At 40.9% G+C, this 70,970-nt stretch overlaps 5 protein-coding genes across 7 annotated transcripts; 3 read left to right on the forward strand and 2 right to left on the reverse strand.

Annotated features, from left to right (window-relative positions):
• The first annotated feature begins 1,974 nt into the window (after nucleotides 1–1,974).
• Nucleotides 1,975–7,954, forward strand: LOC120551935 (TNFAIP3-interacting protein 3-like). Its single transcript, XM_039789534.1, has 10 exons — nucleotides 1,975–2,103; nucleotides 3,313–3,416; nucleotides 4,715–4,805; nucleotides 5,038–5,106; nucleotides 5,203–5,268; nucleotides 5,375–5,485; nucleotides 5,598–5,711; nucleotides 6,415–6,486; nucleotides 6,701–6,826; nucleotides 6,934–7,954. Exons 1-10 carry the CDS (start codon nucleotides 2,074–2,076, stop codon nucleotides 7,039–7,041), a joined length of 891 nt encoding a protein of 296 aa, XP_039645468.1. The 5' UTR covers nucleotides 1,975–2,073; the 3' UTR covers nucleotides 7,042–7,954.
• A 2,282-nt stretch (nucleotides 7,955–10,236) lies between these two features.
• LOC120552536 (F-box/LRR-repeat protein 7-like) lies at nucleotides 10,237–37,747 on the reverse strand. The gene is given in 4 exon segments (XM_039790670.1): nucleotides 10,237–11,583; nucleotides 13,360–13,977; nucleotides 33,182–33,271; nucleotides 37,300–37,747. Coding segments are annotated over 4 exon segments (1,398 nt in total). The 5' UTR covers nucleotides 37,337–37,747; the 3' UTR covers nucleotides 10,237–10,930.
• Nucleotides 37,748–39,901: 2,154 nt separating this feature from the next.
• Nucleotides 39,902–48,011, reverse strand: zgc:111976 (uncharacterized protein LOC553663 homolog). 3 transcript variants are annotated; one of them, XM_039790186.1, is made up of 17 exons: nucleotides 47,741–48,011; nucleotides 46,761–46,846; nucleotides 45,637–45,712; nucleotides 45,490–45,544; nucleotides 45,217–45,343; nucleotides 45,117–45,145; nucleotides 44,923–44,994; nucleotides 44,755–44,829; nucleotides 43,931–44,007; nucleotides 43,792–43,854; nucleotides 43,583–43,703; nucleotides 42,964–43,088; nucleotides 42,722–42,840; nucleotides 41,059–41,257; nucleotides 40,835–40,930; nucleotides 40,575–40,677; nucleotides 39,902–40,346 (listed from the first exon to the last, which is right to left on the reverse strand). In XM_039790186.1, the coding sequence occupies exons 2-17, from the start codon at nucleotides 46,842–46,844 to the stop codon at nucleotides 39,995–39,997; spliced, it is 1,773 nt and encodes a 590-aa protein (XP_039646120.1). In that variant the 5' UTR covers nucleotides 46,845–46,846; nucleotides 47,741–48,011; the 3' UTR covers nucleotides 39,902–39,994. The 3 variants fall into 3 exon arrangements, with proteins under 3 accessions (XP_039646120.1, XP_039646119.1, XP_039646121.1); XM_039790185.1 differs by lacking the exon at nucleotides 47,741–48,011 and adding an exon at nucleotides 47,038–47,311; XM_039790187.1 differs by lacking the exons at nucleotides 44,755–44,829; nucleotides 47,741–48,011 and adding an exon at nucleotides 47,038–47,311.
• ralaa (v-ral simian leukemia viral oncogene homolog Aa (ras related)) lies at nucleotides 47,348–53,731 on the forward strand. Its single transcript, XM_039790188.1, has 5 exons — nucleotides 47,348–47,500; nucleotides 49,320–49,553; nucleotides 49,884–50,092; nucleotides 50,304–50,478; nucleotides 50,560–53,731. Exons 2-5 carry the CDS (start codon nucleotides 49,440–49,442, stop codon nucleotides 50,680–50,682), a joined length of 621 nt encoding a protein of 206 aa, XP_039646122.1. The 5' UTR covers nucleotides 47,348–47,500; nucleotides 49,320–49,439; the 3' UTR covers nucleotides 50,683–53,731.
• A 1,769-nt stretch (nucleotides 53,732–55,500) lies between these two features.
• cdk13 (cyclin-dependent kinase 13) lies at nucleotides 55,501–65,886 on the forward strand. Its single transcript, XM_039790318.1, has 14 exons — nucleotides 55,501–57,615; nucleotides 58,070–58,636; nucleotides 58,746–58,904; nucleotides 59,001–59,140; nucleotides 59,369–59,539; nucleotides 59,654–59,843; nucleotides 59,935–59,991; nucleotides 60,429–60,530; nucleotides 60,652–60,729; nucleotides 61,360–61,476; nucleotides 61,567–61,698; nucleotides 61,781–61,977; nucleotides 62,662–63,162; nucleotides 64,358–65,886. The coding sequence occupies exons 1-14, from the start codon at nucleotides 56,468–56,470 to the stop codon at nucleotides 65,056–65,058; spliced, it is 4,260 nt and encodes a 1,419-aa protein (XP_039646252.1). The 5' UTR covers nucleotides 55,501–56,467; the 3' UTR covers nucleotides 65,059–65,886.
• Nucleotides 65,887–70,970: the final 5,084 nt, after the last annotated feature.

A 70,970-nucleotide genomic window follows, 5' to 3' on the forward strand; every position in this document is an offset into this window, starting at 1 on the left:
TTTCAGGGCTTGGAAACCCTGTGTGTCAAAAAGTATGTAGATATCCTACTTATTCTTTCTGGCCAAGAGTTAGATGAGAAGACTCATACTACTCTTATGTTTGTATGCAAAATATAAAGCAATATCCAACAGGCAGTTATACTTATCTTAGCATAAAGACTGGAAACAGGGGGGAAACAGCTAGCCTGGCTCAGGCCAAATGTAAAAATAATCTGCCTACCAGCACCTCTAAAGATAACGAATTACCATGTTAGTTTGTGTTTGTTTAGTTTGTATAAAAACTGAAGTGTAAAAACGACAAGTTGTAATTTTTCGTAGGGGATCAATGACTTCTTGGATTCTTGGTCGCCCGACAAGCGCCAAACTAACTGTTTCCCCCTTCTTTCAGTCTTTCAGCCATAAACTCTTCTGGTTATAGCATAGCATACAGATCTTCTCATCTAACTTTCAGGAAGAAAGCGAATAAGAATATTTCCCAAAATGTTGGACTTTTTCTTTAAGATTTTTCTGAATTACCTGCAATTAAACTACAAAATATAGCCTACAAATAAAATAGGCCTAAAACTAAAACTGCCTCTGACCAAAAGTAGCCTACACAAACCTAGACAGGATTGTAGCCTACTTTAAGAGTAGGCCATCTTCTCAGTGAAACCACATTTTCTTGAAAGACACACATCAGATTAAATGCAGAAAAATGATGTAAACTATCCAGTTAAATCATGCAGGGATTTGCAAATAAAGACATCTGCGTTGGTCTCGGCACGGAAATATCTTGTACATATGGCATATAAAAAACATCCTTATTGGGGAGGGACTATCTCTTTTATTTTTTACTTTAAAAGAAGCAAATTGCCCACTTGGTGAAGTGGGATATCCCACAATACCCTGTTGAAACCTTACCAATGGAAGCTCCCACTTCAAAAAGGAAAAAAAAAAAAATATCCAAAACCCCCAAAAAAGTAAGTGTGAAGGGGAATTCTGTATTTTAATTTGGGCATCAGGTTGTTTTAATGTTTTTATTTATTTATTTAAATATATATATTTTAACAGTATCTAAAGTAAAAAAAAAAAAAAGAGTCTTACATATTTAAATGTGAAGAAATAAGCAACTCATGTTTCTAGAAAGAATAAAAGAGCACCCATGGGCCGACTCCCCTGCACTGGGTGCCGGTTACTGGAGGAGGAGCGGCGGCGTGTATTCCCCCTCTCTCTCTTTCCTGAAACAAGTCCCCTCTGACTCAGCAGATTGAGTAACATGATAAACCTGCGAGACGTGTGATTTTCCCACAATTCGCAGCACTTTAGTTTTATTGTGTGTGTGTGTGTGTGTGTCTTTTGGGGACAGTTTCATCTCGACATTAATGTCTTTTAAAAAACGTTTTCCGGTTTCTGAGTGTGAGCAGTTCACCCATCCAGGAAGAAAACACGCTGAGTGCTCTCACAGGCTGTGCACTGTAAAAATTGACGATCTTTCCAGACAAACAAAAGTAGAGTAGCCTAAAATCTCTCACTCTGGTATTTTATTTAAATCTTACTATCTTCCAGTAGCCCATTGGGTTATTGGTAGGTGAAAGGCGAGTTTTCCTATAAAAGTAGCCTAAAAAATTAAATAGCCCTAAAGAAAAGAATTTTTTTTTTATATAGCCTAGTTTTATAGTTTTTATATTTATATATATATATATATATATATGGCTATTTTTTAGGGCTATTTTATTTTGTGTATATATATATATATACACACACACAATAGAAACTAAGGAGCCCACGTCGTGTCATTTCTTGCAGTGTAGAGTCAGGTATTTCTCTTAGTCATCGATCCGTAACATAACCTCCATCGATAATTACCGCTCGAGCTGCTGATCAAGTACTTGTACTTTCCTTTCCTTCAACAAAGTCCGTCAACGGCTCTGCCCTGTGATTACACCACGGCCACGCGAGGGAATCCCGGCAGCTGATTGGACAATGCTGGTTTTATCACGTCACACGGAATGTTCAGCAGTGCCAGTAGTGCCAGCTTATATAACGCGCGGAGAGAATCGCTGCTTCTAATCACAGCTGTTGCGGGATCTGCGCATGTCGAGGACCCAAACACATAATAATATGGTGAGATATTTTTTAAATTTATTTTATTGTTTAATGTGTGTCTGTGCATAATTTAGAAAGTTGAAGATACTTAAAAGTGTGTATTATTACTAGGTTTAGAGAACTCTTCTTAACATAACAACAACATGTAGGCATGCTTGATCCCTAAAGGACATAGGCTACATTTGGTTTTCATTGTAAAATGAAGTGACATGATGAATATATCTGAGAGCTTTACTGCAGCCTGAGTTTAGGTGATCGCGTATAACTGTGTGGAGATAATTCAATTCACACATCCTCTGTGTGGGTTTTGAGTCAGCTGTCTCCGTGTGCCATTTGTCTCGTGCGCCTTGCATTGTAGCACAGCATCTCCAAAATGTAGGCTACTGTGTAGACAGTGGCAGGGCTTGCAACAAACTGTTATCCTTTTGAATGAATCCATTTATTGTTATTGTGTGCCCATCACAAGTGCTGAGAGCTGAAGGTGACATCTTCAAAATACTAAAGCCTATTGTGTAGTAGGCTATAAAAAACAAGTTGAACTAGAAAATGTCTGCCATAGACCACCAGGCCACCCCAGTAGTACTAATTGTAATCTACAGAGAGAATTAGCTTATAATGTTAAAAATAAGAATTACAAAAATGGGTTTTAACTACAATGTACGTTTTAAAAGTCCCTACATTATTATATTATTATTATTTTCACATGTTTAATTTCATTTATTTATAGATTATAGCTTTCCACTGGTTTACGATTGTATTAATTATTATTTATTTGTAATTATTTTCGGCAGTTGTTGTTTTACATATTTGTTTATGAATTTAAATGAATATTTAGGAATCTATTCAGCGGCGTAGCACAAAATTCTGGGCCCTGTAGAAAGACACTAATGGGCCCCTCCCCTCATCCACAGCTATTCATTCTAGCATATTTTTGGGCCCTCCTCACATGAAGGCCCTGGGTACCCTCCCCCAGTCCGACGCCCTTGATGTATTGGTAATGGCAGCTCAAAGTTTCCCTAACAAAAAAAGAAAAAAGGTGTTATAAGGAGACAACTATATTAAACATAACATAAACATGTTTGGATAAAAACTCCCCAAAAATCAATTGAAGTTGTGATCCCCGCAGGCAGATGTTTCTCTCATCGATTCGTACCATATGAATGTTAGAAGTAAGGATTTTAAAATGGCTGTTATGTATAATTCATGTCCTTGTGTGTGTTTTGACAGTCACTACATGAGAACACAATGGACAGACTGCCTTGGGAGAGATCAGAAAGCACAGACAACAGACAGAGCCACAGACTGTATCCATCACTGCCGAACATAGACAGGTATCAGATATTATTACTTCATGCAGAGTTCTTCCTACGGTGTACTGGCTAAAGTAAAAGTCCTGAATCAAAATGGTAATCAAACAGTACACAAGTGTTATCATCACTTCAAGTATCAAAAGTAAAGGTACTCATGATGCAGATAGCTTTTTAAAAAAGCTTTAAAAGTGTTATATTATGTGGCTGGGTTAGCTCAGTTGGTAGGGGCACACATACAGTACAGGCCAAAAGTTTGGACACACCTTCTCATTCAATGCTTCTCCTTTTTATTTTCATGACTATTTACATTGTAGATTCTCACTGAAGGCATCAAAACTATGAATGAACACATATGGAATTATGTACTTAATAAAAAAGTGTGAAATAACTGAAAACATGTCTTATATTTTAGATTCTTCAAAGTAGCCACCCTTTGCTTTTTTATTAATAAGGGAAAAAAATTCCACTAATTAACCCTGACAAGGCACACCTGTGAAGTGAAAACCATTTCAGGTGACTACCTCATGAAGCTCATTGAGAGAACACCAAGGGTTTGTAGCGCTATCAAAAAAAGCAAAGGGTGGCTACTTTGAAGAATCTAAAATATAAGACATGTTTTCATTTATTTAACACTTTTTTTTAAGTACATAATTCCATATGTGTTCATTCATAGTTTTGATGCCTTTAGTGAGAATCTACAATGTAAATGGTCATGAAAATAAAGGAAACACATTGAATGAGAAGGTGTGTCCAAACTTTTGGCCTGTACTGTATGTAAAGGTTTACTCCTTGACGCAGCAGTTGAGGGTTCGACACCGACCTGCAGCCCTTTGTTGCATGTCATTCCCCCCCTCTCTCTCCCCTTTCATGACTTCATCTGTCCTGCGAAAATAAAAGAAAATAAAAAAAATGCCCCAAAAATTATCTTAAAAAAAAAAATAGAATAAAAATAAATTTAAAAAAAGTGCTATATTATTATAGAATATTATAATCTTTTTTTATCACTTGCAGTTTGTCCATGTGGAGCCAAGTTTAGATACTTTGTAATACTCTTCGGTAAATTAGTATTATAGTACAGCATCATATGATTTACTAGTATATGTTTTCTAATTTATAAAGTAACTACTAACTAGGTGTCAAATAAATGTACTGGAGTAAAAAGTACAATATTTGCATCTGAGATTAGAAGAGTAGAAGCATAAAGTAGCACAAAATGTACATATGAGTTACATCCCACCACTGCTGGCTTGGTGCTATTTATAAAAGGCTAAATAATACCAAATGTTAATTTTTATGTTCATGTCATCAAATGTTTTCAGGTACGAGGTTTGTGTGGCGGACCCCCCCACTGGAGAAAAGCGTCCCACAGCTGCAGTTTATCATTCCGACAGTCTGCTGGAAGTCACACAGGTAATATTAACAGTTGCAACATTGGAAGATACGTCCGATTCCCTGACCGCAAAGAAATGACCGTGTTGTTCTTTGTGTTACTGGAAACACTACAAAGCAAAAACTTCCAAAAATGTGTAAGAGGAAGTTAGTGGATACAGTCATATTGCATAATTGCCCGTGCAGTCATAGAAGGACATACCGTGTGCCAGATTTGAATAGTTCCTCTTTTTGTCTCTTCTGTGTGCTACAGTCGGAAGCTGCCAGCGGTGATGTCCGAATGAAAGCACAGATACTTATCTTGGAGGAGCAAAGGCAGGAGGTGAGTACATTTCAGAAGTGAGATTTGTATTCATCCCAGAACACACATGTACCGTTTCAGTACTTAAAATATTAATGTTCTTTCTTTTTTACTCAGCTTCTTTGCATTAATGAGAGATGGGCAAAAGAGTACCGCACCATGTTACAGTTCTACAAAGAAAAGGTAAAGCCACAGCGCTGGTTTTTATTCAGCACTTGTCAGCTTGTTTGCTCACATGTCATTTCAGTGCTTTCATGCCATGTGTCATGTCTCCTTTTCTCTCCCTCAGGTCCAAGGTTTAAAAGCATTACTGCGACATGATCACTCTGAAGAGGAGATGTGTGAAGGAGGGAAAAAGACACCTTGTACAAGAAAGTCAAAAGATAAAGAGAGCACACAGGTAAATCCATCCGGTATTTTTTTTTATTCAAGCTACAATTCAAGGCATTTTAAAGGATTACATCTGGGAAAATACGTTTATTAATTTGATTCTCGTGGGAAAATTCTCACAGACTGTTGACGGGTTACAAAAAGCAGAAAAGGAGGCAATTGAGCTGCGAGCACAAAATGACACTTTGACCCGAAGAGGGCAGCATCAGCATGAGGAGATCATACGGCTAAACAAGGTGAGTCCTGAAATATTACATATCAGCTAGGGCGTTATTTCCACTGGGGACAGGGGGCACAAGTCCCCCCCACTTTTCAAAATCCAGTTTGTGCCATTTTATTTTTTTTGGCAGAGGAACCCCAGACCCCTTGTTTTGTGTCCCGTCCAACCCCACCACACACACATTAGAGCTGTAATCGGGCCTTAAAAGTTAGGCCTGACAATGCCAGAGCCCGACAGAATTCGGCCCAAGCCCGACAAGTACATTTTGATTGACAGCTTTTTAAAAGCCCAAACTCATTTACAGCCCGACATTATTCAAATGTCGGGCACAGCTCTTTTGCCTTTTGACAAGAATGAGTCATTCATACATTTTTTAACATCATTTATTCATGACTAACGTAGGCTATAGGCCACTTGGAAGTTGGAACAAAGAAATAAAATAAGTCCTCCAGAGACCAGCCTCCGTTTCACCTCCTCAGCATCCATTTTTGCGCTAATCGAAACACATCACCTGACCGCTCATTTACCGCGCAACCTGGAGCGCAAGCCCGAGCCCGGCCAGAGCCCGTGTAAAATGATAGAAATTAAGATTAAGATCTTCAGCTCTACCCCACTTCTCAAACCAATGTTACACGCTTGCATATCAGAATCCTTTTTCTTTCTGTGTTTGTTCCCTGCAACAACAGTGGTATTATAGCTGCTTTGATATGTTTGTACAGGCTCTAGATGAGGCACTTCAGACTCAAACTCTTGATGTGAGCAGTGAGACACTACAGGTCTGGAAACAGCAGGTGAGCTTTATATATAGTATATCATATTTGTGCATTTCATATAAACACTTATTCGCTTTTATTCAAGCTGGGTGAGAAGATTGATACCACTCTCGGTATCACTGTTCTCTTCTTACTCTCTGCAAGAAAGTGAATATGGGTATTTCCCAAACTACTGTCGGATTATTCCCCTATTCTAATCCTCATTTAATGTTTCCCTGTTGTCCATTTTTAGGCCGAAGTCTACAAGGAAGACTTTTTGAAGGAGCGGAAAGACAGGGTGAAGCTTAAGGAGAAGTATCTGGAACAAGAGAAGAAGTTTCAGAAAGTTCACAGTGAGCTACATGTCCTCAAATCTCAGGTACAACGCAACATCTGGAGTTTATGTGATTATATTCTGCCATGTTCACTACAGTGAATACAGAATTAAGGCCTGATGACTTTAATATTGTGTCTCTGCTTTTACAGTTGACTCAGACACCGCGGCCTGCACTCCAATGCACCTGCACAAATCGAGCGACAAACTGGGAGGTCCGCCAGATTAACCAGCACCTCATCCAGCTACAAAGACGTTAACAAAGAGTAAAACACGACGACACCCTTGCTCTTTGTGTGACAACGCGTGTCGCCTGTCTCAGATCACGGTTCACCATTAGCGGGGCGAGACTTTGCTAGTTTGTCACGCAGGACAACATCAAGGAAGTTAGCTCTGTTCTGTTTCAGTCCATGGCCGACTGTCTGCTGCAGGTTCAGCTTCATGTAACGAAGCCAATCCACCACGTAAAAAGACACTTAAACGAAAAAAAGAAATGCGACCCTCTCGTATAAACACGTCCCGAGAGGAGCAAAGCAGCAAAGAGTGAAATAAATAACTCTACCTATCGTGTGCAAAGTTTGCAGTGTAAGCCATTGCGAGCTTGCTCAGTTCCTCCCATTCTTGTGTCCGTAGAGAGAGACAGAGATATTATTGCACTGCCCATAACACTATTTACTTTATCAAAGGCGCGACATGAATGAGGGATCTTCTTCCTGTTTCAAGTACCTGTAACCACAGTGTGCCCGTTACCGAAGGGAGATAGATCCAAGAAAATAAAACAAAGCATCATCATAGCGGTCTGCTTTGACAAAAGCGGCTCTTGTCCCGCTGTGCATCACAGCCGAATGCTGAAACTCATAGTCATACGCACGGGCACACCGGCATCTGTCAGGAGGGATTCAAATGCGAGTCACGCCAAGGGCTGTAATTGATTCTGACTCACTATGAAGCACCTCTGTGGTTATGCGGACAGGAAGAACGAGCACCATGTCGCCAAGTATCTCTGTGACAGTGTCCCCTCCGTTCTTTGGAGAATCATCCTGTTGTAGGTATTCATTCAGTATTAGTTCAATTGCGCCTGAGGCCTGTCAGAGGGGAAAAAAAGAGGTTGTGAGAAGAAGAAAAACTGTATAGGAGCATTTTTTTTTTTACTGTATATGTATGAATGTTTGAAGGAAGTTATTTGTTTTTCTGTTTCTTGTTTATTTATCATGAAAATAAAGCATCACTATGATATCAAGTCTTCCCTCTTCATCCCTTGACCCCAGCCAGGAGGTCCTAGGAGCTAATCACAAGTACATGCAATATGTCAACTAAAAAGAAAATAATGAGACATTTCAGGCACAAGAATACTATACTATAACATTAAAAAATACTTTATTATCAAAGGTGTCACTTATATACTCTGCCATGCATTGTAAGATCTGACAATACACGTATTAACTGGTCAAATGCATGCATTGTAACTCAGTATACTGTAGGTTAGTACCAGACCATAAAAACATTGAGTCCTGAGAGTTAACCTGTGGGAAAAGCCATCCAAACTCATGATTGGTCACTGTTATCCAACTTCTGGGTTCTGTTTTACAAGTAGAAAAACTTCATTCTAAATCCTATTCACATTTGTAATCACAGTATGTCAGTAGATACGGACTGTAATTCTTTGGAAAAGCTATCTAATATTGTTTATTCCATGTTTCAATTTTGGGCGAACACAATTTCCCATAAGCCACAAAGAGGCGAGTCCACTGAAGAGTCGAGGGGTGGGGTCTAGTCAGTCTACAGCTGAAAAATTGGGATCATTACTTCAGAAGAGAGTGCTGATGAAATTTATGGTTATGAATGTAACCAAGTTACAATGACCTAAATACTGCGCTGGTAAAATTTCATTGGAGCTGTTTAACTTTCGAGAAAATCGGAAATGTTTCAACTTCTTATAGCAACTGCTGGAGTGGATGACAATTAAGTCTTAGAACATGGAAAGTAAACTTCAGGAACACGCTTCATTTTTTAAAAAGAAATGTTGAATGACAGATTGCTTTGAGTGACAGAAGGGGAACAGAGGCTAGCCTGCATGCAAAATTACTACTCAAAATGTTGATCTCATGAGGAAATATTAAGGGCTCACCAAAGTCATTATAATTCATCCTGAGGTGCACTTGGAATTACGGATTTCCTGAAATACTATTGCTTTGGATTCTTGAAAAACTCATACATCCTCCTGTCATATACTTGCCTGCTTGAGCCAAGGAATGCTGCAGGACCACAGCCATCAAGAACATGTGGAGGAGAAGGTTTCCCATAGCTGACAGATGCCTGATACAGAAACTGTAGCAATAATGACTTACAGACAATGGCACAACTCTGTCCCAAATTGCAAGGTATATACAGTCGTGCTCATAAGTTTACATACCCATGCTAAACTTGACTAAAAAGAGGAATAAAAAAATATCTTTTGGAAATTGATCTTAAAGCCTTAATTAAAAAAAAAAAAAGGAAAAATACGACCTTTTAAGGAAACCAATTTTCTTTGTGAATGAATAATGTATTGTAAATAAATAAATGTTCTTCCTTAAAATACAGGAGGCATAAGTATACATACCCATATGTTAAATTCCCATAGAGGCAGGCAGATTTTTATTTTTAATCTCATACCTAGAGATTGGCATGGTTTTATTTCAGTTAGCCTAATAGCTAGTTTTATTTGCATTGAGAGATGATCTGGAAAGTAGCCCATGCCAGTCTCTAGGTATGGTGAAGGGTATGTGATGATGTGGGGCTATTTTAATTCCAAAGGCCAAGGGAACTTTATCAGGATGCATAGTATCCTGGATCTATGAAATAACTGGCCTTTGAAAATAAAAATCTGCCTGCCTCTATGGGAATTTAACATAGGGGTATGTATACTTATGCCTCCTGTATTTTAAGGAAGAACATTTATTTATTTACGATACATTATTCATTCACAAATTGGTGTCCTTAAAAGGTCGTATTTTTCCTCTTTTTTTAATTAAGGTATTAAGATCAATTTCCAAAAGATGTTTTTTTATTCCTCCTTTTAGTCAAGTTTAGCATGGGTATGTAAACTTATGAGCACGACTGTATATATATATATATATATATATATATATATATATATATATATATATATATATATATATATATATATATACACACACACACACACACACACACACACACACACACACACACACACACACACACACACACACACACAGGTGCAACACTACTGTGTTATGATACAAGCAGGTTTTATTCAGCCACTGGCCTGGAAGCAGAAAGCAATGCCCTTTGAGCCCACACGCTCCAGTCCTTAAAACATCCATATATGGTATTCCTGGATATTTCTCAGTTACCTTAATGACTCACAAACATGTGCAAGCCTAAATCCTTTAAAGCTGTAATGAAGTTAAGTAAAACACTCACAGTGGAGGTGGATTTGGAAGAATTTATTGGCACAGTTATAGCAGCAATGTGTTCTTTGTTAATTCTCAACAACAGTTTCTATTTGGCTGTAAAAAAAACAAAAACAACAACCTTGCTCAATAGTTTAATTTACAGAAAATGAAAAATGATGACGCTTTGAGCTCAGTTGAAGTGATTGTCAGCACAATTGCATAAAGTGCATATGCAACATAAAGAAAGGGAAACTGAGAACATTTTGAATCAGATCTGCTGTAGTTGCTGCTGTTTTATAGCTACATTCTTAGTGGTTTAGTCTGAAGATACTTGCTGTTTCTTTTTAAATAGATGCAGTAACGTATGATAATAATTATGTTTCAGGGCCATAAAGGTGTTGAAATAAAAATATATTACAATGCTTTTAAATGGCAACACAACTGTACCCAGTGCCTATTGTTGTAGCAAGTAAAGTGGGATGATGAAAGATGTTATAAGCTGAAATACTATACTTCTCTGCCTTTTTTACAGATAAATATGTTAAATACAGTCTACGAAGTATATTCAGCATTAACAGCCACTAAGCGGATTTAAAGAGACAAATTCTGGCCAGTATTGCAAACCAGTTTTCAACCAGTTCTGACACGTAGGCCGCTGAACTCTACCAACTCCCTAGCAGGAATATTAGAACATCCATTTGTCAGAAGACCAGTCCAAGAACTCCCCGTCTCAGTAGAAAGCAGGGTTTGTGTGCTCGATCACACAGCGGCGACAGTGGCGTCTAACAAACCGCAGAGCCTCTGGCGACACCTCGCAGTCCTGCACGTTGAGAAGCTGCAGCTCGCAGCAGTTGGCTGCCAGAGCTTTGAGTCCTCGGCCTGTCACGCTCTCGCATGCTCTGAGACTCACTCGCCTCAGGCCTTGGCAGTACATAGCCAACTGCTCCAGCCCGCTGTCCGACACAAGCGGGCACTTACCCACGTCCAGGGACTTGAGTTTTGGGCAGCTCCTGGCCAAGTGGCTCAGGCCGTGGTCTGTCAGCCCCTCGCAACCTCTCGCGTTTAAGTAGCGCAGTCTCGGGCAGTAAAAGCAGTCACCGCCCCCCCCCCCCCCGCGCAGTCACTGCGCGAGACTAAGCTCCTTTATTGAAGGGCAGTGGAGAGCCAGGTGGCGCAAGGCTTCATCTGTCAGTCTGGTGCAGCGGCGCAAGTACAGATGTGTCAGGCGGGGGCAGTGGGAGGCGATAGTCCGCAAGCCCTCATCCTCGAGGGAAAAACAATCGGTCATGTCCAGGTAGTGGATGGAAATCTGCTGGCCGTGCAGAGGGGACAGCTGGAGGGAGGCCTCTTGGGTGAGGCTGATGCATGTCACCTTGGAGCAGCCTGGAGGAAGAGGAAGCAGAGGTTCAGAAACAAATGGTTGTTTTTGTTTAAAGGGTTTGATATAGGAAGATTACGATTCTTAAAGTCAGTCTTAAAACAACATGTGTGTTTCCATATGAAGAATGAAATGATTTTAGTTCATTTCTAACTAAAAAATACAACCTAACCCACTTATTTGTAACATTTGTATTTTGTCCATCCATATTACATTAAAAGCACATTAGTGAGCTCTTATTGCCAGTGTGAACAGGATAAATGATTACATCAAGCAAAACAAACTTCAAACTGTTAATGTACATATGGGCATGTCAGTATTTCTTTTAAAGAAAAAAAAAAAAAGACCCTTTATGAATAGCCACTTGAGGGTGCCAGAGTAAAACCTGCTGTATTTGGCTACACGCCTGCAACTAGAAGCATTAAAAATGTTTGAGTGAAAACAACTCCAAGAAAACCAAAATTGTGGTCACTTTTCTGGGGGAAAAAAATAATCAAAGGCTGATGTCCTTACCAGTGAAAAAGAATATATTTTTTTTTTTTTTTTTTTTTTTTTTTTTTTTTTTTTTATTTTTTTAACAAAACAACCCTCCCTTGTCCTAATTAAAAAAAAAAAAAAAACCCCCCCTGGGCCGGGGCCGGCTGTTCAGCAGTCCGTCAAGTCAAGTCAATGTTATTTGTGTCACCCCTTAGCAAACTTAGTCTTCTTCTCTCACATGGGACTTAAGGTTGGCAGAGCTTCTCCTGCTCCTCTAATGATTTTACCAGCTTCAGTAGAATTGACTGAGAGGGATCGAGGAGAGGGAATTCTTTGAGGTAAATCCACACATGGTGCGTGATGTAGGGTAGCAGTAATAAAACTGAGAGAGCCTATTAGCCACCGATCACAGTAAGATGTCACAGAAGTCCATTTCTTTTAGGGCTGCACAATATATCGTTTGTTTTATCGTCATCGTGATATCAAGTGGCGCAAAAAAAACACATCGCGAAAAGGCTGCGACATATCGCCACAGACACTCAGAGATTTTTGGTGTTAGTTGAAAGAAAATAGTAGAAAACGGCACTTTAAAATGTAACTGTTGTTCTTCAAAGTTCAATTTGTTGAATAAAATGATGTTAGAAATGATTTCCTTTCATTTGCTATAAATTCAACAAGCAATTTGTTTTATTTCAGCAGAATACTGAAAGCAGCAGAACTGAGTACACTTTAATATCTGTTTATTTATCGCAAGTAATATCGTTAACGCAATATTAGTCTATATCCACGACATTCTACTTATGGGATTGCTTCGGTGCCGCCGGAAATTCTGCCGGATGTCCCTCTTTTTCGGCCGGATGTCCGTTACCTACGCTTTCTTTGTGTTAGAATTCTAACCTCCGGTGGATTTCTGAGGACTATGGTTAACTGCTCCTCAGATCTCTGCAGGGCAAATCCAGACAGCTAGCTAGACTATCTGTCCAATCTGAGTTTTCTGTTGCACAACTAAACAACTTTTGAACGTACACCAAAACAAGTTATTTCCCGAGGCTATTTTGCAGCGGCACCGTGGCTCCGTCCAGCGCTTAGCACCGCCCATGACGATTGTGATTGGTTTAAAGAAATGCCAATAAACCAGAGCACGTTTTCCCTCTCATACCGGAATTGTTGTGTGGACTCACCAGACCCTCCTCCGCAGCGCTGTGGAGGAAGGTCTGGCAATGCGCGACTATCGCAATATTGAACAACTTTATCGCATGTTTTTCTCATATCTTACACCGCCCTAATTTCGTCGAATTTTTTACCTGAGAGGTTCAGGTGCTCCAGGCCAGGGCAGCGGGACACCACCTCAAACACAGCATCGTTGGAGATGTTATAACAGCCGGCGACCTCCAGGTGACGTAGCTCCGGGCAGCACTGAGCCACCACATGCAGCCCTCGGTCGGTGAGCCTTTTGCAGCCATTCACCACCACCGTCTCTAGGGTCAGACACACGTTCGGGGTGTCCTGGCACAGCCGGTGGGTCAGGACCCGGATGGCACGGTCGGCGTGAAGCAGCTCTCCTGTTAGGCGGACGGTGCTCCACAGCCTCGGGTCCCATGCCAGGTTGTACCAGCGGCGGCATACGCGCGCGCAGCGGCACAGCTGATTGGTGGGGAGATGGGAGAAGATCTGCAGAAGGGCGTGGTCGGGGAGGAGGTCAATGGGAGCGTGGTGGTGGCTTTTGGACTGGCGGGAGCGAGCGTGAGTGCCAGGTTGAGAGTGGACCACGGCGACGGTCTCGGCGGGGGCAGAGGAGGAGGAAGAGGAGTTGGTCTCATGGCCGTTACTGGAGAGGGCGGGCGAGGAGAGGGAGGAGGACTTGGATGGCAGGATAAGACCGGGGCTGGGGGTGCTCAGAGTCCGAGTGCTGGAGTCTAAACCTGAACAAGAGGAGGACAAGATTGATAAGAAGACAGGAAAGGGAGGGACGGAGTTAGTTCAAAATTCATTTTGTTTAAAAACCCTTTGTTTTTGAACTCTTAATTTTCAATTGACCTGTAGAGCTAAGGAATGTTAACACGTGCCATATGTCTCTCTGGAGAGGTACAACTTTGTAGATAAAAAGGTTTTGTTTTCTTATTTCCAAGCTTGTTAATCAACCCATCAGATTAAAACTGCTTCCTCAAACCTCTTCTCATACAGAACACACATTCATTTTTTAGTTGTTGACAAGTTTACAGTAACTAGGTTTTGGATCAAGACCTGGGCTAATGTGATTTGGATGGGAAAAGGCACTGTAATCACCCTCATGAATAAAATAAAGGTTTCACAAACAGACAGTGGGTTTTAAACAGCATTTTTAAAGGCTTTTACTGTAAAGTCTTAGCCTGGATGCCAGCCGAACTTAGCCCCGCCCACAACATTTGAGGTCGGGAAGTTCGGTCTGGACTTGATACGTTGTGGAGCAACTATGCTCGAACCAGAGCTGTTTCAAATTGTCAGGGCGGGCTTTATACGATGATGGACAGTCATTCTCTCTCCGTTGCTCTGATTGGTCGGAGTGCAGAGGCATTTTCTTTCCTGGTTCGGTTGAAACATGCCCTATAATCATAGCCCAATGGAGCAGTATCAGACTCAGATTCTGACTAGAATCTGAGTATGACGATATCAGGCTAGTCTACCTCTTTTTTCACAACAATAAGTAGGGGCCCTTAACTTTTGGCTTAAAGCTACACTGTGTAAGAATTTCTCCCATCTAGCGGTGAAATTGTATATGACAACCAACTGAATATTACTTTTTAGCCCTTCCTCCTTACGGTGGCCGAACCCGAAATTAGCTCTCTCCATCATTTACACGCAGCTGTTCTAGCCATTCCAATATTAACTTTGGTCTTGTTGCTTTGCCTGTCGCGTTGTCGTTTTAATTATCTTTTTCGCTTCCCTGGCGAGTAATCTCCCCCTTGCAAGAGGGCAAAATCCGGAGGTATGTCCCTCTTTGGCTAATGTATTTTAAAGATGGAGGCGCTACATGGCTGCCGTCATTCGAGCGAGTCGCTCATATGTAGTCGGAATGATTCTGAATGTCAGATTCTACGCTTACGAGAATACTTTGATTAGTTGGAAGTAATTACACATGAATGAGTACATATTTGTGAAAGAACAAAGGGATTTTTTGCTAAGAATCAACTCAAACAATTACACAATGTAGGTTTAATGTCCAAATCACAAGCTGTGAATCAACCATCCTTAAATGTGCCGTAGACTGTACCAACTTCTCTAAATAGGAAAAAAGCCACCTCAAGATATTTTTATATCATCAATGTTGACCGCATTCCAGGAATAACTTTGCAATGAATGTGATGAAGGTTTTTGCTGTTCTTTCCTCTGACTCATGCACTTTTGACAAGTAGAAACAGAATGACAGCTAATGGTGATCCTGTTAGTAAGACCTAGAAGAAAAAGAGTTTCCATGCAAGAAAAAGACTAGCTTAACATCTTGAAGGGGTACTCCAGCGATTTAAGTATTGCACTTTCATAAAGTTGGGGGACTCACATGAGACAGAGTGAAAAAAGAATGGTCAAAATTGAAGAGGCGGAAATATTCAGACTTTTAGGCAAGGTGAGGGAATGTTAACTATATCGCACGGGGAAACTCAATGTGCTTTACATTAAAGTGCATACAGCAACAAGTGACATGAGACTTTAGTAAAATAATCTAGGCCATATAGGGTCACATTGCAAAAACATAGGATTCTACATTTCCCATAATGCAACCTACAGGATCCTTTCATTAGACACTCCCTGCCTAAATAAATACCAACATCTTTCGAACTCCCTGCACTCAGTTAGTAATGCAGGCGTGTAGACTCCAAGCCCTGACTGAGATAACCCTTGGGTTATTTTCTCAAGACTCGTCAAAGCTCCCTTCAGAGCCACAGAAGACATTATACAGCTGTTTCCACAGGCTGAGTTGTACTCCCCTTGAAAGAATACTCCACAGATTTAGCATTGCTTCTCTAGAACGTTGTCGGACTCACGATGGATAGTTAACAAAGGATTAAAATCAATGTAGCAGAACCATCTTTTTTATTCCACGTCAAAACCTGGCGCCTACATCACCCACAATGCAATTTGACCACCGCGATTTGTGTGTGTTATGCTAGTAGCTGCTGATGTAGCCTCAAGCAGAGATGAGGAGTTGGCTGCAAAGGGATGGTGAGCTCACTTCTTTCTAAAATGGTTTCAATTTTCAAATTTTACGTCTTCAGTCCCAACCGAAGCTGACTCAAGTGACATCACTTGAGTCAATTATACAGATTTCACGAAAGGCTTTATTCAACTTTTTTTTTTTTCACACAAGAAACTGTAAACAGACTTTGATGTGTGAAACCGGTGGAGTTCCCCAGTAAACCATTAAACTGATGTGTTAAATTGGTGGAATGCTCCTTGGCTGCATTGCATTCTGGACCTTTGAGGCCACTTCCTGTGGAGACACTGGTCTCCTTTCTTCTGTGATGAATTTTCTGCTGTATAACTCTTCAGTGTTTAATTCTGAAGGATGAACACCACATCTTTACCGCTGCTGTCTTAGAGCAGGGAAATTCATGCATTCCATTAATCTTCACTGTGTCTATGCTGGAAATGACACAGTGTCACGTTGTACTTGTCAGTTATTAAATGGGTCAAAGGGTTAATCATGACAGTGCCATAGCCACACCGGCTTTTATCATCAATGAAGAGGAGTTTACATGGATCGTTTGGGAAAAAATGTGTCACATATATCTTCCCGGCATTCAGGCCACAGTCACAGGGCCTTCTCATCAGATGAACTCTCTTTTGCTTTAAAGCCACCAGCTCAGGAGCTTGGTGCTGGTGCTGACACTGTAGGCTAGAGCCTGTGTAAACACTGAGGCCCTCCTGACAGATGTGCGCTGATTGCCGCCACATCTGAAGACGCAGCTGTGAGAAGCGGTGGCTGGATCCCATCACCGTGGCGTGAGACGGCGGAGCCCTCCGCCTCCGTAAGCCGGAGCTCCGGCTCCCATCCCCCCGGGACACTGAGTGCTCTTCTCTGATGGTATCTGCGTCTCCTCATCACCCCTCCAACTCGTCTTGTCCAATCTCGAGGAGCTCAGTTGGATTGATAGTCATTACTAAAAGCATTTCAAGTAGTCACGAGTATGATGTCACTAACAGCTGTCCAACTACGGCTCTGCAGGCTTTATGGGCAAAAGAATTGGTGTTATCATGTTTCAAAATAAAGATCATAATATTCTGAAAGTTTTAAACCAATACTTATGTGATGATAAGGGCGAGTCCAGAACTCTATTTTTCTATTTTCTCCAGTGAGTTGTCTTAACAAAACATTTACAAAGTGTTGAGTTAAGACTATTATTCCAAAAGGCAATATATCAGTTTTGCTCAAAAGGCTTATGTATATTTAGTATATTTATAACCTTTTACTTAATTTCCCAAGAACCCAGGAACCTTTATAGGAACTTGGGAACTTGCCAATTGTTCCATAGGGAAATATTTCCTATACATTTTGATCAAAATAAAATAACTTTTTGAGGAACTTTTTGAGGAACCTTTACTTATCTTTTGATCTCTCTTCAGTGAGTCTTAAAATATGGACAGAAAGTAATAACAGTTATTGACGTAGGACTGTTGTTTCAAAAGGCAATATACAGAATCAACTTTGGTCAAAAGATTTAATTTAAATTCATAGTATTACTAATCCTGTGAAAACACCAAATGGCCCTTTTTCACCACAATTATTTTTCTAGGAACATTTCTAAAACAAATTTTTACTGCAGGAATGTAGTTCCAGTGGTTTGTGGTTCCTATACCCCCCCCCCCCAAAAAAATTAAAAAATATACTCCATCCTCGTACCTTCTGATTGCCCAGGAACTATTGAGGTTGAGTTACTGTACTAGTGCCTGTCATTTCTGACTGTTAAAACAGAAGCTGCAGCTGTATAGAATGAATTCCTAATGCAAGCAAGCACTCGTTGTATCTGGGGTCAATATTAGGACTTCGGGTGCACATTTCTTGTAATGTTATTGAGGTTTAAAGTCTAAATAAGAGCAAGATGGAGAGAGAAAAAGTGAGAAGGCTAGTGGGAGCAGCTACATGTAGCTACACTGAATTTGCTAATTGTTTCTATGTGGTTATGCACAAAACAGAAAAAAAAAACTCAGCCGATCCTTACTACTTTTCAGAGGCCACGATTACTCTGGTGTTGTTTCCACCTTTTGCCCAAACTGCAATATTCTTGCTTATAATGTTTAAACTGTAAGAAAGTGTTGCATTAACTCTATAGTAACTTTTGATGTTGTACTTTTACCAACCACCATTTCCCTATTATACGTAGATTGCACCGTGACGGTTAATGGATGCTTAAGGACCAGGACAGTCAGCTGATTTTACACTCCGTATGTCAGCATCTTCATGACAAACGGGCCGCATCCGGCCTCTGTCATGTGGATTTGTGTGCAGGGACGGACTGCTGGCCAGTGACGCCGTCCTTACGACTGCCCATCAGATCTATATTCCAGACCTCGGCTCGGTCCGCCTCCCGCCTCGCCTCTGATGACATCCGCAGACTCGTCCTCCCGGGAACATGTCCACCGATTCACGGCTACTTTAAAACCACTCTCTTGTGTGCACTTACAATTCTCACTCGCATCCAGATTTGAGCTAAACGACGAGCAGTCCAAAATGCGTCGCGTGATAAAAATCTGCATCAAACCTCATTGCTAACCAGATGATTTAATGGTTCTTATAGGTTACGGTTGACCACAGTTTGGGTTCATGCATCACATTCTTGGGTGGTCTACCTATGATTAGCTCAATTTTGAATGTGTTTGATTATTTCCTTGAGGTCATCTAGTTTATCTTGGCCGGTGTATTTGTAGTTTAATACAAAGGATTTAATGGTCCGAGGTCATTGTAAACACCTCATATATTTTAAATTTCACACACCTGTCCAAATATGTCATGACAATAGTGGTGCTGGGCTTTTATGTTTATTCAAGTACACTGCAAATATTGCAAGATTCCTGAGTTAATACCTAGTGCTACCTAGTGGATTTATCCAACAGGGCTGGAAACCACACACTATGCAACACAGAGCTGTACAAACAAGTGGAAATCAGTCTATTTTGGTTCCATGCAATTCATTTTTTTATTAAATAATGACTACAGGCTACACTACATAGCATTCCGGTATGGGAGAAAAACGTGCTCTGGTTTATTGGCATTTCTTTAAACCAATAACAATCGTCATGGAGCCGCTGTAAAATAGTTGTGCGAGAGAAAACTCAGGTAGTCTAGGTAGCTTTCTCAATTTACCCTGCAGAGATTTGAGGAGCAGTCAAAATTCCAACACAAAGAAAGCAAAAGGAAACAAACATATGCATCTGGCGGAATGTCCTGCAGCACCGGAGCAATCCCGGAATTGGAACGTCAAGGATATAGACTAAACGACATGCAACACTGTGCAACGAGCTTTTTCTCTCGTTTGGTGGGCGTGGCTCTCATTTAGTGGCTGTGTCACACCGAGTGTAGTCTCGCATTGCCAGAACTTCCTCCAGAGTGCTGCGGAGGAGGGTCTGCAAGTCCACACAGCATTCCGGGATTGGAGAAAACCGTGCTCTGGTTTATTGGCATTTCTTTCACAATCGTCATGGGTGGCGCTGAGCGGAGCAACAGCGCCGCTGCAAAATAGCGTCAGGAAGGAACTTGTTTGGGTGGAACATGTGTACGTTCAAAGGTTGTTTTAGTCGTGTACCAGAAAGCTCAGATTGGACAGATAGTCTAGCTAGCTGTCTGGATTTACCCTGTAGAGATCTGAGGAGAAGTTAACCATAGTCCTCAGAAATCCACCGGAGTTTAAAATGCCAACACAAAGAAAGCGGAAGGTAACGGACGTCCGGCCCAAATTAAAGATATCCGGCGGAATTTCCGGCGGCACCTGAACCATCCCGGAAGTGGAACGTCACGGATATAGACTACACTCAATTATACCCAATCAGTAGCGACATCATGTAAACTTGTGGTCATAAAAAGGCAGTACACAGCACACAGCCGGGTGTTCAACGCACCCGTTTCACTTTATATAAACGGTTTGCTATGTTTTGTTGGCACTGAACGTGGCCCCGATTTTTCACTGGCAGGTGTGACACAGACGCATTGCTTGAGTCATTAGTTTTGATGGATGCATTTCTTTGTTGTCCAAGGCCGAGCTAATGCGATGGGATTCTGCACAAAGGAGACAAACTCATCTGACTGCCACTGGCTAAGAAGCAACTCTCAAATTACGTAATTACATGTGTCACTGATCAGAAGAGAGCTCCAAGCCCAGAGAAACACAGTGCTAATTACACTACATCCACCCCCTTCCCTTCTCTCAGAGTTACACTTCCACCCAGCTGGTGGGAAAAGTTAAATGAAGACAGCCTTGCAGTTGCTTGGTTGCACTGGATTTGGGATAGATAGCACCTGGGTCTCTTTAAGGACGCCCAGGTGTTATCTATCTATGTTTTCTTGTTGAGAAAGGCATCTGTTTCTCCAATCACCATTGATTATTGATGCTGCACACACAATAAACGCTGTTAAAGGTGCAGAAAAAAACACTGTCACTTCTTACTATGAAGTCCTTTTTGCATCTGGAGAACCTCTGCTAGTGTGTGCTGCTACTTGCTGTCCGAGCCTTTTTTTTAATGATGCATTTGCAATCAACAGACATTTTCAAGGACAAATGCATTGTTTTAAAGCCAGCCATGCAGATAAAGGCTAAATAAAGAGCTGTGGAATTAAGACATAGAAGGTATGAATGCAATTCATTATGACAAAAAAAATCCAGATGAAGCATATTACTGTATGCAAATAAGAAGCATAGGCATTTCATCAGGTGCAGAAAGTATATTATCATTTCTGAGAAATCTTCGTCAAATCTGGAATAAAATTTTTCTCATCATCTTTAGGATAAAATCAATCACCTGCATACACACCTTCTACATTAAAAACAGAAACACTACTTATATTATGTCTACTAATATAGTTTTACTGTCTGTAAAATAAAAAGCCAAAATCATTTTGTCTCACAAAAACTCCCAATATTCTCAATTATCGGCTTTCGAAAGTCTTTCTTGACCTGTCCTTTTACCAGAGCTTTCAACTGTATAACATGTAAGTGCCCCTTGAGCTGGTATTGTTAAGTCTAGTACCATTTTTAAGGTGAAGAATGAGCTTCATGCTTAAGAAGTCCTAGAAGTGCTCAGGATGAAATCATTGCATATCAACAGATCTATCTCCATGACAACGAAACAAACTTTATCCACTAATAAGAACCATCTGAGACAACTGAAAGCACCAGATAAAGCTAGTATGTGGACCTGGGTGGGTTCATATACCTGCTGCTCCAAACTCTTAAGCATGAAAGAATACACTTCCTTGTAACCCTCAGATACTGCTGGAATCTGTATAAGTTAACCAGTGCGGTGTCATGTTTTATATCTCGGTATCACTGCAAACCTATCATTAACAGAACAAATACCATGCAGCTGTTAAAATGATCTTGAAGGGACTGTAAGTGCAGATGGTGGAAGATTCAGTTGGGTTTAGGAAATCAGAGGAGAAACAGTGGAACATCTGGTCTTTACCCTGGACAAAGAACAACGGAACAGTGGTGAAATGAAAGAGAAACTCATGCATTTTGAATGTGCACGTAGCCACAGAGAGGCATCCTTGGCTGAAATCATTTGCCACTAATACCCAAATCTAAGCTGATCCACAGCAGTGCTGCAGCAGGATCCCATTAACATCAACTTACTTCTGAGAAACATCTGGACCGCGCTTTGATTCCAGAAGTTTAATGTAAATCAATGGAAGTGATCGCCGAAAAAGACATGATGCTCGCGTGATGAAGAGGCTGCAGCTGCATGTTCGGAGTGATGTCGCCTTAATGGCAAAAACCTGATGAACTTATTGAAAAAAAAGTAATGCACAAAAACAGATTTAAGGGCGTCATTTCAGGGCCTCTTAAAGTAAATAAGGGGAAGAGGAAAAGAGAGAGGGAAGATAAATTGGCAAAAGAGTCTGCAGACTTTAACAGAGACAGAGACAAGTGCACAGGCAGGGTCAATCCAGACTTTGACGCAGTCTGGTCATAAACTAAAGCTATAGGGATTCTTTTCAGGATCTTGCAGTGCTGCGAAGCTCTGCTAAGACCCTGTCTGGAGCTCATAGGATTATTACCGCTGCATCTGGCAGAACAGACCAATACATTACCTCAATGCCATTAGCCCTGTGACATGTTCCTGCTCTGCAAGCTTCACTGTGCTCCTCTCCCTCCCTCCCGTACCAAAACTGTGACACGGTGGCGTCATGCACGAGAGGGAATCAGAGATGCTTATTTTCTACTCAGAAGTCAGGAAATCAAATTCAAATCAACACGAGGGGTAAAAAAGAAGAAGTATCAGCTAATAAAAAACAACCAGGCCTCAGGGATTTGACTGAAAGAGAATTGATTTATCAGCACTAAACACTCGCTCCAGTTTTTTTTTAAAGGGAAACATCCGACTGAGAGAGAACTACTGGGATAAAAAAACATCTGGGTCTGTCTTGGGTTTTATTGAATACATGGAAGTTGATATTACCGTACTGTACAGTGTGGCGGCTAGGCTATCAGCAAAGCCTTCACTACAGGAAGGTCTTACGTCACTGGACAACCTGAAAGACAATAGGGCCTGCTGGTTCCTTTACACTTGGGCAGGAAACTGACTCCTTAGCTCCCCACAACCCCCAGAACTCCACTACTTCTGGACTGCAGCTATTCTCACACTCACTCAGCCTCGAGGATTCATTTTTTGAAGCTAGTGCAGCAACAGATTGGGCTACACATGCGCCAGGAACTATTACACTCTTTCCCCAACACGACTAATTTCCTCAAGGGAGTTTTCCGCCTCTTAAAGCCCTTCTGTCAGTTTAAAAGACACATACGTCTCCACACTCTGGCCTTGTCTCTTTATAAATCCACAGCTGAGGAGGACAGCAGACGCATGGACATCTTAAAGCCAAATTTGAAAGCCTGATCTAGGCCTACTCAAATGAGCATTTGTGACTGTGCATTCATAACAGCACAACTTTTCCAGGATAGAGACGGCAGTTCAGACTCCAAAAGCAATCTGGCATCATGCTAAACTGATCTGGCTTTTGGCAAATCACTGAAATTCAAGATGACATACTTTTTCATTCACAGGTTGTTAAATCAGGATGTCAAAGATGATATTTCTTTTGCAAGGAATCATGTGCATGAAATGCCTTTCTGTACAGTTTATATTTGTTGGCAGTGGTGTGTGAGGGGGGTTAGAGTGTGGAGTGACAGTCGTGTTAAATGACTGAGTAGGGTAACGTTGACTACACACAGCAAACAGCAAGAAGAACTGCACTTCAGACAGGAATGGAAAAGCGAGCGCTGGCCTAAACGGTTGATTTGGTTGTGATGAGGAGCAAATGTAATGATCTCATGTGGTTGAAGCAACAGAACAAGGGAAGTGCTGGAACTTTTGCGGTTATAAACTCTTGAAGAAAAATGGTTCACTTTAACTCCAGAAAGAGGCTGTTTTGTCTCAAAATGATAGAAATGCCTTTAAAAAAAAAAAAAAAAAAAAAAAAAAAAAAAAAAAAAAAAAAAGAGAAGAAAAAAAAAAAAAAAAAGAGAGAGAGAGAGAGAGAGAAATCTTTATAAATTCTCAAGGTGTTTTTGCCAAGCACCATGCATGGCTGTGATTGGTCTTTCACTGTATATAGAATTGTTTTGTATACAGAATAAATACGCCATTGTGCAGGATCATCATACTTGCAAAATATCACAGTAGCCTACTGGGCAGCTACTACATGGAACACACTTCTGAGGTAGAAAAAGCCTCGTCAGGCAAATTTACACAACAGAAACAAGACTTATTTGAATAAAGAAATCTTTAATTTTAAGTAAGTTTGATACTACTCTCGTCTGTACATTAAATATGAAGCTAGAGCCAGCTGCTTCCCGTCTTATGCTAGCTTAGGTTAGCATAAGACGGGAAGCTAGCCTGGCTCTGTCCAAAGTTTAAAAAGCGCTTCATAAAATCAAAACTTGTCGTTTATGTTGTGTACGTAAGAGGCAAAGAAGGTAGTTTATAAATTTGAGAAATTTAGAGGCGCTGGTAGGCCGTTTTTTGTAACCTTGCAAGTTTAACTAGGCTAGCTGTTTCTCTCTGCTAACAGTCCTTATGCTAACTAACCGGTTGCTGGCTGCACCTTCATTTTTACCATACAGAAATGCATATGGTATCAAACCTCTTTTCTAACGCCCAGAAAGAAAACAAATAGGTTGTTCACCAACTGGCCCTGTGAGTTTCTATTTCTATTATGTATTTTATGTATAGTCCTGGTCCTTGACAACCAAAGCAAATGTCCAATTTCTATTCTTCATATTAAAGAGGTGTTAAATACAACCACAATTTGGTATTAAAAAGCAAAAAAGCAAAAGTAATTTAGTTCTGGTTCAATTTATCCAATCAAGAGCCTTTTCAAGAACACTGTCTAGAGAGAAGTTTCCCCTTCATTTTTGGACCATTGCAGCTTCAGCCACAACTGACACTTTGCTGCTTACGTAATGAAACAAACCACAGAATCAAATAGAGGGGAGGGGAAGTCCAATGTGTCCGTTTCAGCTGGTCCACAACTGTGGTCGTTGCCACATGAAAAGCCCAAAAACCCAGGTGTATCACAGTAAAAACATCATTTTTGAGCCAAAAATCTTACAGGAAGCAAGCAAAGCCAAGTGGCGTCTTTCCCAACTCCTGTCAAACACGCTGCTGTAGTAGAACTAAAAGATGTGGCCCTGTTGTAGAAAATGGCATTCAAAACAACAGGGCCGGCACTTCCTCCCTGAGACAGAGAATAAGAAGGCCGAGCAGTAATCAGAGAAGAGTTATGAGATCTGCTCACTGAACTGCCTTTCCTTCCCCTCCTCCTCCATCTCCTTCGCTAAACTGCTTTCACTTGTTTGATTTTTTTTTTTCTTTCGCCGCCTTGTTCTGTGCTTTTTCGCTCAGATTTCCTGGCTCTACAAGCGGTAGACAAGAAAGGGGGAGGAGCGAGGACAGCTGATGGAGAAAATCTGGGGAAAATAGCAGTGGCATTCTTTGCCTCTCTGTTTTCTCTCTTTAGGTAGACAATCTCCAATGAGGATTTGAAGTAAATCACTGATATTTCTCAATGCAATTGCTACAGGCTTGTTGAATAAAAGTCTAACAATAACTGCAGGCTGCTGCTTTGTGTCCTAAGAAATAATAGTGAAAAGGGACTTTTCTTCTCTTCCACCAATACTGCCGGCATCGTACAAACTTCTGCACAAAATGAGAACAATCTACAACTTCCTCTAATCCTCCATGAAATAGCCAATCACCTGCCAAACATTTCTCTCCAAAAAAACAGATGCTTTTTCATCTAAACAAACTTCTCTTCCCTGTGTGAGAACTTGCAACACAGCCGTATAGAGCTGCAGAACAAACGCAGCATTAAGTTTCACCAGTCGATAAATTCGTCACACCAGTTCAAAGTTTGCCCAGAATTGTTTGGCTTGAAAGATATACTGCAGTAATGACTACTGATGAACGATAGAAAGTTACAGTTTAAACATAAATCGAGGATAACAACTTAAAACTCCTCTCGGCGGTGAAAATGTCCCAACAGCGATGACACACACAAACACCTCGCTGCAGCCTCTTTCATACTTGGCACAGCAAAAATCAACAGTGAAACACTATACATCTGCTAAAGTAAACATCAGTAAATGGGTCGTCAGCGGTGAGGTTAGTTTGCAGATGAAGTGTGAGGGATTTGTTGCCTTTGGGAGGGCAAAAATATGATCATGGTGGAGACAGGAGCTTTGTGGAGGGACTGTTTAGACTGCACAGCTGACCCTCAAGTGGGAATACTGTGAACAAACACTGATCAATATTAGGACTGTGTATTGCTGTAATAGTATTATATTAGAATTTGTGATTTCATCATCATCCAGCCAAATAAACATTACATCACCTGTGTGGGTGTGCAAAGTAAATGCAAGTAAATTTAAAATGACTATTTTCGCCAAGGTTAGAGGATCTTCATGGTCATTGATACAAGACCCGTGATTACAGTTAGGGAACATGCTGTCGCTCTTTTAATGGGAGACATGGGGACACTCATCACAAAGCTTAAAAGTTTTTCTCAGCTCATGAAAATGTGATGTCTTGGAGACAGGGTTAGCATGGTTTTCACAGAGACCACGTGGCTACATGCTCACATCGATCAGAAGCGATACGTGTTTTCATTAAAAAACTAAATATTCAGTGCAAAGCAGAAACTGGCACGCCATGTTGCTAGATTCATTGGTAGCTTGTAATACGAGAGGGAAAACGAGGATAGGACCCAAACGCAGACAGCTAGGGCAGACTGATACAGTTCAGGGGCTTATCGACCAAATTAAGGTACAAAAGCTAATGGGATCCTGAGGCTGCCCACACACGTAAACCAATCCAGAGGGGCACGCAGGAAATACAAACTCCAAAAGATATGGGCAGAGGTTCAAAACAGGCAAGTAACAAGTTTTAAATTCCAGGTTTCAGATATCAGAATACAGAGGAAGCGAAGGCAAGAAGCCGAGCAGTTGGAAAGGGCTGGTTTTATATGTGCAGGGCTGATGAGAGAAAGTGGGAACAGGTGAGCAGGGAAGGTCAGGTGATTGGGACTGGAGGGAAAAGTCAGAGGGCATGTGGTGAGCAGCAGCAATGAATGGGTTTGAGGAAGTGGGAATGTGAATGAAGAGGCATGAATGTGACGCCCTGATTTTATTAAAAAAATGTTGTTGCCAAAACTCAATAAAGCTTTACATTTTAAAGGAAACATAACGTGTCAGGTTAGGTGATCATGGTTCCTTTAATTCCTTCTATGACTTGGCTCATAGATGTCTAAGACACACTGAACCCCGACCAATCATTGCTTGCGGTCTTGCTTAACACGCAAAAGTAAAATCTCAGTTGTTGTTTTTTTAAATGGACGTTTTAAATCAATTATTTTTTACATATATTCTCATTATTTATTTATGAATGTCTTGTTTTTTATGTATACTATTGTTTTTCAGTATATGCACTTAGGCCTCCCTTGAAAATGAGACTTACTTGATTTAAATAAAGGTTACAATGGGCAGGATTTCTTCACCATGTTCACATTTGTGCACTGAGGACATGTTATAATTTGTAGACATTTAAAACTTAAGGAGGTGAAACATTTCTAATGTGCTAATCTTTCTGTCAGTGACTTGTGAAACATCCTAAATGCACAATTCTTCCACTATGATGTACATACATATACTGTATAATGAGAAATTGATGTCAAAAACTCTGATTAGGGCCATAACTGGACCCGTAAAGAAGAATAATCTAAATGTTAAACTGCTTTTGGAGAATTGCATATAAATCATTACATGTTTACAGTGTAATCTTTGGAAGGACAGAGTCAGCTTTTCCCCCGTCACTGTTATCACTGTTTCTGTGGTCCTTGGCAGACAGAGAGGAAGTCGGCTTGTTCATTGTTCCCACCATTCCCTGTTCCTCAGCTACCTTCCTGGTGCCATTATAAATGGGGGAAGGAGCTGACCCCAAAGCATTGCTGCTTTGACATGATCAACGCCCCTGTGAGTCTGTGTTACATCCAAAACTTGGCACCGCTGATATAGGAGGATGAAAACGGTGTTCGAGAGTTACGACACACAGGCCGAACTTCTCCGGGTGTTGTCAGTTAAGCTCCCGTCATGTCTGAGCCACATTCCTAAGGTACCCTGAGTTGGGCTGTGCCAAAGCAAACCCTTGAGGCCCAGACAGGGTCACAGTGTAACCCCTGCTGGGAGATACTCAGTTTTCATCCCACAGGAAGGATTTACTGTCCAGAACTGTGGCTTTCAGTCTGCGTCTAATAAGCATCTGGGTCAGCCCCACCACAAGCCCGTCTAGATAATAAATAAAAACAGAGACACATTGCAAAAACCTGCCAGACGACTGCTCGACTCGGTAGGCTATATTTTCATGAGCAGAATGAGTGTAACATCCTTATGTTGATTTTGTGGGAATACATGGTATAGGCAATGGCCTACTTTCCATCTGTATGCTGATATGAGGGTTCAATATTATGGTTCATTGAATTTAAAGAGTTTTGAGATGATTATCAAATATTCCAGTTTCTTCTGGTGACAAACGTTTTTTGTTTGTAGAAAGACGTGGTGCAGTCTCCAGTCCTTCAGTCTCAGTGGCTCTGGTTTGGATCTTACATGCAGGGCTTTATGGGGAGATTATGTGTCTTTTAAAAGCAGAAATAACAATTGTTCTCTTACAAATAAAAAGGTGAATCCATGAGCATTAAAGCCCACTCTTTCTCAATTGAATACACTGTAGGGTTTTGCAGATACAACCTTACTTGATCTGGTATGACCAGCAGCTTATATGGTGCATAATAGTATGGTTCAGTTGTACCAAAATAACATTTCAAGCAAGCTGTAATTAAAAACAACTACAATTTGTTATTAAATTGATTTACAAGAGGGAAACGTGTTATCGAATAATACATAACAGCGATTGGTCACCGGGTTTGGCTGCTTTACATGTTTCATACCCTGAAGAAACTAAACAAAAATGTTGTGATATTAGTTTCAACTATATTACCCCGCCCTATCAGACATAAAAAAACCTCTTCCTTTTATTTAGCTTGAATTACTCAAAACTGAATCCACTTTGGATTAATAATGTTGGAACTGTGTGGAATGACAGTCTGGATGAAGAAGGGCGGATTGGTTCAATGTGCCATCTCAATGACATAGAAAACAATTTTGCTTCCTTTTGTCCTTTTTACTGGAAACCAAACAATATGTTGTCTTCCATCAGATGAAAACAGAAGGTAACACTTTACTTGAAGTTTTCTACATAAGAGTGACATGACACGGTCATGAACACATGACACTCACATGACACTGTCATGACTGTGTCATGACAGTGTCATGTAACCCTAACCCTAACTCTGACCCTAACTATAACCATAACTTGTCATGACAAAACCGAATTTCACTTACTAAAAACGTGTTATGTCATATACGTTTATGACTTGTTTATAATGTTTTATGGCACGTTCATGACAGTATCATGTCACTCTTATGTAGAAAACTTCAAGTAAAGTGTAGCCAAACAGAAACAAAGTTGTATCTTTCACGTACAAAACAGTTACGTTAGCCTGTTACTTGGACAAAGCCTGGGAGACAAGGAAAAAAGTCCTTCATGGGAATAAACCTTTGGCTTGTAGTATTTTTTTTTTTCAGTTTGCATAAAACATGTTTAAATAAGTCTATAATGTTCCCAGAAAGTGTTGTGTCCTAACTAACTAACTAACTAAATAACTACATTACTGCAGCATGAGGATGCTGGACCTTAATATGAATACTCCCAGTGTGTGTGGTGGGGAAACTGACCAGACTGCTTCCTGATTAGTTTAGTGGACCACAGGACGAAGCGGGCAAGGACTGTGCAATCTGCCACTGTGTGAGTGTGTGAACATGAGTATGCACACGTGTGTGTGTGTGTGTGTGTGTGTGTGTGTGTGTGTGTGTGTGTGTGTGTGTGTGTGTGTGTGTGTGTGTGTGTGCGCGCGCATCATGTGTGTGTCTTCTTAAGGAGGGGGGATTTGACTGTGGCTGTGGTGGTTCCAGACCATGTAATTACTCCCACTTAGCATGGAGAAAAAAAAAATAACAATTTCAGTCATAACACAGGAGGTAAATTATGGTGGGGAAGCCACTGGTCATGGTCTATAATCTGTCTATATATTTCTATCTGCACAGGTTGTTCTCCAAGTAGACACAGTCAGGACAATTATCAATTTCCCCCAAAATATTCCGGGTACACTTCCAGGAGCTCCCCAAGTGAGTCAGCATTTCCAGTGAAGTCAAATGAGTAATCTGCCTCATCTTAATGCACACCCACCGGAGGATGGTACATCTTTATATTTAGTGAGGTTAATCAGTGAATTAACCTCACTTAAACAGACTAATTGACACACATCTTGCGTGAAACCAAAAGCACATCTGCTGTCTCGTTGCTTTGTTCTCTCTGAGAAACACCTTGAAATCTTCAGCTGAGTGACAGTTATAAACAAAGGCTGTAGCTGCTATTTGTTTTCTTGTGGGCAGCTCCGAAACCACAAGAATACTACATTCGTCATGCCAGAGCAAATTCAAGATTGGTGATGACAATGCATGAGAGGAACTGGGTGCGTGCATGTGTGTGTGAGCGTGCAAAAGAGTCGATGAGTCACTGGTCAACTCAGACAAAGAGACCACAGCACAAAGGGAGAGAGACCATAATGTATCTACGGGGGTTTTGATCAGGTTTTTTTTTTGTCAAAATCAATGACTCAGTGATTACTTCACTGGGTTCTGAGATTTAATTTGAACTGTCTGACTCATAGTCTCTTGAAGATCCCTGCCCAGTGGAGGTTTAACAGACTCCCCAAATCTGTAAAGCACTTTGACATATATTGCCATTTTAGTGATATTAAGCTAACCAATATTAGCCTGCTATACTGAAATGCTTAAAGCTGTGCTAATCAATAATTTTACATTAAAGGTCCCATGACATGCTGCTTTTTGAATGCTTTTATATAGGCCTTAGTGGTCCCCTTATACTGTATCTGAAGTCTCTTTCCCGAAATTCAGCCTTGGTGCAGAATTACAGTCACTAGAGCCAGTCCCACAATGAGCTTTCCTTAGTATGTGCCATTTCTGTGTCTGTAGCTATTGAGGAGGAGAGAGGGGGGGGCAAGGTGGAGGGTGGGGGTGTGGCCTTGACCAACTGCCACTTTGCTCACTTGAAAGCCATGATGTCTCTCTCTCATGGGTGGGCCAAATTCTCTGGGTGGACAAAGCAGAGAAAGGGGAGGTAACCTCATGTCTCTTTCTTATGACATTATAAGGATCAAGATTCCAGATCGGCCCATCTGAGCTTTCATTTTCTCAAAGGCAGAGCAGGATACACAGGGCTCGGTTTACACCTATCGCCATTTCTAGCCACTGGGGGACCATAGGCAGGCTGGGGGAACATATATTAATGTTAAAAAAACTCATAAAGTGACATTTTCATGCCATGTGACCTTTAACGATAGATCAAATGACGATGTGTAAAGTGAAAGGAGTCACCACAGAGAATTATCACCAGCAGTTTCCCTCAGCTCTACAGAACATTTTAGCCTTCTTCAGCTAATTGTTTTGGTTTTACAACTTTATCATTTTAATTCACTCTCACGGCTCTCATCAACCTTGCTTCTAGCAACAGCAGATAGTTGTTTTCAGTGAAAGATCGCTGATAAACCCACTGTACAGTACCTGCAAAGCACCAAACAGCAGACAGACAAAGTTAGCGACTAGCTGATGAACACAGTGGAGCATTTAGCCACATGTTTACCTCAGGATCTGGTGGAGACCAAAACGGAGCTATAAGGAGAGTGAATATTGGATTACATCCAGAAGAGCTCAAGCTCAAATGCAAGGATTTACAAGACACTATGCTGTATACAGAATATAGCATCAGAGGTGCCGGCAGGATTCTATTTCATAGTACGCACACACACAAACCGCCCGCCGCTAGTAAGTTCCCACACGTGCACATACACAGTCTACTAAGTGAGATAGAGATTGATTCATGTTTTGTTTTTTTGTACTAATGTTACCGATACAACACCACCATAAAACTCTCTTCCTCACTCATCATGTCTCTTTCTATTGGAGAGAGAGAGAGAGAGAGAGAGAGAGAGAGAGAGAGAGAGAGAGAGAGAGAGAGCCGAGAGGAATGGCTTTGTGACCGGCGGGTAAAAATATGAAAGGCCAGGCGCACGATCAGGCACATATCTACGCTACGCGACACTAAAGCGCCCGGTGTGTTCCAGCTATTAATTGACGGCCGATAACAGTGGTGGGGGTGGTGCGCGATCACTGAAGGCTTGTGTCATGTGAATGCAACGACAGTGTTGTTGTCATTACTTAGAATTCCTCACGGGGGAGACAGAAACTACGCACTATAGCTTTTACCGGTTTATTAAAATTACATATGTGTCACAAGTCTCGCAGAAAACAGCGTTCTCACTCAACAGCCCCGGTAACAACAACAACAACAACAGAAATGACATCACAAGCGGGGCAGGCCCACCACCCAGCAGCACGCACACTGACCTTGCATGAACTAAACTTTCACGTGATTGGCAGAGAGATGGGAGATGATAGACCGGCTCTGCTATTCTAGAACGTCCTTAATCCAGAACTGTATCAAATTAATTTAAAAAAATATTTACGCACAGTGCGTACAGGATTACAGCTGCCGGCGCCTGGAATTGTGGTACTTTGAAGCTATGACTTTAGTGATATTTTTTCTGTTCTTTTTTTCATTAAAAAATGATTGACAGATTGTTAAAAGTGTCTCAGACCTGCTGACAGGAGGCTTCAAAAGGCATCTGTCAGCTGAAAAGTATTTTTGAACCATTACAGTGAGCAAATAGTTTACATTCGTAACACATACACTCCTGACAAAGAGGAGCGGTTTTCTACAGTCGGTGTGCCAGGGTTTGGAAGATTGCCTGGGCAGCCAGGAGGCGAGAGGAAGCCAGAGAGCTGCATGGAGAGGAGTAACAACAGAAGGTGAAGCTCTCTTTTCCCATTTTCACTCCCCACACCTTCTCTAAAATCCCTCTCTCTCTCGAGCACACGTACCTCCCTCCATGGCAAAGCTTTGAGCCTGATACGACCATAGTTTAGATAAGCATTCTTCCACAATGAGGAGCCAGAAGTGTTTTTTTTCTTCTTCTTCTTCTTCTCAAACAAAGCCCAAGAAATGCCTTTGGTTTCTGATGGGAGCTGTGAGTTTGTTTTCAGTTAAGGGTTATCCCAGGAACACGCAGGTTTCTCCAAAAATAGGCAGTACAGAGAGTGGATGAGGAGGAAAGAGAAGGGTGGGAGGAGGAGGAGGAGAAGAAGAAGAAGAAGAAGGGAGGGGAGTTTGGTTAATGAGCACCAGATGCCCTACCTTCGGTGGTAGCCACATTCTTTGGAGCTTTGGTTGGTGTGTGATCCGTGCTCGAACTTATGTCAGAAGAGATGCTTGAGCTCCCTTTACCTGCAGGGGAAATGGGAAGAAAAACAAATGTGCTGGGACACAGTATAGCAACTTTAAGATGACAAACTGCAGTTATGATTTATTAGAAAATCTTTTCAGTTGAGAGAAAACACGTTTTATGCTTAATTCCTAAAGAGTGTCAGAGATAAGGTATTTCATGATGTATTTAAATCGGTAAGGACGTATGAAGTGTAAGGAAATATAAAGTCAATCACTCTCTGCTTTTATGACTTTTATGCTCCTCACTTTTGGATGAATGGCTAGGCTTGGCACATGCACAAAGTCTCTGCTGGTTTGTTTAAGTAAGTGTCTGGGTTTTTTGTTTTATATTTGGAAGAAGAATAAAGTCTCCTGAAATCCCCCTCAGCCTTCACTTCCACGGAGGACGAGTGAGGAAACACTCAAGATACAAGCAACCACTCTCTTTAATGAATGATTACAATAAAATGTATCATCAGCCGCCTACTTCTTAGGTCATACAGTCTGTACAACTGCCACATATAAGTGCTTTCTATTAAGTTTACACAAATTTACAACTCTTACTTTGGGAGCTGTCCTTGTGTTGTTGGATTTAGATTTCTATACAGTCACACAACAGTGCTAAATTAGAGATATTCCTTGTGCAACAGGCTCGACTGCCATGGTGACTGCAGGCTGCCTGTGGAGTAGTTGTTTATGGCATTTCATTCCTCTGTCAGATCATAAATGCAGCTTTGTGGCTTTCCTGAGACTAAGTATGCGCCTTTCACCCAGCACGAAGAGGTATTCCCAAACGGTCACACCCACATGCATCAAGCGCAGCCACCTAAACAGACAAGACAGTTCCCGAAATAAGACATAAATACTGTATATAAGCTTGTGTAGGGAGGAAAACAAGCAACCTGCGACTCCATATGGAAGACACACAATCACACCGATACATATAAAATGATTTTAAACCAATGCCGCTCATATGGTATGACATTTTGTGGTGACATCACTGAGCCGGCACATCTGCTACGGCTCCTTCGGTCCCCAGAAATGACTCAGAAATTCACGAGTCGCTTGCAGATGTCCACTTTTCTAATATCTAAGAAGAGCAAAAAGCATAAGGCTGGTTAAACACAAGTAAATATAATATTTGTCTGGTTACAGGATTCTTTTCCACTGCATATGTGGACCTGTGCAAGGCCGATTGTTTTCTGTCTTTCATGGAAAAACAACTTTCAGAAAAGCTCCTGCTTCCTGTTTTATGCTTATATAATGTGTTGGTGGAGGGTTTCTGCATAGTTGTGACCAGTGTGTAATTAATTGTGGTATCACACTTGAAAACAGATGTGGACAGACGCAGAATTCTGCACTTGCAACTAAGATGCTGGTCTTATACACTATAAAGATGCTGATACCACTATGCAGTATTTTCTTTTGTGAAATGACTATACTTTGAATACATGTATAATGTGAATATTAAAGGTGCCGTAGGTAGGATTTGGAAGATCCAGGACCAAAATATTTGAACATCAAAAACTTCTCAGTCCCTCCCCCCTTTCTGCTAAAGCCCAAAACGTTCTCCTAAGCCCCTCCCCCCACAAGGGAGAATGAATGCGTGTGCCTCAGCAGTGATAGACACCCCCCTGGTCCTGATTGGTGTATCTGAACAGGGAGCTGTGGATTTTTACAAATCTCACTACAGACTGTAGTGCAGAGGAGCCAGATTTTTTTTAAATTACCTGCTTCATGTAGTTCTACTCGAACATAGGGGCAGTTTCAGCAAATATGACAGAACGTTAGTTTTATAAGTCTTACCTACTGCACCTTTACACTTACAATCCTTAAGATTTTCATGAAGTCAATCAAATATTTGATACATTTAATGGTCAGCATTTTGCTAGCAATAGCAATTCAATGTGTTTACATTCTGTGATTACCTTTCTATATGGTAGTTTTAATTGTAAGTGGCGGAGTCCGCCATTTTCGACATATTCATACTTTCAGCTGAAAAGCATGAAATAAGTCCCGGTTAGAAAAAAGTGAATTATTGACTGACTTCTTTATTAAAACAACTAAACCTGCGATGGTTAGTCAATTAGCCGACAGAAAATGAATTGTCAACTATTTTGATAACGATGAATTGCTAATGTTCTCTTGTTCCAGCTTCTCCAATTTGGGGTGTTTACAGTGCAGCCAAACAGACCGTTGCTCTCCGTTGCGTTTCTGAACAGAGCTTACATTAGCCACCAGGACTCACTGGCGTCACCAAATCAACTGAAATCAACCAGTTATGCCGAATTTGGAGGGTAATGCCCCATTTCATGTTGCAATGAAAGGGAGAATTAGGATGTTGTGAATCAGTAGAGGAGAATACAATCTGCATAACCTACATCACATTTTCCCCACCTGACTTTAACCTAATGAGAGTTTTAAAGAAAAGTGTTGGTAAGTTGCAAATTCAGCTCATCGAAGACTCAAATCTGCGGTAGGATCTGTTGATGTACCTGAACAGGCTGGATTCCTGGGTGGAGCTGGTCCATTTGTTATTTTTATTATCATGACTCCCAATCTTTAGTCTGCAGTTATTGACTTAGGAAGAGAACACACTGGAATGTTATTTATACAAACATTTCTGCTCTGGAGAGAATCATAATGTGTTCGGTGGAGTTGGAGCGCAGTTCTTTTTCTGAATAAGTAATGTTGAAGATTAGATGAAAAAGACATGTGTGTGTGTGTGTGTGGGGGGGGGGACTGACTGACTGAATGAAGTCAATTTAAAGCAGTAAAGGCGAGTTTGACTCTCCTGCTGAGCTCATTAATGCCATGTTTGAAGATTTTAATCAGTATATGAGAGTCGGAACATATTGATTTTGGTTAGGCATATAATATAACATTTGTTTTGTTTTCCCTGGTTTTAAAGCTGCATCCCAGTTGGGTGAAACCATTTTTCTGAATTTATGTGATGGGCGGCGAATGTCTTGACCATCAGCTCTATATTATATATGCCTTGTGTTGGTCTTTATTTGATGTACTTATTGAATTAAATAATACGGTTATATGTGGGTATGCTTTTACATGTATCCGCTATAAAAAAAAAACATCTAGGAGGAGCTGTTTCAGTAGAAGCTCTAACACATTTCTTGTTAACATTGCTATTTTGTGTCTTTCCTGGGTGCCTTCTATATAGTTTTGTTTACATAAGGATCACATGGCATTGACCAATATGCACAAAATAGCTGCCAAATCAAACAACAAGTCAATCAAACAACCAAGTCCACTAAACCTGCAGGAATACACTTTAAAAAAAAATACAAATAAAAATTAATTAGGCTATTGGAGTTTTCTGATGAACTGGCTGCCCTGACAAGTCACCTGTTTTTGACTGATTATGTGAGTGATATTTGATTTAAACTGACTATATGAATGGTCTAAAATATCTTTTTTTTGTTATAACGTAAATACTTGCATGTCAAATAATACCTATGCAAGTTTAGGACATGTAGCACTATGTAAAATGCATTTAACTAAAGCTAAACAGAAAATAAAAGTTAATGATCTGGAGAAAATGTGAGTAGGCTAAGTGGAAGAGTTTTTTTTTTTTGTCTCAAATGTTATACATTTTTAAAATATGACCACCAGATGTCACTCTGTATCTTATAGGCTATGACGAACATTAAAAATATATAGTTTTTAAAGTATAGGGAATTTAAAGTCAAATGTTGCTTTTAGCTCCATATCAGCACATATCCTCACAATTTGAAGATTTTTGAATGGAGTATGGCATACCGTCATCTCTACACATACAGAGAAAACCCTTAAACTGTGGGGAAATGAAAGATAAAGAGGGAATAGTGCTAGTTTTAAGCTAGCTCTAATGTCCAGGGACAAACTCAATGAAGCTAAAGAACGCAGCAACCGCACAATTGTTTTCTGTTAGTTCATGAGAGAAAGGGAGCGGTAACATGCAGCCGTTGTTGAGTCTATACTTTAATTGAAATACTTTCTTCTATGTGGAATTCAAATAAAACGTGTTTTAAAGTCGTAATTAGAGCACTTACCCTCGCTTCCATACTGTTTTCCATTGTTCGCACCCATTTTAAAGAATACATAATCTATGCGCAAAACTCGGTGTATCAAAAGGAGTTAAATTCCAGAGAAAAAGGGCAGTCGTTTTTACAAAAGACAGGCTAGACAGTCAAAGTTGTGTGTATGGCCGCTAGCTCTGACTCCAAATAGTTAATCCAGATGTTGAGCAGAAGACGCCTCAGCATTACGCAAACCTAGAGTCCAGACTCGAGCTTCCAGCGGTGCAGACTTTCTATATCTGAACATCCACAGACAAAGAGCGATGTACACACACACACACACACACACACACACACACACACACACACACACACACACACATACACAAAAAAATCTCGATTCGAGGAGTTCGGAGAAAACTTTTGTGAAGTGCCCTAAATGGTAAGCAGCTGTTTATCAGGCTGAGTGCGGGCAATCATAGCGGGCAGACAACTTTGTGAGGACTCGCAGCTCTCCTCCACTGGATTTAAAGAGACCGCAGACCAGGGAGGGAGATGTGGATATTTAAAGAAAGATAAGCCAAAGACAGACTGTGACTCACAAACAGTGGTGGAATAAGTACTCAGATCTGTAGCTAGCTAAGTAAAAGTAGCAGTACAAGTTAAAGTCCTGAATTCAATTTGTCCTACTTTTAAAAGTACAAATTATGCTTTAAAGCACCACAAGTAAAAGTAGGCCTACTCATTATGCAGATCTGTGGCTCATTTTAGAATAATGTATATTATAGGATTATGATTATTGATGCATTGATATGTACATTACTTCAATGTTGCAACTGGTAATTATAATTACTATGTATACTGCCAGGTAGCTTGGCCGGATATAGTTTTATCTTAACCTATAACACATCGTCATCATGTATTTATGTCATCACAGGTGTGACTTTAAGAGATTCAACCAATCAGAATTGAGGACACATACTCTCCTAAATATTCTGAGGATATAGTCCTGCTGAAAGAAGAGAATGCTTTAACCACACATGTGGGAATGTGTCTATGAATAGCAGCAACACAGTTCATTGGATATGTAGAAGTAAAGTCGCTGGACGGAACCAGTTGTCTGCTGTTGACAGGTGACTTAATATTCTACATACATGTTGAAATTCCTTTCTAAATTCACACAGCCCACAGATCTGCCGAGGATAACATGATATTTCTGTCTATGACTTACGTTCTCTAATTAGATACACAGGTTAATATAGCTCTACTTTTTTTATATATCTCAAATATTATCCTCTAATCAAAATCATAAGAGTCAAGAGAAGCCTCTCTTTTATTATGGTACAATGTGAAATGCCTTTAACTGAAGATAAATACAATAAAAGTTAAGGTTAAAAAAAAAAAATCTAAATCTTATGACCTTATGATGATCTTTACTGTAAGAAGATTGAAGATATACTGTAGAGGGAATGCTAGTTTTAAACTAGCTCGCTAAAGTCAATGGGCAAACTCAAGGAAGCTATAGACCCAAAAACTGTTGTTTTTTTAAAAGCAAACAGATTTTTTATTATGGTGGCATATTTAGCTTTTCTACATTACAGCAAAATAAGTCCGATATACAGTATGTGTGCTATATTGGTAACTGTCTTGGCTGGCATCCAGAAAAATTAAGTTATAAGACTTGTGGAATGGAAACTCCACAAAAGGTATTGAACCCATAAACTTTTCACACCAACTTTCAACTGCCATTTCTTTATTGTACAACAAATATTTATGTTAATGTGTTTTATAAAAGGGGAGAAAGTGTGGTGTGTAATATTTTATGGATCACAATCGAGCCCTATCGTTACCATTTATGCATCCAGCAGAGCCATTTATTATTTTAATGTGTAGTGTGTTGATCTCTACCTTACTCTTTACGAGCCATAAATAATGCACGTTAACGATGTTTGATTGGCTCACATGGTACCAATAAACTGTCTGAGAGAGGTCAAATGCCAAACCTCAAGCCTTTCACAGGCAGCAATCTCTGCCACACTGGAATGCATAGTAAGAAACACTTCAGCTTTCTGCAGGAGATGCATCTCTAACTGACAGAAAATAGAAGTTACACATACAGTATGTTTCATGGTAACCCTAGTCTCGTTTTGCCAGACCTTCCTCCACAGTGCTGCAAAGGAGTGTCTGGCGAGTCCACGCAGTATTCCGGGATGGAAGAAAAAAAAACGTGCTGTGGTTTATTGTAATTTCTTTAAACCAATCACAATTGTCATGGGCGGCGCTAAGCACCGGACGGAGCCACGGTGCCGCTGCAAAATAGCCTCGGGAAGGAACTTGTTGTGGTGGAACGTGTAGGTTCAAAAGTTGTTTTAGTCGTGCAACAGTAAACTCAGATTGGACAGATAGTCTAGATAGCTGTCTGGATTTACCCTGCAGAGATCTGAAGAACAGTTAACCATAGTCCTCAGAAATTGACCAGAGTTTAAAATTACAACACAAACAAAGCGGAAGGTAGCAGACGTACGGCTGAAAAGAGTGAAATCTGGCGGAATTTCCGGCAGCACTGGAGCAATCCCGGAAGTGGAATGTCGTGGATATAGACTATGGTAAGCCAGATGTCAAGTGTGAATAAAACTTGCTTTAGCCAAAAATATTTATTCAAATCTAAAAATGACACATTATAAAAGGCTTAAACTTAACGTCATCACATGTAAACACACATACAGTTTTAGATCAGCTCTGACAGTTGGCCACTATTGGTCATCCAGTGTGAATACACACCCACAGGATCGAACGGGTAAGGGTTGACAGCAGGACTTGTGTTTATTTCAGGAAGGAGCTCAGAGAGCTCAGACTTGTCTACAGACGAACCAGAAACACTGAAGCTGCACTCTGGCACAGCTGCACTCTGGGACAACGTGGTCAAGGCGCCGTTGGTGTCGTTCACAGCGGTGCTTGAGGGAGCCGAGTGGTCATTTTCGGCCTCTGTGGTGGCAGGGCGGCTGGGAGAAAGTGGAGCAGGGGTGATCTTCTCTAGCTTGCTGTATAATGTCCTCAATGTAACAGGAATGGACATGAACCTGAGACAGTGTTAGAAAAAGAGATCCAGTTAAGACCAGAATGCAAGGAAAAACTTTGGTCCATTTTTAATCTACTGAGCTTATGTTGAAATCAATAAATGCAAATCAAAACAGTATCAGATTTTCCTCATGACGCAAAATGTGGAACCTACTAAGGAGGGAGGCCCGGAGCCATCATTCTCTCAACTGTAGAGAAATAAGGGGTAGATAGAAGTCATAAAGCCATACCTCTTCATGACAGTGGAAAGGTATTCATCCAAAGAAGCATCCCCTATTCCTGCCCCGAACAAAGTGCAGGTAATCTGATGCAAACCAGATACGTTCACCAGCACTGTGGCCAAAAAACAATAGTCATATAAGTCAGATTTCTATGCGATTATTTCCATTACCTTAAAAGTATACACCCTATGGGTTAACAAAAAAAAAAAAAAAAAAATCTGAGTCCAAAACTAATCAGATAAAAGTAACATTCTGTGCCAAATGCTCACAGACAGCGAGGGAGTCGGCGTCAGGTCGGTGGAAGGTAACAGAAAAGCTGGTCTCAGACTCCGGGAGGACTTCAAAGTGCAGGTCACATGCCGAATCTGATAGCAGAATTCATCAATAAACCATCACATAACTCATTAATGATTTCCTTTTGATTATTTCTGCCAACTTTGCATGGGCGACCTTGTCCAATTTAACCGGTTTTGTGACGTTAAACGCCTCCTACCTGTTCCGGCACACTGAGAAGTGATGCAGCTCCTCAGCAGGGTGTTGATGGCACACTGATGTCGAAGCAGGTCCAGCAGGGCCGGGACTCGGGCTGGGTGAGTGAAGGGAACACTGTCCACTACAGTCCCTCTCAGGGCAGGCACCTCCCATGCATCTCCAGGGAGGATGTAACTGTGCATCACACCACCAGGAAGAGGCTGGACAGAAAAAGTATCGATTAATTTTATGTCATAAAACAGGGGTCTTCAACGTTTTTTTTTTTAAAGGTCCCATGGCATGAAAATTTCACTTTATGAGGTTTTTTAACATTAATATGAGTTCCCCCAGCCTGTCTATGGTCCCCCAGTGGCTAGAAATGGTGATAGGTGTAAACCGAGCCCTGGGTATCCTGCTCTGCCTTTGAGAAAATGAAAGCTCAGATGAGCCGTTTTGGAATCTGCTTGTTATGAGGTCATAACAAGCAAGGTTACCTCCCCTTTCTCTGCTTTGCCCACCCAGAGAATTTGGCCAACCCATTAGAGAGAGACATCATGGCTTTCAAACGAGAAAAGTGGCAGTTGGTCAAGGCCACACCCCCACCATCCACCTTGCCTCTCCCACTCTCCTCCTCAATAGCTACAGACACAGAAATGGCACATCCTAAGGAAAGCTCATTGTAGGACTGGCTCTAGTGGCTGTAGTTCTGCACCAAAGCTGAATTTCGGGAAAGAGACTTCAGATACAGTATTAGGGGACCACTAAGGTCTATATAAAAGCATCCAAAGAGCACCATGTCATGGGACCTTTAAGCAAAGGACTCCTTAGTCTACATATATCAACGACATTACACTTCTGTGATTTTCCGGAAATTCCGCCGGATGTCTTTCATTTCGGCCGGACGTCTGTTACCTTCCGCTTTCTTTGTGTTGGCATTTTAAACTCTGGTGGATTTCTGAGGACTGTGGTTAACTGCTCCTCAGATCTCTGCAGGGTAAATCCAGACAGCTAGCTAGACTATCTGTCCAATCTGAGCTTTCTGTTGTACGACAAACAACTTTGAACGTACACGTTCCACCAAAACAAGTTCCTTCCCGAGGCTATTTTGCAGAGGCCTGTTGCTCTGTGTGGGGCCTAGCGCCGTTCAAGACGATTGTGATTGGTTAAAGAAATGTCAATAAACCAGAGCACGTTTCTCTTCCATCCCAGAATGCTGTGTAGATTCGCCAGTCCCTCCTCTGCAGCTCTGTGGAGGAAGGTCTGGCAATGCAAGACTAAGGACCCCTTAACTGAAAGAGAGATGGAGCAGTTGCATATTAAACTGGGCCTGACACACACACACACACACACACACACACACACACACACACACACACCACCCCCACCCACACACACACACACACCTTACCTATAGGCCAATAAGCCGCTTATCAGTCTGGATTTATATTTGCTAATAATATGTTGGATTCATGTTAAGAGTTTTTAATTTTTTTAAGAAAAATTAAAAAGAATTAATAATTTGGAGGCCACCCTGCATCGACTCTGAGGAGCCCTTAAGGGTCCCGGACCCACCGTTGAAGAGCCCGGTCATAAAGTACATCTAAAGCTTGCATAGTAGTTTAGCTTGAAATGAACCCAGTTACCTTTCACACTGAGCTTAACACAAGTGTGTTGATCCCACATACCACTGTAAAAATAATATCCTGCTCATCTAATGTCTCCCCATTGCTGTTTGCACGTGAACGTCTCATGAGAAGCTTGGGTAAGGGCGCCCACTGCAGGTCAACATCTGGTATGGCCACATCTATGACATATTGCAGAGGAGGAACAAGAGAGCATGTGATGGAGTGATGCTTGTGGGCTATACGTTCAAATAGAGAATAAAAATAAATAAATAAAAAATAAAAGCATACTTTTTTACACTGACCTGTAATGTGGCTGAGCTTTTTCACAAAAGACAACATCATTGGTATTGCGGGTTGCAGTTTGAGGAGAAAGCAGGCAGGCAGCGCCTCATGAGGCGCCTCACTCAACGTCAGGAACACAGGATAACTGCCACAGGACACAATTTTACTATAAATGACTAAGGATTGACCAATTATCGACCCTGGCCGATTATCGGGCAGTTTTCTAAAAAGTGCGCTACTTTGGCTCCGCTACAGCTCTGTGTCCATCTGCTTCAGTTTCACTCACCACTCAGTCTGACTTAATGTCCCACCCACAACACTGAGTGTCTTTTACTGGGTATTATGTTCAAAGTTTCTAATTTATTAAATAAGTGCTTAAATCATTTAAACAAAGTTTTGTGTTGGAGTTTGTAACATTCCAAAATCTTAATTTTGATTTACAGATTTTCATTTTCACTGTAAATGCGTATCGGTTCCAAATATCGGTTACATTAAATGCCAATAATCTGCATCGGCCTTGAAAAAAACAGTATTGATCGATCCCTAATAATAACACCACCAGCAGTGTCATTCACATTCACTCTGGGATGTCAAATGAAAGCATCCTGTTGAGTGAGAGATTAAACAGAAACATGTCACCCATGGGCATCCAGCTGTGGAGGCTGTGGGATCACAGATGCCATCTGAAGCATGTGGGTCACATCACTGGCACCAACCGTCACCTGGGCTGCCTGGACGACCATCTCTGTATCTGTCATTTCTTCAACAAAAAAAAAAATTAAAATAAAAATAGGCATCTTTTGAGGAAACAATTGTTGAAGGCCCTTTAAAGACTTGACATGTCTTACGTAAATCTGAGGTCTTCATTCCATCAGTCGGGGGGATAAAGAACTGGATCTTCATTGGGCTATCTAAAGTGACAAATTAAATATTAATGGAAGAGAAAGATGTATGCATAACATGTTTTTACTTCTTGGCGTTATGTACCTTCTTTTCCAGCTATCAGACACCCAATCCTGCCATTGTTAATCATGTCAGCTTGGGGATCAGAGTCCTTTGGCAACCTGAAAGCAGAACATCTGCGCTAATTCCAATTTGTATTATCGCTGTAACAAACTATTCATTTCTCGATTGTTTTGTTTGACATGTAAAAAAAAAGTATAAAAAGCCCATGCAAGCCCCCAGACTAAGTGATGTCATTGCCATTTTATCCAAATATCAGCCAAAATCTAATATATCTAATTTACTATCATATGACGTGTTGAAGAAGTCCCGCACACTGTTCTTTACGCATGCAAATACTTTATTTCACAACGTTTCGGTCACACAGACCTTCCTCAGGTGAATTTAAAACGAAACGTTGTGAAATAGAGAATTAGCATGTGTAATGGACAGTGTGCGGGACTTCAACAAGTTTTACTGATAACCTTTGCCTTTTCCGACACACCTGCCCCGGAAGAGAGGTGTGCAAAAGTGCTTTTGAATCGACTATCATATGATTGGGGGGGGGGGAAGCAGCAAGTCCTCAAATTTGAGAAGCTGGAGCCGGTAAATATTTGCCATATTGCTTGAAGCAATTAATCAATGATCTATTATAGATGCCGATAAATTGTTACAATCGACAAGTCAATTAATCGACTAATTATCGCAGGTCTTATTGCACAAGTTTTTGGCCATTCTTTTGCATCTTACCGTTAACCTGTTGTTAAGATTTCTGGCATTGTGTACCTTTGTTTTTTGGAGCTCCTTCATGATCTTTTAACTTAACACGTTTATTTGCACTCTTTCCTCCTTTATCTTATGTCACTCACCTTTGTAAATGTGATATTTGCTGCAAGTCTTTCCCGAGGCATTGCAGAGATGCAAACAATTTTAATTTGCTTTCACTAAAACAAAAACATAAAAAAAAGACATAAAAGCTAAATGACTGCAAGAGGCCCAAGATTTTAACAGTTTAATAACATTTTAAGAGTAGGTACTTGTCTCCAGGGATGTTGTACTGGGTGTAGAGGCCTGCCAACTTCCCAGAGAACTCGGCAAAATGTTTTGACCTGTGGAGAAACGGTACAATCAGCACCTAATGCAATTTATCTTTAAGTAATCATTTAAATACCACCGTCATCTTGCAAGCGAAATGTCAACATTTAAAATTTAGCATCGCTCTAATGCTTACCTCAGCGGCTGAAGAAGGGACTCACTGGGCTGCAAGACAATTTCATTTTTATTATCAGGAGTAAAGGGGAGTAATGTGAATTGCAGTGTAATCCACTTACAACAGGGAATCCTCCATGTGGAGCCACTTTCACCTCCTTCGCCCCGCCACACGGCAGCAACACCACCTCCAGGTAGAACAGATCGGCTGTCAGGTAGCATGTGGCCTCAGTAATGTGAAAGCCCATTCTATGGAGGACAGAATGTGAATGTGGGAGGAAATTTGTGCAACATTGTATTACAAGACAAAATTGAGCTCTGTTAAATAAAATAACAGACTAATAAAAGAGATCTTGTAGGGCTTTGGAGTCAAATATCAAAAGTCAACCATCTACCCTTGTTGTTTGGCAATCATTTCCAGGCGAGACCTCATGGTATTCATAGAGGACACTGAAACATACAGAGGCCGACTTACATGCAGGTGAAGTGACCCAAATGTACCAAATGTATATAAAAGAATCATTGGAATATGGTTTGTTTACCAGTTACCACTTCCTGGAGCCTTTCCAGAGATCTAGCCAGCGGCTGACAGGGTTTGGATTCATCTTTGGGTTTGTCCTATTGGGGGACAAAGGGAAGAAACAAACAATGGACCTGTTGTGTAAACAGTCTTTGGTCCTCCCAGCCCATCCCATGACACCACGGAAAAGGGTAATGTTGACATGTGGACGTTTTGCACTTTGGGATGGGTATGTTTTTAAAAGACAGGGAGGCTGCCACACATGGGTGTGTGAAAATATTGTGCATTGCACTCAGTGCTACGTTCTTGAGAAGCCTGGATCAAAACAACAAAAACAAAAAAAATCTTCTTCAGTATCACTGCTGGCAGGAAAGCATATGATTGGCCCCAGCTGCCTTATCCCCTTGGACCACACATCACTTCAGACCACCAAGTAATCAACCAGACTCCAGAGACTGACCACTGCCAAGCTCCACTTTGTATTAATCCACAAGTATTATCTATCCTGCTGCTCCAACCATGGCAAATCTAAAAGAAAACTAACACGCCCTCTCATTGCCTCAGCATACACGTTAGTATAGAAGTGCTAAAACACTTTAAGAGCAACTTTGCAGCCTTTTTTTGTTGAGTGTAAAAGACATTGGAATCTATGAAGCTTTTCATGTTTGGCCCTAAACCTGTAGCCAAATGATATCCATCTGAAAGTGCATCTTCTAATCAACATAAAGTGATTGTCTTGCAAAGCAGGGCAGTTTAAACATATAGAAACAACAGAACCTTAAAAAACCCCAACAACTAGGCCTAACTGTCAATGCACAAACTGATCCAACAACAAAGAAGTGTGTGTTCCAGGATAGATGATCTCATTTTCAGTGCTTGACCACACCAGTTACTGATTTGCAGCACATCATCATATTAGAGAAAGCCACCAAGTAACAAGTTTAATAACTTATATTTAAGCAATCCTCACAATTTTTTTGCATTGAACTAATAAAAAGGGGCATACGTTCAAATAATCCTGTCAATGGGAATTTTGTGTGATCTCCATGATTTGCACTGTGGTATTTAAAATAAAAAAATTAAAAAAAAAGGTTACAGCCAACACGCTGATGCAACAGAGGTAGAATTCACTGCAGTTTGTCTTACCATGCATCTTCGGACAAGCTGAAAGGTTTCATTCCAGGTCTTCTCTGCAAATTTCAAGTGCAGCCCAGAGATTATGGACTTCATGACTAAAGCATACAGAAAGAAGAAAAAACACTCACAGTTACATTATTAAAACGTCAGTATATCTAGAAGCTTAATTTTGAAATAGTCCTTTCTTCCAATATATTTTTGGGTTACAAATTTGCGTTTGGAATTAATGATAAAAAAAAATTATTTATTTAAAACAAGAAAAACAACAACTTTAAACCAACATTACCTGGCTCCTGAAAATCACTCTTGCTGATTTGACAAAGGGTCTCCACTTGAACAAACGTGCCAACATTTATGCGAATTATCCAATCAATTATCTTGCATGTTTAATCCACTGCCCTTAATCTGTATTTCATGTTCACCCACGAAGCGAAATAACATATTTAATAATAAATAAATAAATGTATTATTATTTATACCTGTTAAGCGATGGTTTTAAAAGTGAGAAATTAATGTTACGTTCACACAAAAAGTAAAACTGAGTGTGTCTGGTTCTCCCATGCGGGCGGGCGTTGTCAAACGGAGCCAAACCCACAGGACGTGCAGTCAGTCTGCTGCTAAGTCTCTGGAGGTAGCTTGTAGGGAGCTAGCCATGAGCTAACAAGTAGCTAGCTGAGTCTTCTCATCTTGCCACCATAATTCAACCTTTGTCAGACGTCGTGCCAAGGTGAACACCATTTAATTTACAGGTAGGTGATACTATTCATTCAAATGCTGCTGTTGTAACGTTAACGCTTGCATGTTTGCTCTCTTCTTCTTTTTTACGCTGCATAATGTAACGTTAGTTGTGATTAGCTGCTTGTTATCGCTTGCTAGCCTTTTTGCCTGTGTGGCCAGCCTAGCTGTGGCTAGCGAGGATCGACCGAACATCTGTTGCTGGGTATCCGAGTTTAAAGATTTGTCTTTTAATGAGTTATCTGAGCCCTTACCTTCATGTTGAACTTCCTCAAATGTTAATTAACGTCCAGGTGACGTGAACTTCCTTGGGTTGGTTAGTTAGCTTGTTAGCCGCATCGCCCCACTGTAGTCAACCTGCTGTTGACATGTCACCAGCTAACTTGCTAATAAGTTAATATGATCATTAGAGTATGTGGCGTTGTTATTTGTGATTTCAGTCAGTTGTGGTAATAATTAAGGTAAAAGTGTCGCTTGCTGAACTAACAGCATAGACCTTTTTCTATTGTATTGACGTGCCAATAAACGGTTATGATGACACGCCTAATTAGAGCTAGCTACACCCAATTATGAGGTCAGCATTGAAACCTATACTTGGTGTTGTCATTGTAAACATGTCTTTAAGACCTTAACTTACCTAACGTTACTTAAAATGTTACATACTGTACGTATCGACATGGATTAACAGACTACAAACTATTTGGTAAGAAGAGAACTAGCCTATTTCCTTACTTAAGGGGGTTTGAGGTAAAAGAGCATTGCCTCCCGTACTAAATCATAATATTGACTTTAAGTGCATACACCCCTTTTGTTAATTTGTATAATGACCTATTGGCTGCACTCCCATCTTTATCCCTGATCCCCAGAGGGCTATGTGGGGCTGTGGTAGGGAAAGGGCATTAACACACATGCCATGGTATTCCCATAGTCCTCTTGGACTGTCCACTATAGGAAACTGACCACTAAATGACTTGCGCATATGTCAGATTTTATCCAGTCCAGTCCTGTCAAAATAAAATAAAAATACTGCCTGATGTTACCCAGAGGCTCTAAAAAAAGTTGTATTTCTTTGCTAAATGGCTTTTACAGGTTCCTCTTAAGCTACTGGGGCTTTGCCTACTGTTTGCTTATCCATATGTCTTTAGTGTTTTCTCAAAGCATGCCACAAGCAGTCTTTTGCAAATTTATTTGTGGTGGGCTGATATACAGCATGTGAAACTTGTCTGCAAAATAGCATTGCATTAAGCTCTTGATTTTTGGCATTTTGCTGATCTATAAAATTGACCGTAAATTCACCTTTCGGGCCGACCTTTTTTTTCTCATAAACTTTCTTGTTTGTGCAGATGTCTGTTTTGTTTGGATCACCAAAATAATTTCTTCATATTGTATAGGGAAATACTGCCATAAGTATTATTTTTCCAGTAATGAAATCTATTTCTATTATGCTTTTTTGTCCTTGCAAAGAAAAAGTAAAGGGACAGTATTCACTAGCTACATTAAGGGACATACTGTATAATCTTTCTGCAGACACATAGCTGCAGGGAGGAGTGATAATGAAAAATACTGATTATAAAGCAGTTTCTAATGTATCAATCTAGTGCCAGGGGTGATTAGAACATTTTATCTTGCTGTAGTCTTAACCAGGACAGAGAATAATCCTCTGCACTACATTTATAGTGGAAAGGCAGTTTCTCCTGTTTTTATTTGATTGCTACAAGACACAAGGATGGCTTTGCAGTCTAACTGCAGAAATGGAATCTAGAGGCACGGAAATGATGATGAAACACATTAGGATTTCTTCTCTCTTTTCTTTTTCTTTTTTTTTCTCCCCAGGAATTATCATTCGGCCTCCTGTTGCAGCTGGATTTTACCATCTTCATTTCACAATCCTTCCCTCCCGCACCACTTTGAACTTTCTACCTTTCACACTCGGATCTCCTGGTACACAGAGCCATGGCAGCTGCAAAGCCAAAAGGGCAGAACTCTCTAGCCCTTCACAAAGTGATAATGGTGGGCAGTGGAGGAGTGGGGAAATCAGCCCTGACGCTCCAGTTCATGTATGATGAGGTGAGCAACTTGCATCACAACAGTCAAGTCAAATTCCCAAGTTGTTGAGGAAAGTTTCTCTTGTTTGCATAATGGATAGTTTATATCCATGACGTTCCACTTCCAGCATTGCTCTGGTGCTGCCGGAAATTCCGCCGGATCGCGCTCTTTTCGAAATGCCAGTAAACCAGAGCACGTTTTTCTCCCATCCCCGAATGCTGTGTGGACTCGCCAGTCCCTCCTCCGCAGCGCTGTGGAGGAAGGTCTGGCAAAGCGAGACTACATATTGGGTGACTAAGTTGACCACAGTAGTTAACATGTGTTATTTTTATTTTTTTTCCCCCTCCATAGTTTGTTGAAGACTACGAGCCCACCAAAGCAGACAGCTACAGGAAGAAAGTGGTGCTGGACGGAGAGGAGGTACAGATTGACATCCTCGACACAGCTGGACAGGAGGACTATGCAGCGATCCGGGATAACTACTTCCGCAGCGGCGAGGGTTTTCTCTGTGTGTTCTCCATCACTGAGCTGGAATCATTTGCAGCAACAGTAGACTTCAGGTCCGGCAGCATAACGATATTTTAACGGGACAGTTTGTCATCCATTAGAATGTAATGGGTATCTTTCCCCAGCTAAAATGCATAGACAATGTATGCTGTTTTTTTTATTTTTTATTTTGGAACCCCCTTAATTTTACTACATGTTTACCTCATTTACTTTAGCAAGTAGTCTGTTTATTTCTTTTTTTTTATTCATTTTTTTTCTTCTCAGAGAGCAGATTCTGCGAGTGAAGGAGGATGAGAACGTGCCCTTTCTCTTGGTTGGTAACAAGTCCGATTTGGACGACCGACGGCAGGTCAGCGCAGACGAGGCAAAGGCACGTGCTGAGCAGTGGGGCGTGTGCTATGTGGAGACCTCTGCCAAAACCCGTGCCAATGTTGACAAGGTACGCCGCACTGGCTAAGTTTACATTGTCGACATTGAGCAAACGGAGAAACGTGAACCCCTTAACTGTTTATTTCAACAGGTGTTCTTTGACCTGATGAGAGAGATCCGGGCGAGGAAAATGGAGGACAGCAAAGAGAAGAATGGCAAGAAGAAAAGCAAAAGTTTGGCCAAGAGAATTAGAGAGAGATGCTGCATTTTATAGTGGAAACAGCGAGCAGGATGGCTGCTTATGTACATATACATTTCTCAGACTTTTGCATTTATTTTGTGCCCATACCTGACCATGACTTTCTGTTCCTGGCTAACAGGACATCTGACCGTGTGTCAGGGAGTAGTAAGGTGGCACTCCATACACCATTTATAGCTCTAACTTTTTATGTGCTGACACTCCAAATAATTTATGTTCTCTCTCTCTCTCTCTTACTCTGACCACATTACAGAGTTTAATAGATGGATGGTGTTAAATATAGGCCTAAGCTTGACAAGAGGCTAAGCCCTGAAATGTTACAAAACCTGTCATTGTAAAGTTTGATGTGTATAATATATTCAGAAAACTGTGCAGTTTAAAAGGAAAGCTTAAGTGTCAGAGCCAAGGTTTTAAAATTGGGGAAATTGTAACTGGAGCTTGGGAAGGAAATGTAAGTGAACAGACTCGAAAGTGTAGTGTCAACCCATTCATCAAGTGCCACCAAGAAAATGTACGTTGCACTGGTGAATCTATGAAGCATTTTAATTGAAGAATTGTTATTAAGAGCCGGGATTTTATGCCATTTCTATTTGTTGTTTTACACCTCAATTTTGCCACCTGGTAAGGTTATGAACACTTATTATTTAATCTGTGAAGTCAAACTTTTTCTTTCTTTCCTTGTCCTCTATCCTATCCTTTTATTGTAATTTAAGAGCACTAATGTTTCCATTTTCTTTCCTCTTTGCGTCACTTTGTTGAGTCCTCTCAAATGCACGCACAGCATTAATCACTACCCTTAAATCTGTGAGGGATTTTACAACACTTGAACCTTTTTCAATTATAACATTTCAGAAGTTTTACCTCACTCGGCCAATGACTTTCATTGCCCTTTTTGTTGTTGTTGTTGTTGTTGCTGCGATAAAGGAATCCCTGGTGCTCCGATAAAAGGCGATTCCATGACCCTACATCCTTTCCATGCTGTTTTTAAACACCTCTTATGGTTGATAGAATAAATTGCTTCCAATCATGTAAAGATTTATTTAGCCAATTTTACTTTTCCTAACTCAGCCTTTTAATCACCAACCTTGTAGTCCCCTAGTTTTTTGTTTTACTCAAATGTATATTTTAAAAGCGACTCAACTGGAAATAAAATAACGGCTAGATAAATTTTAAGTCATTTAAAAATCAAAAACGAATGCAGACTTCATAGAAGTACGGTGATACCTGTCTACTGAAGTTGATCTCAGTCACCAAAGAAAATTGCCAGCTAGTACAAACAAGTGCCCATTCGTTAATGGAAGTAAATGATAACTTGTTATAGTGAGCATCAAAAGGAAGCACTGCAGTGTTCATTTCAAATCTACCTTTTGTAAAACTAATGGAGGCAAAAGTTGAGGAACTTTAAAGAATTTCATTGTGAATGGCCTGGGGAAATATTAAGTTACGAGGTATTTAGTAATTCATGTGCAGTGCATCACTGTTGCATCTCTTTGCATTGTGAATGTGAACCCTCCTGCCATACCCATCCTATTTGCCTGTAATCTTAGCCTGCAAATGATGTGCAGAGACTAGAGGTCATTGACATTCTACTTTGTTTACCTTTGTTCCATTTTGTGCAAGGCTAAACCCGATGTTATAAAGCTGAAGTAACATCTTAATGAACTACCTGATTAATGAATTTCCACTTGCTCCTCGTGCAGTCGTTTTACAGGCAGGTGAGGAGTGAAGCATTGTAAACAAATTGGCAAAATGACCCAGCTATAAATGATTAACAGCTAAATTGCAAAGACCAAAACACACTGTGAAATCTGACCCCATCTCCCCCCTCCCATTTTCTTAGTTCCCTTTATGACTGAGCCACTATTTTTTTTTTCTTTTAACTTATATTAAATAACTTATTATTATTTTATTTTTTAAAGTCAGACCACCTTCCAGAGGTTGTTCACTCTGCTCCAGTTTAAAGAGTAAATGTACAGCAACAGCTCAATATCACATAAAAGGATTTCCTCAACCAATAGGATGCCCGACGCTGGAGTCTATGCAAAATAAAATGATTGTTGTAAATGCAAAGAGGAAGAGAATATGAAACTTGGGAACAAATCAAAACGGTGTCAGTGAGTGCACTGAACGTTTGAGTTCCGAGATCTGAACCCAGCTCAGAAAACCCAGCATCATTCAAACATTGTTTTACTTAACATCGTCTCATTGATTCCCCGAGTGAATACACGAACACTAAATAATCCCCGGCTTTGTTTTGTCACATATTGCAGTGTGTTAATTGTACAAAAAAACAACAACGCAGTAATGCAAAACATGTCTGTCTGGTATGTCTTGCTAACTGAAAAGCACACAGTAGAGAGAGTTAGAGTTTAAAGATACGTGAGGCAGACCCAAAATGTTTGGAACTCCTGGCATCAGAATGTTTAGAAAGTAGTTTTGGGTGAATATTTTTTTAAGGGCTAACCTCCAGTACACCGTACCATGAAACACACCTGAAAGTTAAAGTGGCAGGCACTTAAATCTTGTTATGGCATACCTTCCTCAGCTTACGGCCATTACATTAACTGCTTTGTGTCTTCATCGTTGAGGATTGCAGAAGCCACTATGCTTAAAGTGACCACCACAGTGCTTGCTATACTCTTATCATTGCTGTAACAGGCTAATATTGTTTCAGTGCTTTTTTTCAGAAGAAAAAAATATTCATAATTCTATTCTTTGTCTTCATGTTAATAGACTTGATGACCCAAATATGTTCAGCGGGATTTAAGAAGTGATACTAAAACAGATTATTTGTGGGAAAGCTAACTGTCCTCAAATAACTTGTTTTGCCTTTTATATAAATACCCTTGGAATAAAGAACAGACATCTATGTATTTGATTGGATGGTTGTATGTATGCCATCAATTAAATGTTTCCTTCATGTTTACTTACTTTGAACATGTACATAGCCACTAATGTAGCCTATCTGTTAGTGAATGCCAGAGGTGACGCTTACATTTCAATTAAATTTTTTTTTGTGTGAGTTATTTGGAAATGGCAAATAAAGTGGATATTACTAATAGCATTTTCCAAATGTATTCAGATATTCTTCGTGTGGAGATGTATGTCTTGCATATATACACTGAGCAGGCAGAAGGTTCCTCTGGGACTTTGGACATGTTGCTGCTCATATTTCTGTGAACACACTGAATCCCACCACCAGCGGACCCTGACCTTTTTTATTGATCCGATGAAGAAAGAAAGAAGTGCGTAGCACTACTAACACTATCCAAGCAGTGAATTCTCATATATCTTTTTACTCTATTATGTCATTTTCTTATGACTTCACCTCAAACTTGTCATGTTTGTAGGCAGGTTTTAAAGCAAAATTTGACTGCATCAATTTGTTGTTGCACATTATAATACATGTGCAAGCACAGACAGCCCATATATCTGTGTTTGCACAATCACACAGATTCTTTGTGCTGCAAAATATGTTTCTCCTAATGCTCGGTTATGCCAATGTCATGGAGGAAGACAAGGGGAATATTGATTTACCATAGTACAGAAATGGATATGTTGCAGTTGGTGTATGCTGTTTTATAACAGTGGAACTTGAGTGTTAAAAAATAGCATTTAGTGCACAATGCAGACTACTGATGACTTTTTTTTTCATTAGCATGAAATCAGTGTATACCTGGTAACATGAACACAGATTTATAACATTTTCCAGATAATGTGGGAATCGATTACAGTTTTAGTATAATTTTAGTATTTTACCTGCAGTATAATAGTATTTTATCTAGCATATGTGGTTCATATGTGGTTCATGGTCAATAAGACGCTACCTGTCGTATAAATTGTAAATTTAGTAAAAGGGAGACATTTAAACTCAATCTAAAAAGGAGGAGGTATGTTAAGAAGTATAGGGGAACCAAATGGAAAGAGCAAGTAACAATAAGCAGGCTGACACAGTAACTTTAACAGCACAAATTACATTATAGGGAATGATCCAACTGTTTTTTGTAATTATTGCACTGTGTTTACAGTACCACAAACAACCCAGAATTATGACCCAACATAATCAACCCAACAATGTGTTTACAGAAACAACCCAGCCCTTTTTGTGTGTACTGGAAACTGTAGAGCATACAATATGCTTGTTAGTTGCAGGAAATATGTATCAAAGAGAAAGGACATGTTGGGAGAAACGATTTTGGATAACAGGAGCGGAAGATGGCAGTAGTGCAATATTAAGGATGAAAGCTGCCGTTAAAACCCAAAGAAGTATTCTTTTACTGTACAGTATCATTTTCTATTTCATTGTTTATATATATATATATATATATATATATATATATATATATATATATATATATATATATATATATATATATTTTAACACAAATACTTAAATAGTATTTAATAAAGCTGTACATACCAGAAGTGCATATACAAAGAAAAAAAAGAAATATATACACAAAATGAATAGTCTTAATTGCCTTTTTATTTTTAATACATCTTATAATGTTGCCATATTGATGCAGTTCTTGATTAAAATGTCCAAAGTTTGATTTGGAGTCCGTCCATTTCTTCTTGTGAATGTAGAATTTTCACAATAATAAAATTAACTGTACACAAAAATGGCATATTTTTCAAAGAATGTCTTTATCCTGAAATTGAATTATTTGCCCAGTTTCCTTCTTATCAAATGTTGAACATCACTCCGAAATATTCTGGTATACATCTATACGTGGATAAAACAAATGACAAAGAAAATGTAGGGGTATCCCTTGGCGTGACGTAACTGCTGATCTTGATTACGCCAACGGGTATCATTGGTTGACACCGACGCACAAGGCCTGTAGTTTGAAAGCTGTCTGGGCCCTGGCGAGTTGTACCATTTTAGCCACATTGCGAACAAAGTTACAATATTTTGAAATAAATTCAAGGAATTGTGGAGCCATTTTAGCCGGAAATACGTTTGCTACCTTTGGACCATGCGGTGGTAAGAGGGAGTAACAACCCGGAGGGATACGTGAAAGCGGACGTGTTTTTGAACAGCATTGTTATATTGCATTTTGACTGAGTTTCATTGAAGTCCACGCAAAGGAGAAAAGAAAGCTAGCTGGCTAATGTGATAGCGGCTAGCTGGCTAGCTGGCGGCGGCTATCCAACCCAACGTGCGATTCACTTCCTTGTTGCATACTGGAGTGTGATGGAAGGCGAGAAGAAGTTTGTGAGAAGAAGACGGACTTTTTTTACTTTCACTTTAACACATTCTTGTTAATGGATTTACATGATTGCACGAACGGCAATCTTACAGAAGAACTGGATTTCAAATGTAGAGGGGCTTTGGGCCTGTGCTTTGACCATGAATGCGACTGTAGCTGGAAACAGTTAGCTAGCTAGCTATTAGAGGCTAACGTTAGCTGGCTAAACTGTCTACCATTAGCTAGCTAGCTAGATACCACATCTGGGAGATTTCCGTCCTGGAGTACAATGGTTGAGTACCGACTGATTCTATAACTAAACACCATATTGTGGATTTTATGCGACGGGATCTACAGGTACAAAGTCTCATTAAAAATAACTACTGTCGGGGATAACTTGGGTGAACCTGAAACGAGCTAGCTTTGTAATGCTAATGTTAAGCTTGTGATTTTAGCTATTAGCTGGCTGTCTTAATTGTGGATTTGCTGTTGCTAACTAGCCTGTCACACAGCTAGCCCAATGTTTTGTTCCACGACACAACAAGGAACATAAGTAAAGTATATAAGGATTATTCTCAACGTAGGTATAGGGTTTATCCAGTAGATAGATGCCTAATTCAGAGGTGCTTCGCGAGGGTCGGGGACGGAGCCCCTCTGCTCAGAGAAATGCTAACCGACAGGACAGGCGTAGTAAACCAGGGAGCGGTGCCGCTACTCCGCGAGACAGACACCGTGAGAAGAGGCGCTCTTCGGCTTCTAGGAGAAAGAAACGCAGACAGGCCAAGGGAAGAGACTTGTGGCATACCGGTACAACAGGAGACCCTGACAATGACCGAAAAGGCACTTTTGATAAAGACTCAGAACTTCGGACATTGGTGGAGTATGATGACGTGAGCTCCCAGTCAGAGCGATTTTCTGGGAGCCCCTCTCCTAAACTTGACCCCCATGGTGACAGGCTGTCGGTGGACCGACTAAGCGATGTTGACTTGGGTAACTATAATGGACCAGCATCCCCAGACAGAAGTCACCCGAGAGACCGGGAGGCAGTGTGCATCAGCAAGGATGAACAAACAAGGGGGCCATCTGAGAGAAGCAAGCAAGAGAAGGAGCCAGGCAGGAAAAAGGACCGCCAGAGCCGTGAGAGAGACTCCTCCAAAGCAAGGAGTGGAGGCAGCCTTAGTGGCTCTAAAAATCACAGAGACACTACACGGAGCAATGACCGAAACGGTAAAAGGACATCTACATCTCAGTCCTTACAATCTGCGGATAAGAGGGATTCAAAAAGGCAAAGTAAAACAAGATCTGATAAAGAGCCGCCATCTGCCTACAGAGATGCTCCACAATCTTACAGAGATGACCGTGAAGACCTCAGGACATACAGGAGAAGTCCTGGTTTCAAAGCAGAAAGTCCCTATGGGACATCATATTCATATAACTACCAGTCTCCTGGTGGTTATAACCAGTTAGTATCTAGAAGAAGTCCAACTTATGGGAGCAAAAGACTCTCCCCCAGTTCCACATATTACAGCCGGGATGTAGATGGGTATGGGGCATACGGTATGCCAAAGTCACCCAGTTCATACTCCAGCAACAAAAGGAAGCGATCCCCAGTGAGCCCAGCAACCTGGCGCAGGTCCCCAAGTTATGGCCGACACAGTCCGTATGAACAAGGAGAGGTCAGTTCAAGTCCTTACGGAAACCGCAAGAGATCACGAAGTCCATACAGAAAGTCCCTGAGCCCAAGTCCAGAAGTCAGGTGAGCTTTTATAAAGCAGCTAATAGTATCATGTATTTCATTTGTTGGCTGTAGTGTAATTTTGTGGTGTGTTTTTATGATCTGTTTTCTTCAGACTTGATTGATTAGGCTTATGTGGAATTTTGTTTGTTTGACTCGTTGGACATTGGCTCTCCATAACAGGGGTTGTAGATTTTTACAGTTTGAAATAATAGTGCAACCCAAGCAAGGACAAAGTTGTAACTTTTATTATTGTGGCCTTATGTTTTCTGTCAATATTTGCTGGATTACCTATGCCTTTCCAAAAACCTTGCAAGTCCTGCATGTAACAGTAGTGTTATAACTAATTTTATATGTTATGTCTCCAAATTTAGATATCCACTACGTTTCTATCTCATGCAAGTAAAATAACGGTCCCATGAAGTTTGTAATGTTGAGAAAAAAATCTAAAAAGTTGTCCTTGTTTGTTTTTCAGGCGATCTGCTCGGTCACGCAGCAGAAGTCCATATTCATCCACAAGGCATTCACGTTCTCGCAGCCGTCACCGCCACTCTCGCTCCCGCAGTCGCCCCTCTAGCCTCTCACCAAGCACACTCACCTTCAAAACCAGTCTTGCTGCTGAGCTCAGTAAGCAGAAAAAGGCTAAAGCTGCAGAAGCAGCTGCCAAGGCCAAGAACTCCAGCAACCCATCTACTCCAACCAAGGGTTCCTTATCCACTCATCAACCCAGCCCGAAGTCCAATCAGACATCCCGAAAGGGCCGCCCTCCCTCTCCACCACAACCAGAGAAAGGTCCCAGAACTCCCACATCGAGCCAGCCCCAGTCCCCCTCTGACAGGTCTTCCAAGAGGCCCACTGAGCAACAGACCAGCAAGGACAGAGATGGAAAAAGGAAAGATGACTCTTTACACCGGGACAAAAGGAAAGCACCAGCTTGTGGACCGAGCAAAGACAAGGAACGAGCCACTGGTCCACTCATTTCTACTCTGCCATCCCTACCGTTGCCCCAAACAGTTCTTGAGCACATGAACAAAGGAGAAAGGTATGGGTGCGTTGTTGTGCCAGTTGACCTAGAATTCTCATCCACCTTTTTATTCTTGATTGTTAAGACTTAATCACTTTCGGTTTCTCCTGCATTTTTCTGCTATCAGCTTGAAGGACAGCTTGCTCTCAGGGAAGAAAAAGTCAGAGAGAAAGGCCCGTCAGCTTCTTACCGACTTGCCTCTTCCCCCGGAACTTTCCGGTGGCACGTCTTCCCCGCACAGCCCACCCGACGACAAAAAGTCCCAGACAGTTCGCCGAAGACCTAAGTATGTTACCTGGCATTTAGTGCTATATCAGCTCTTGCTATTGTTTGCTGCATATTCACTTTGCTTCCACTGAAATATTTTCTTTTAAATTTCCAGAATTTGTGGCCCAAGATACGGCGAGATTAAGGAAACGGAGATAGATTGGGGCAAACGCTGTGTGGACAAGTTTGAAATCATTGGAATCACAGGAGAAGGCACCTACGGTCAGGTGTACAAAGCTAAAGACAAAGACACCGGTGAGTGTTTTGAAGATATAGGTTCATTTGTAACCCTTCATCAACATTGTGAACATAGATCCACTCTCAATGTTCTGTTGAGGTGAAGTAAAGGTTGATGACGATGATGATAATCTTTTATTTCGAATGTTCTGTGTGAAATGCAAGTGGTCGTAGATAGGAATCTGTTTAGGGTGAGACCAGCTTGTGATGTCGTCTTGACACACTGTTCTTCTTGCTGCGTCATAGCTGAAATGGTGGCTTTGAAGAAAGTTCGGCTGGACAATGAAAAGGAGGGTTTCCCGATCACAGCCATCCGAGAGATTAAGATTTTGCGACAACTCAACCACAAGAGCATCATAAACATGAAGGAGATCGTCACAGACAAGGAAGATGCTCTAGACTTCAAGAATGATAAAGGTACGTTATGTTTTCACTCTGCAGTGGCTCTATGATCCTGCCACACAACAGTGATCTGTTTTAATACATGGTCGTTTTTTATGACTACATTTTTTTTTCCTTCTCTCATCTCAGGTGCTTTCTATCTCGTATTTGAATACATGGACCACGACCTGATGGGTTTGCTCGAGTCTGGCCTGGTCCATTTCAACGAGAGCCACATCAAGTCTTTCATGCGACAGTTGCTGGAGGGCCTTGATTACTGCCACAAGAAGAACTTTCTGCACAGAGACATCAAGTGCTCCAATATTCTGCTCAATAACAAGTGAGTTCTCCTCTACATCTTATGTTTCATTACGTGGTCACACATGTTTTCCCGACTACATTTTAATTAAGATTTTCCCCCTCCTATTCAGAGGTCAAATAAAGCTTGCAGACTTTGGTCTTGCGCGGCTGTATAACTCTGAAGAGAGGTGAGTCTCTTTTATGTTTTTGGTAAATATACACCACGCCTGTTTAACTGTCTCGCCCTCACAATTATTTTACTTATATCTTTTTTTTAAATTTTGATTTCCTTTTTGAGGTGGTTAGATTTAATCAATAGGAACGTAGGATAGGCATATATAAGTTTTTGACTCCGCCTAATCCTATCAGTCAGTATTTACTGTTTGAGTTTACACTGTGCTATGTATATAATTATTGTTTTTATGGAGGCTGAATAAACTACTACTAGTATTTTTGTGTGTGTGTGTGTGTGTGTGTGTGTGTGTGTGTGTGTGTGTGTGTGTGTGTGTGTGTGTGTGTGTGTGTGTGTGTGTGTGTGTGTGTGTGTGTGTGTGTGTGTGTGTGTGTGTGTGTGTGTGTGTGTGTGTGTGTGAGATAATTCTAACATCTCTTTTCTTATTTTCAGTCGTCCATACACCAATAAAGTGATTACACTATGGTACCGTCCTCCAGAGTTACTTCTGGGAGAGGAGAGGTACACACCGGCTATAGATGTGTGGAGCTGCGGGTAAGAGCAGGACGGATATTGACTCAAGTCTAATTACTGTATGTCACTTGACTCTCTGCCCTGTCGGTATTGTTTTCTGTTACTTATAATGATGAATTGTATTTTGTTTTGTCTCTCCCAGATGCATTCTTGGAGAACTGTTCACAAAGAAACCAATCTTTCAAGCTAATCAGGAGCTTGCCCAGTTAGAGCTTATCAGGTAGGTTTAGGCTATATCCCGTTAAATGTTAATGTCTGACATTTAGATTTAGTTGTGAGCTGTAAAGTTGGTTCCCACATAGTGCTGCACCCACTTGAGCCTGACACAAACTGGGAGTGGGTTTCAGCTATCTAAAACAGGAAGAGAAAGCTGTACTCATTTTTTCCACTGATCGTCTCAATCGACCATAAAGCTACGCAACCACATGATGTTTTGATTAACGTGCCTCACTGGTTTTGTTATGACTGCCCTTGTTGGAGGAAAGGTGAAGGTAGTGATTAATCTAGTGGAGGCAGTCCGCCTCTACTGGGGGAAACCCTGAAAGTTTGCAAAGATTTTTTTTTTTTTGCTGTGAGCTCTGCACGGCATAACATGGAAGAAACATTTTTTCACTTGTTCTGTCATTTACTTTAATCACTTTGTTTATCACTTTGCAAGGTAACGCATTGGTGGTAGTGAGGGAGAAGTGAAAATTAGCTCCAGTGAAGGCGAATGTGATTTAAAGCAACAAGTCAGGCCAGTTCTCTGGGTGTTGTCATGAAGTCATTTGGAGATACGTAGGAAGTCACCTATGATGTCCACACGTTGCTGAGTTCTGCTTGAACAAATTCATTTGTTTTGTTTTTTTAGCCGAATATGTGGCAGCCCCTGCCCTGCTGTCTGGCCAGATGTAATAAAACTTCCCTTCTTCAACACCATGAAGCCAAAGAAACAGTACAGGAGACGGCTACGAGAGGAGTATGCTTTGTAAGTTCAAGTATAATGGTGTCAAATTGAATATGTGAAGATTGGGGACAGTGCATTGTACTGAAATCTCGCACTTCCGTTGTTGTCCAGCATCCCTCCGTCTGCCCTGGACTTGTTTGACCACATGTTAAACTTGGACCCCAGCAAACGCTGCACAGCTGAACAAGCGCTGGGCAGCGAGTTCCTCAAGGACGTGGACCCAGACAAGATGCCCCCGCCAGAGTATGTTTTGCATCATGTCGCATCAACAATGTTTGGACTGTTTTGCCGGCATTTAAAATGTCAATTGTTTCCATCTCCCCAGTCTTCCACTGTGGCAGGACTGTCACGAGCTGTGGAGTAAGAAACGCCGGCGACAGAAGCAGATGCCGGAGGAAGTGGCAGCCCCGAAGGCGCCCCGTAAAGAGCTGGGCCTTGACGACAGCCGCAGTAACACTCCCCAGGGCTTCCCTGCTCCTGGAGGCATTAAAGCTCAGAATGTGGCTGCTTCCGCGCTGCTGGGTGAGTTTCACTACGGTTTGTATTTGTGTCTTATTGTTGGCTTGTCAGTCACTGGTACATTTTGAATTTCACTTGCTGGTATTAGTATGATGCATCGTGCAATGCATCCAAAACAAGTACGACACTTATAATATAGCACTTCTTAATACCTAATAGGTCAGTCATAAAGGTCATACAAGCTTGACAATAATAATTAGTCCATAATACTCATTAATTCCTTTACTCGCTTAGTTAATCTGTATTTCCCATATCTTCTTGAAGGACATGCGTCTTTGGGGAATATGTGCACAGACAACACACTGAACCAAGCTTATTTAGTCAGTAACTACTTTCTACAATACTGAACTGTGTAGTATTCTCCAGACCTATGACTCTGTTGGTCCTTGTTCTAGTGATGACCCAGCTTGGTCAGCTGGACCAGTAGTCTGACTGGTCTAACTTGTTTTCATGTATACATTCACGTCACATGGGAGAGTTATTGTGCGATTTTTGTGTCATTTTAATTGGCATTAAAAGCTCTTTGAAGCTATTACGACTCATTGTGATAAGCGGTACGGCTTTCAGTCGAATGCTCCAGAACAAAAAGTTAGTAAAATAAACCTTGACTTTAGAATATTTCATCCCGGCTGTGGTTGCCCAAGGTTAGGAATGCATCTCCTGAATGTATCTTCTGTCTCCTTACAGACCCAAAGGGTCCAAACTCCCAGTTAACCCAGGAGCAGCTAGCAGTCCTCCTGAACTTCCTCGGCCAGCCCAAGAGTTCGGTCAGCACAGCCCAGTTGGTCCAGTCCATGGGCACGAAGGTCAATCAGGAAACCTTACAGCAGCTCTCCAAAGCCCTGGCTCCCACTGACCCAGCTGAGCCTCCTCCTCAGCCCACGCCTGCCAAGCCTCCCCAGCCTGCTGCTCCTGCAGGAGTGCCCCGTACGCCCCCGATGCCCAAGCCTCCTTCACCCCCCATGTCTGCAGCGTCAGGTATTCCAGAAGGGGAGGCCGCAGCTGCCACGCAGACAGCCATGACGATGCTGCTGGCCCAGCTCCTCCAGGCTCAGCAGGCCCAGAGGCAGGAGCCGAGTGATGGCGGGGAAGGGCCGGAGAGCACCAACCCTGCAGGAGGAGCACCAGGGGGGCAGCCTCTACCTCCCGAGGTCAAACAGCCTCCAGCACCCAGCCCAGTCTCTCCAGGTAACCCTTCTTCTGGTTAATCTTTTCAGTGAAACAGCTGGACATGGAGTGGAATATCTATTTCTACTTGCGGCCCTGCAAGTCATTTTTGTTTTTAACTACGTGTCGATAACAGAATTGTTAACGACCATAAAGAACACTGGTTTACCAGATGGAATAATGTACAAAGAATACAGATTAGGCCAAGAGTGCATCCTTGGGGAAAGTGCTCAACAGGTGGAGTACCAGTGAGGTACATTAGGATCAAAGTCCTGTGCAAAATAAGAAATTAACACTTTTCCCCAAACCATATATTAAGACTTAGATAAGAAGTAAGGAAATTCACATTACAGCAGCACAAGATAAAGTCTTAATAAATAAATAAAACGATAAGGAATACATAGTACTTTTATTTAGGGGTGGGCAATATATCGATATTATATCTATCGTGATATGAGACTAGATATCGTCATAGATTTTGGATATTGTAGTATCGTGATATGACATAAGTGTTGTCTTTTCCTGGTTTTAAAGGCTGCATTACAGTAAAGTGATGTACTTTTTTTTTTTTTTTAAACTTACCAGACTGTTCTAGCTGTTCTATTATTTGCCTTTTCCCCACTTGGACATTATGTCCACATTACTGATGATTATTTATCTAAAATCCAAGTGTGAAGATATTTTGTTAAAGCAGCAATTGTCAACCCTACAATATATATAATAATAATATATTATAATATAATAATCGCCGCGATAGGTCTCTCTCTCTCTCTCTCTCTCTCTCTCTCTCTCTCGTGTGATATCTGATTGTTTCCCAATCGCCCAGCCCTACTTATAGTAATATAGTAGTATATAATGTTGTAATGCAGGGGTCATCAACACGGTGCCCGCGGGCACCAGGTAGCCCCCAAGGACCACATGAGTAGCCCTCAGGCCTGTTTTAAAAATGAAAATTGAATATTGATATTATCTGTTTCCTACTTTTGTTAAGTCATTATTGATAATTATTGTGAGAAATCATCAACATGATCAGTGTCTTCACATAGATGAGTATCATTATTCATTAATAATCATATATAACTAAAGGCAAACTGAGCAAATTTGTTATTTCAGAAGAGTGTATCAAACTGGTAGCCCTTCGTATGACTCAATACCCATGAAGTAGCTCTCAGTTTAGAAAAGGTTGGTGACCCCTGTTGTAATGTCTGTCTTTCAGTGTCTGAAGTCGGTGGCGTGTCCATCCTGCCCCCAGACCAGAGGCCGCCTGAGCCTCCAGAGCCACCCCCACATGCCGACCTGGACTACCGGCAACCTCCACTTGAACCCAAGACTGGCCACGCTCCACCTATTGCGTCTGCAGGTGGTGGTGATGGAGGGAGACCCCCAGAGCCAGACTACCCACCTCTCCCTACCGCAGAGGGGCCTGGATACGGCAGTGACTACATCCACCCACCTCCTCCACCCTTCACTCCTGCAGGGTTTGGGGACGGTTACATGGGTCACATGTTAGGCGGAGGCCTGCCACCTCACGCTCTGAGAGAAGTGTTTGGCGGACCTGGCCAGGCTGCCAGCTCGTCGTCTGCTGCGGGCGCTTTGGCCCCGGCCCACTCAGACCCCTATCCTCCAGGCGCTGGAGCCACTGGACCCAGCAGCATGGTGTTCACTGGGGACAAGGACCACCGTTTTAACTACAATCACAGCCCCTTACCCGTGGAGGGCCAGCCCAACCCCAGTGCTATCCACCTGTACAACCACGCTATGGCTAGAAAGGACGGTGGACCTCCTCCCCCACCCATCCCAGCGCCAGGACAACCCTGGGGTTCCCCTTCCCAAGTCGGGGCGCCACCACTACCCCTCGGCTTTGTCCCACATGTGAACTCAACAGCAACACTCAGAGGACGAGGCCTGCCTTTCTGAACGACTGGAAATAGGAAATGGCGGTTTGTGACAATGGACAAAATGCTAGAGGACTCAGTTTTGAGCCTGAAGCCTCTCAGGCCAGATCAGAGAGATCTGGAGATGCACACTCAGTTTGTAATAACTTAAATCTGTGGAAGGCACTGTATTCCTCCTCAGTCTGGAATGTGGAGTACGTTGCAGAAGGACAGCCCCGATAACACTTGGAGGAGCTTTTCTTGCTCATACCATTTTCCTATTTTTTTGTAATCTATTCTGCTGTCTTTTAAATTAAACTTTTACCTTTTATTGAGTGTACATTTATCAGGCTGGGTAAATTTTAAATCTCTACCTTAGCCTTTCTGTAATTGCTCCAGGGCAGTCTAGTATTAATGTTTTGCACTACTGACTGAAGTAGGCGGAAACTATTTTTAGTGATGAAAGGAAATGGATGGTGTGCTTTATCTGCACAATTAGGAATATGACCAGTAATGTAGTGTCCTCTTTTTATTATGGCCATGATTATGTAAATGGTTCAGTTGATTGGGTTGATGGTGTAGGTATCAGCACAGGGAGCTATTTGAGGAAAAAGGACTGTTTAGTTCCAGACAGACTGGTAGCACTTGGATGACAAATCAGATCCGATTTCATGGAGAAAAGGCAGTTTTGACTTTAAATTCCACATGCCTTTTTGCCAATAGGTGTTCATAATCACGAGCAAAACAACAACACACATAACCCAAGTTCGAAACGTCTTTTTTTTTTTTTTTTTTTTTTTTTTGTACTAAAATGATTTTGTCCCCCTCCCTGCTCCTTTGGCAAATGTTTATTAAAGAAATGCCAAGAATGTATTGTCTGTTTTAATTACTACAAAGGATTGTTATTGAAATTCTCAGTAACATATTATAAATGACCACTGGTAGATGTGGGGACTTCATAGTTCACACCACTGGATGGCAGTGTCCTGTTAAATAACACTACTCACACACTGCACCTGCAGTGTGCACTCATTGCAACAAATGAACATGGTTTCTGTGTAGCAGATAGACATCCAATGCTGCGATTATAGGCCATTGTACTTACTTGTAAGTCTCACTCAAAACCAATAGACCTTAGCTGGCAGCCATGATTTCACTGCAGCCAAATCTTAACATGTCATACACCATTTATAAAATGACAAGCTCCTTCAGTAAGTTACTAAATGCATATACACATTTAGGCTGTATGTGTTGCATTAACCTTTTCATAAAGAAACTGCCAGGTTAGCACTGCTGAGACTTTTATCAAGGGAGACATGGCTGAGGAGATAGCAGCACGCATCACGTTTCAGACAGCTAATGCACAACCTCGAATACAGATACAGAGAAGTGCCTCTGTCAGGAATAAAGAAAATATTCCAATAGCTGACAGCTCCCAGGGGACTTCATCTTCAAGCATGTAAACTCATTCTTTGAACTTAATGGAAATCAATTTCTCAGATCACAAACCAGTTCTGAATGCTCCCTCTTAATGCTAACTTTGATATGATTTTTTTTTTTCTGGATTTCAGTACACCTTTTATTGCCATTTTCACCTTTATCAAATAAGGTGTTTCTTTCAAATAAAATCAGCTTTTTTTTAAAAACAGTTTCCTTGCACATCACGTTCAAATGAAATGATTTTTCCAATGTCTCGCTATAGAGAATATTAGAGATACAACTCATGTTTATGATGCACCAAATTAAGAGTAAATTTAAGAATAAAGTAAAAATATTTAAAAATGAAAATTGAAGTCCTTTCCTTTAAGGTTCAGTTAAATCACTATTTAAAAGCGCCACAACATTAAGCCACTCCATTACGTTATACTGGGGTGGATCCAAGTGCAAGGACTTCTCCTAGAACAGATTCACATAATGGCAATATTGTCATTTAAATAGACATTAAAGGCTGCCTGACTGACCTTAAATGCTATAACACACTACATAGGGCAGTAGATTTATAAAAACAAATTTGATTCACAAACCACACTGGAGGCACAAATGGCAGACGCATGATATTCTACATGCAGCTGAACAAAGAGACAGACCTTTGTTTTACCCATCATATCCACATCTGAATTTGCCACACGTCACATTGCTGGTGATGAGAAAGTGATTATCTCAGAGGGGTTCCGTGCTGCAAAGCTAATTCGGAACGTGGATGGCAGCTAGTCTGTGATTAATACGGCGTGGATGATGGATTGCTGAACATTTCAAAACAGTAGAGACTAGCAGCACCATGTTTTTTGTGTGAGTGATAGAAAAAACAGTGTACATTTTAGAGAGAAGATGAGATGAAGGGGGTGGGAAAGGTATGTCAGATCATGGCTTTTGACCACAGCACCACTCCTAAATTTGGTTATAATCCAGCTTTTTTAATGACAAAAATCTACTTTTTAATTATGTCAACATAATTCAGCCCAGCGTCACACATGTCACACATGTGTGACACTGGGCCTCCTATCTCAGTGCATCTATGTTAGTACAATGTTTCACCTGCCCATAGACATGGACCTTTTTCACAGCAGACATTTTGACTAGTCATAGTAGGAAAAGATCAGCTGAAATTGATAACCTTAACGATGGCTCAGTTCCATCAAGTGTCCCAGTAAGCTATTTCAGTGAGTCAGCATGCACAATACCAGGGCCTCTCCTAAGTGGAAAGCAGCCATCATTAATGGTTTTGAATACACCTGTGCTTTTCCTACTATGACATGTCAACATGTCTGCCGTGAAAAAGGTCTATTGTGGCATGTTTAATGGACAAATCCAGTGAAACTCAACATGCTTTCTCTTTTCCCTTATGTTGAGTACACAAATGTTTCTCACACGATCAATGCATTTTAAAGTCAAATCAGTTGAAAAAGGCTCCAAACTATTTAGCACACAACAGTCCTCACAACAAACAGAGAAGCTGTGTACAGGTGTGCTAAGTACCCAGTCAAATGACTTCCTGTCAGGTGAGATTTTTCTATGAGTCCTCACCTTCAAAATCCAAAGACTTAAACAGTATTTGAACTCTTAAACCCTTCTTAAGTAGCTTTTAAGTAAAAAAAAAAAAAAAAAAAGATATCGACCTTCTTTAACTTAGCCTGGGAAAACCATGACGAACTTCCGGCAAATTTGAGATTTGCTCTGTTACAACTGAGAAGGGTCTGGTGTCAACCAGGCTATCTCTAACTCTCAGCAAGAAAGCAAATCAGCGTATTTCCCAATACTATTCCTATAACTGAAGCAATTTGATGTTGTTTTATGGCTGCATTCAATAATGATACTATGCTATTTTTTCATTTTCTAAGACAGGCACATTTTTACCCAAATACTGCTCGGCATGGGAATGTTTAAAACAAACGTCTGTTGGTTTGAGTAATGCTTGGCTGTACCCGCCAGGGCTTAAAAGGTTAACTCGCATTTAGATGGAAGGAAACTAACTGGTATGGGAATAAAGCCGGTAGGAATGTTTCTGCTCTGTTCTTGTTTGTTTTTTTGCTTCTAAAAAAACAGGTAGGCTACTTAAGAGGATTAAAAATAAGATTAAAATAAGAAAGGCAGATAGGATGAATATATGTTTGAGGTGGATGGTAAATGTGGGGCAACACGCTGACAAGAAAATTGGCAAGAAAGGGAAAACAAAAAGGAAAACAAAAACATCACACACATTTGTAGCCTATCACTCTATTTGTGAAGGCCTTAAACTATAGATTCATTCACTAACTATGTGCTTAACCTTAAGCCTCTCACAAAACATGAGGATCAGCAAAATGCCACACACATTTAACTTTAACACACATGCACATGGCTGTGCAGTTCATGCACACACACACACACACACACACACACACACACACACACACACACACACACACACACACACACACACACACACACACAAAGATTTGTGGCGACCCGTCATTGACATAATGCATTCCCTAGCCCCTTACCCTAAACTTAACCATCACAACTAACCTTAAAGTGATGGTTCGGAGTAATTCACCCTAGGGTCCTTTGCACCATGACCTCGAGCCAAACACCCCCAGAAGCTTTTTTCACCTGGGTCTAACATTGGGAGCGTTAGCGTAGAGTAGCGTTATCAGCTGAATAGCTTAGCGCAGGGGCTAATGGACCCACGTTTGTATCCTGTAAGTTACCCCACTAATAATGCCCGAAATGATACCAAACATCTACAAGTAGTACAAATAGGTTATGCTCTCATAAAACGATGGATTGTAAAGTTTGTAAGTACACCAGAAGTTTATGTAAATAACACTTGCCTGTTGGCTTCTGCTCTCTGCTGTTGTTGTTGCTGCTGTTGTGACGAGTGCTTAGGGCCGTTTACAAATTACAACACCGAAAAGAGATGCAATAAAAATATTTTTTAATTTAACTTTTTTTTTTAAAGTAAGTGCTGTAGTATAACTAGCAGGAGACAAGTAATAATTGAGGTAAGTTTGGAGACATTACCTTATTTAATCATTAAATTAATAAGTATTTTTGTTGTATCTCTTTTCGGTGTAGTAATTTAGACGGCCCTAAGCACTCGTCTAACTGCAGGTAGCAGCAGCAGCAGCAGCAGCAACAGAGAGCTGAGGAGAGCAGGCAAGTGTTCATAAACTTCTGGTGTACTTACAAACTTTCCAATCCATCGTTTTATGAGTACATAACCTATTTGTACTACGTTTGGTATTATTTCGGGCATTATTAGTGGGGTAATTTACGAGATACAAACATGGGTCCATTAGCTGATAACGCTACTCTAGCTAACTCTCCCAATGTTCGACCCAGGTGAAAAAAGCTTCTGGGGGAGTGTTTGGCTCGAGGTCATGGTGCAAAGGACCCTAGGGTGAATTACTCCGAACCATCACTTTAACCCTTACCTTGGATAGATAGATAGATAGATAGATAGATAGATAGATAGATAGATAGATAGATAGATAGATCGATAGATAGATAGATAGATAGATAGATCTTTATTGTCATTGTATGCGATACAACAAAATTCTGTTGGAGCAATCCTCTCCAAATAGCAGCATAGAGTAAAAAGATAAAGATATACACATATATACACATACACATCCATATACATACATACATACATACATACATACATACATACGCACTTAAATACATACATACATACATGCATATACAGAGTAAGATAAAAATATATATACACATATATACACATACGTACCCATATACATATACATATATATACACACATATATATATATATATATATATATACATACACACACATACACATATGCACATACACTAAGACATTCTCAATAAATAGATAAAACAGCTAAAACAGTGAACACAGCAGTTATTGCACAGAGTCCGATTGCACTGAGGGGGTAAGAGGGGGTAAGAGATGTGTGTATTTTTACTTATTTATTTAATTTTTTTATATTTGTATGCGTGGATGGGTGTATGATTTTTGCAATATGTTCACAGCTCTGAGGGTGAGAGGGGTCATCTGTGATCAGGTTGGCTTAACCCTGCGTCTTAACCCTCAAACAGCCCTTTAAAGTTGTGGGGTCCAGTATTTTGGCCCCACAAAGCTGTCGGGACCCCACAAGTATACTGGACTCCCCATTTTTGGACCCCATGAATATAATTAAACAAGAACACACACACACACACACACACACACACACACACACACACACACACACACACACACACACACACACACACACACACACACACACTATAACAACTGTACTCCCCAGTTGAGGCACAGTGTGGTGCTAAAAGACTGAAAAGAAAACGAAAAGCATCTCAATTTATCAACTAGATTTCATAAAACTTGCAAAAACTTCAGTTATGACCAAGATACACCTTTCATCCTTGATCCAAAGCCCATAATAAATATGAAAAATGCCTATTAATAATAATGTCTGACAAGTAGCG

Source organism: Perca fluviatilis, chromosome 22 (assembly GCF_010015445.1).
Source record: "Perca fluviatilis chromosome 22, GENO_Pfluv_1.0, whole genome shotgun sequence".
NCBI lineage: Eukaryota > Metazoa > Chordata > Actinopteri > Perciformes > Percidae > Perca > Perca fluviatilis.

Bases quoted from the DNA above. Each gene is read 5' to 3' on its own strand.
- zgc:111976 (XM_039790186.1), bottom strand. From the start codon at position 46,844: ATGAAGTCCATAATCTCTGGGCTGCACTTGAAATTTGCAGAGAAGACC. The intron at 44,995-45,116 runs GTAAGCATTAGA...GTTTCTCCACAG, and splicing joins TCCCTTCTTCAGCCGCTGAG to GTCAAAACATTTTGCCGAGT. The intron at 43,855-43,930 runs GTACATAACGCC...TTGTCACTTTAG, and splicing joins TCTGATAGCTGGAAAAGAAG to ATAGCCCAATGAAGATCCAG.
- LOC120551935 (XM_039789534.1), top strand. From the start codon at position 2,074: ATGTCGAGGACCCAAACACATAATAATATG. The intron at 4,806-5,037 runs GTAATATTAACA...TGTGTGCTACAG, and splicing joins GTCTGCTGGAAGTCACACAG to TCGGAAGCTGCCAGCGGTGA. The intron at 5,269-5,374 runs GTAAAGCCACAG...TCTCTCCCTCAG, and splicing joins TACAGTTCTACAAAGAAAAG to GTCCAAGGTTTAAAAGCATT.
- ralaa (XM_039790188.1), top strand. From the start codon at position 49,440: ATGGCAGCTGCAAAGCCAAAAGGGCAGAACTCTCTAGCCCTTCACAAA. The intron at 49,554-49,883 runs GTGAGCAACTTG...CCCCCTCCATAG, and splicing joins TCCAGTTCATGTATGATGAG to TTTGTTGAAGACTACGAGCC. The intron at 50,479-50,559 runs GTACGCCGCACT...TTATTTCAACAG, and splicing joins CCCGTGCCAATGTTGACAAG to GTGTTCTTTGACCTGATGAG.
- cdk13 (XM_039790318.1), top strand. From the start codon at position 56,468: ATGCCTAATTCAGAGGTGCTTCGCGAGGGTCGGGGACGGAGCCCCTCT. The intron at 61,699-61,780 runs GTATGTTTTGCA...CCATCTCCCCAG, and splicing joins GACAAGATGCCCCCGCCAGA to TCTTCCACTGTGGCAGGACT. The intron at 61,978-62,661 runs GTGAGTTTCACT...GTCTCCTTACAG, and splicing joins GGCTGCTTCCGCGCTGCTGG to ACCCAAAGGGTCCAAACTCC.